General features: G+C 43.7%; 1 protein-coding gene across 6 annotated transcripts; it reads left to right on the top strand.

The window, feature by feature from the left end:
- The first annotated feature begins 25,334 nt into the window (after positions 1-25,334).
- Positions 25,335-51,644, top strand: XRCC2 (X-ray repair cross complementing 2). 6 transcript variants are annotated; one of them, XM_048323470.1, is made up of 4 exons: positions 25,353-25,410; positions 27,589-27,738; positions 29,799-29,880; positions 50,581-51,644. In XM_048323470.1, the coding sequence occupies exons 1-4, from the start codon at positions 25,372-25,374 to the stop codon at positions 50,754-50,756; spliced, it is 447 nt and encodes a 148-aa protein (XP_048179427.1). In that variant the 5' UTR covers positions 25,353-25,371; the 3' UTR covers positions 50,757-51,644. The 6 variants fall into 6 exon arrangements, 4 of the variants coding, with proteins under 4 accessions (XP_048179341.1, XP_048179427.1, XP_048179181.1 ...); XM_048323224.1 differs by lacking the exon at positions 50,581-51,644 and adding an exon at positions 35,454-38,737; XR_007207535.1 differs by lacking the exons at positions 25,353-25,410; positions 27,589-27,738; positions 50,581-51,644 and adding exons at positions 25,419-25,762; positions 38,810-38,977; positions 39,422-44,139.
- Positions 51,645-72,089: the final 20,445 nt, after the last annotated feature.

Below are 72,089 nucleotides of genomic sequence, written 5' to 3'. Positions count from 1 at the left end.
TTTAAAGCACTTGAGTACTCCCACTGAAAACAACAGAACCATCCATGTCCCTGAAGTTTTATGTCCTTTAAATAAGTCTGCAAATTGAGGCCTTTAACTCCTGCCAAACAGACCTTAATATACTGTGGCAAAAAAACTACAAGCTTCTTATGCAAACAGCCTAAAAAAGTACTTGCTGTCTTTAAATTATATCAGGGTCTTATGATACAAGACAAGTTAAAGAGAGTTTGGTTGACAGGGGACAGAGATGTATTTTGCAGAATAAGTATCTTATTTCTGAGTGTCTTTCCTAGTTGTGTATCCCACTGTTGTGGGATCCCTTGTGTGCTTCATAGATTCATGGGGGAACATTGCCATTTCTGGCACCTGCCTGTTCAGAAGAAGTTGTTGTCTCCCAGGTAAAAGTCTTTCAGTGCTTCTCAGGTTTCTAAAACATCTTCTGTGTCTGCTTTTTCTGTGCTAGGGTTGAACAGAATCAGAATCCAATACTCCTGTTGATATTGTATTACCAGCCATGATATAATCAACTACTTCGTACCTTCCTCTTCCTATAAGCCACTCTAGATTTACTATTGGTGTGTATTTTCTTAAATTTTGCACAGTGACTTCCTACCCCTCTTTCCTGAATGGCCACTGTTAATTTAGATCTACTCAGAAATGTCTTGGATTCTATCTAATCTATTTTCTATTTATACCACATTCATCACCATGGTAGCTGAATGCCTTAGAAAGTGCCTTTGAGGTAGAGGCTACGAAAAGCTTATTTTAAACCACTCTGATTCTTTGCCTTTAAAATTGAATTCTCACAACTTCATCTTACCCCAGCTGAGAAATTGCCCTTTTGCACTTTTCAAGGAAGTAATTTGAAGCCAGTCCAGCATGACTTGGGCTAGCTGTGAATATCAGCTGCAGCAACTCTGACACCTATGTAAATAATATACTAATATTTTGATAGTTCTCATATTCAAAGAGAAATATTATGATATAGAACATTCATAATTAATTAAGGCAGCAGTTCCTCAAATGTGAGCAAAACCAGTAGACTTGCAGTAAACTCATGATCAGTTTTGCCTGTTAACATGCCTACCTCAAAATCTGATTATTGACTGTACAGTCTAAGTCTGCATATTGATGTGTGTATGTATATATAATGACATAACTGTGTCACATGGTTTTAAAACTCAACACCCAATTTTGTTCCATATACTCCATATACTTTGTGATGCTGCACCATGAAATTTGCAAAAAATTGCACCTCTAATTTTAAAAAGAATACACCAGAAGCCATGTTTTTACATCAGGGGATTTTACACCTGCACTTCTGAAGAATTCTGGCAAACAACAGAAGGTCTAGCCAGTACATAGGGAAGGTCTGAACTACTCCATTCATCCTATCTTGCTTAACAATCCCAGCAATACACTAATGAATTGTAAATGTAAGGAAGAAAAAAGAAGTTTGCCCATATTGAACATGGGAATAGCACAGAGTCAGCTGTATTTGTCAAGTTTTTATATTAACTGTAGTGTTCGCTTTCAAATTCCTCCACTGGGTTTTCAGTTTGGTATTCTTAGGAAAAAAGTTTATATTATCTGATAGTTTCTTCCCTTCTTCCAGTGAACTCACTGGGCAATTTCAACCAAAACTGAGTCAAGGGTAGAGGCCTGAAAGATTTCCAAGAGTTGTATAAAGAAAATCAGAGATTCTTACAGGGAAAAGCCGGTATCACCCTCACGGAGAGATTGCAGTATCAGAACAGCTTTATTATTAGACAACAACAAATTAACAAATTAACATGGCAGAGGCAACTTCCCAGGTGCCACTGTCTAAAGGACTCTGCTTATTTTGCCTGAAATAGCTACAGAAACCCAGCATAAAGGCACAGAACGCAGCAACAAATCTGTGACTGTTGGAGCATGTACAGCCACCCAAATAAAAACCACCAAGACAGAGAGAGATTTAAGCTCCTGCAGGGGTACTCCAGGATGCAAACAATAACCCAGCTCCACACGATAGAGAACCACCCCCGCTCTGAGAAGTGCGTCACCCGTATGTGTGTGCTGAACCTCCTGTCCAATGGTTCCATCCTTAAATAAAATCTCCTGCAAACTGAACTAAGCCTCTATTACTCTAGATTGACAGCTGCACACTTTGTCTCTTGTGCACTGAATGGAATATTTTCTCCTATTACTGGCTGAGTCATTAAAATACCATTCAGATAACTTTTATGCAATGTAGTTTTTATCAATATTAAGCCTGCTCGAGTTTCGTGGTTTGGTAAGTTTCCCATGACATGCTGTTCATAAAGCGTAGATGTGTTTGTCACAACGATGCCATATGAAACCTCCTCTGAGGCCCAGAAGACCTGGTGGAAATAGAGAAGTGATTTCTTCATACAGACCATGAAGCAAACAAGAGATCACAATAATCTGATGAGACGATCTCGACATCCTCCAGCCCAGCCTACCTCCGGAGACATGTCAGTAGACTCGTTTGGACAAGCAGTTTGTTGTCTGTTTTCTTTTAAAATACATCAAATGAGTCAACACATCAACAAAGCAGCAACATATTTTTCCAGTTACTAAATGCATTTATTAATCAGCCAAACCAGAGACACAGTGAAACCTCTTTGTGATGAAGTCTTTGGTTCTCCAAGTCACCGCAGCACTGTCACACACAACACAAACATCATTTTGATCTAATCAGGCTTTAAGAAAACATTTATTGTAGCTGAATACAGCTGTCAAAAAATCACAGACATCCAAACTGCATGTGACAGGATCAACCCCAGAGGCACGAAGCAGGGTCTGACCAAGCCTTGCTGCAGGAGTAGGGCACTAGCAGGTCTGAAGCACCATTAAAAGCAACATGCCATTCCTCATCTCCTAAACCCCTGCTATTTAGACCAAATATCTCTCTGAGTCTGTGTTTAACTTTCCTAAGCAGCAGAACTATTTTTAAAAAAGCTTTTGAGGAAAAACTTGTGAATTTTTCAGGTTGCAACAAGTCACACACCAGAAGGGGTTTGAGGCTGGTACTGGCATACAGTACTTGGAGGTGGAAACCCAGCCTTCCACAGAGGCCAGGGGCTAATTCTCTTCAGTAACATGAAAATCCTGGGATATTCTTTCTACCAACAGTGGAACAGGCTGCTTCATTCTCCAAGGCCTTCCCACAAAAATATTCACAAAAACTGGAGCTAGACCTTACTTCTAACTCAAGGAAATACATCTTTATTGGGCATTTGCATATTAAAATTCCCCAAAATCTCTAGTTGGACTTAACTCACTGTGAGTATTCATCCAATCAGCAGTAAAAATGCTGAGTGTGGGGTATAGTTTTGACTCTTAACTTCACAGGTCCAACATCCAGCAGCTGTCACCCACTGTCAAGTGCTCAGACCTGTGGTTGTTGTCCATTGATTCACACCTTTTTTTCCTTCTCTACCTCAAGCACCATAAAGGTTTATGCCAGCCTCAGTATTTTAAACTTACATAAGCTCAGTCACTTTCAAAACTTATTTCCCTACACAATGTATCAAGGGAAACCCATCTTCCCAAAGCAGTATTTTCATCTTCTACTATATGGATAAAGATAATTTTCTCAAATATGTTTTGCTGCTTCTTTCTCCCAGCTCCTGTGTCTCCACTCATACCTCCCTGCATCCAGCTCCACTTGTTTTGGGGCACTGAAATATTTATCAACTAGCAGATAAACTAGGCTTTTCCCACAAAGTACAGAATTTTGCTAATGAATAACAAAATGTTTTGATACTACTGCCATACAGAGGCGACCCCTGTGTTCTGAGTCTCCTGTATCATGGCATCAGCGTTTGCGAAAACAAAGCCTTTCAAGTCTGTGGACACCTGGTTTCACACAACACCTTCACACACACCACAGTGCAACAGGTCTGTTCTGCAACTGGAAATAACAATACCATTGCAGCACCATTAAACACATGCAAACCATTCCTAATCTTTGTATCTCAGCTACGAGCAGCAGTGACGGCGCAGCCGCAGGGAGTGGGCTGGGGGTGATTAACCGAGTGGGTGGCGCTTCCATTGATCTCTTCACCCTGCTTGTTGCCCAAGCAAAGTAGATCAAAGTTAAATTAAATGTACTTACCCACACTACAAGCAGACCCCCAGCTGAGGCAGACATGCACAGCCACTATGCTGTAAATCCTTGCATATCAGTTTTCCTCTTGCCTATACTCCCACTCTGAGAAAGGCTTGTAGCAACTCTTTAGAGGAGCTAAGGAAGAAGTACAGTACTTCTCTGGGACTTGTGTGGGTGCCATGCCTTTCCTCAGCTGGTTTTGTTTTGTTGTTTGTGGGGCATTTTTTTGCATAAAGTCAGCTATCATTACAGCAGCTCAGGCTATCACACCATGAGGTTCAAAGTAAGAAAGACTATCAGCAGATGCAAGCAGTGAGATGAAGATTCAGTACTAATAATCTCAAAGCTTGACAAGAAGAAAGTGGGAATCACACACTGACAAAATAAGCAGATGCAGTCAAGCAGCTACACCCTTTACAACAGAGCAAGTTTTTATCTTATCTATTTATTACAGATGCACTATTACTTTTCCACTTAGCCAGGCACTCTGGCTCCCTCAGGAAAGGTATGGAATTGGCCTGAAAAAAAATAGGAAAGAAAAATGTTCATACTGTTTGAAAAATGCATCTGCTTCACAGCTTTGTAGATGAAATATGAGATTCTAATGTAATTCAGAGCTGAGTGTTCCACAGAATGAGGCAATAAAGATTATCCAGCAGTCACAGTCTGCTGGGCACACTGCAGGGACACAGCCACTGCATGATCACTTTGTGAACCTTTATTTATTTTCTAATGACAATGGCATGGGTCATCTCTGTGCACCACACCCCTGACACCAGCATTCCTGCTGGAATTTGAAAAAAGCTAAATACAAGGGCTTATTCTATATTGACTTCTCTAATACAATTCAGTTTCAACAACAAAGCCTGCTGATTCAAGAGCCAGAAGGTCAGATCCTCCCCATTTACATTACCAGCAACTCAGTTTGGGAAACTCAAAATAGTGATTCTGACCACTTACTGCAGTACCAAATGACTCCCAGAGGAACTTATTGTATACATATACATGTATGTATGTATGTATATACATCACTATCAAATTTTGTCATCACTTTGGAATAAACCTTACCTGAGGTTTGAAAAAGAAGAAACATACTTAGCCCCTAAAGGCTGCCTAATTTTGCTTTCTGCAAAGCTCCCTGGAAAAAAGTAAAATAAAACATGATCTTAATATATCCAAGTGAGCCTTACACAGGAGTTCACTGCAGAACACGGGTGGAGATGATGGTGGTAGCCTTTTGATGATAACTCAGTCTCTGCAGCACAGTCCTAGGGTGTTAAAGACCCAGACTCTTCTTTCCCACAGCTCCCACTTCTCTGGTAAGATCTTCCAGCCATCAGAATACAAAATGCTCAGTCCCACTCCCATGTGTCTCCTATGACAGCTGGCTCACTGAACTGCAAAGAGGACAACATTCAATGGGCCAGTGAGAAAGTAAGCATCAATCTGACTCCTTAATTATGAACACCTCCAGAAGGCAGGAATCTGGTTCCCACTCAGTGACTGCTTGTATTTTTCCATTTAAGATTTCACCTATCATTACCTACCTTCCTAGAGCTCAGTATTCTTGATCTGCAAGGGACAAGGACACCCCCCAGGCAGTCCCAAGCCAGGCACCTGGTCTCAGACACATCTTCATCTCATCAGCTATCCCAGGAGCTTCTCCCTCAGCCCATAGGCTTCGTCATCCCATAGACTGATTAAAAACAAAAGGAAAGGTATTGCCTCCAGCATACTGACTGTCTCGGTTTTGAAAGACAGGTGTCTGCTAAGGAAGGCAGAGGCCCCCCTTGAAGTGGCAGATATAACCCCTTTTCCCTCCAAGTTATTATATTTTGAAATCAAGAGCCTTTAGGCGAAGATGTGGGAAATAGGAATAACAGTTCTTTACTATATATATATATGTATATAACCAGTCAAACAAAACGACAACAACTATGGCAGTAACAGCAAACAATCACAAACCCAGTGCCAGCCTTCTCGGCTGTCGGGCCCTTTCCCCTCGGGTGCAGTTCCGCTCGCAGCCGGCAGGGGCGCTGGCGGCTCCCGGTGAGCAGGGCAGGTGCGATGGTTCCCCCGCGGCTGCAGGGGGCGCTCCGGAGCGAGCTCGGGAAACCCGCGGCTCTGGTGCCCTGGGATCCCGGGAAGGATGGAACAAAGGCTTCACAAACCCCTGGGCAGCCGATCCCGGGCTCTCAGGAACAGCAGGCTGGAATGGCAGGGACGAACGCAAATCCCGGGTGGCAGACGAGATGTATCCAGATGGGAAAAAACCACGGAGGCCCAGGCAGGCAGGGCGAGCAGGGCTACAGCGTAGCGAAAGCTCGAAGCAGCAGCGGGGCAGGGCAGCCACAGCTCGGTCTCCAGCAGGGCAGGGAAAAGCGGCTTTTGGGGTCCCGGCGTTGCTTCCAGCAGGAAGAAAGAACGGCCAAAAAGAAAGCAGCAGCAGCTCCTTTCTCTGCAGCTTCTCTCTCCGGACGCTCAGAGCGAACTGTCCCCACACCCAGGTGTAGACAAAAGAGTAGCCAGGCCCGCCCCACTCCCCTTTTTGTCTTTCTTAAGTACAGCTATTTGTCCCCTAGCAACATGCATATGGGAGAAAATTCCTTTAACAGGAAAACCTAAGACTAAACTAAAACCCCAACATTATCCACCCCGAATTTTTTCCCATACTAACATGTTACATGAAACTTAACTTTTTTTTAACCATATAAATCTATGCATTACCCAAATTATATACAAATATACATGCTGATATTGATACAAGTGCAGAGCCATGGGTAGTTCACCCTAAAACAAGGTCCTCTTGAGGTAAGCATCGGGTCTCTCCATCCTTTTGCATCACCCACCAGGTGCAACCTGGTCCCTGAGCAAAAACAACCCCACGGATGGGTTTGTCTTTGCTCAAGGCAGACTTTACCCAAACAGTTTTTCCAAGCATACCTCTCATGTGCACCACTGGAACCTTATCTCCATCTGTTGTTTGTAGGGGTTCGGATTGGGCAGGGCCTGCTCGGCTGGTGGAACCTCGAGTGTTAACTAACCAGGTGGCTCTTGCTAAATGCATCTCCCAGTTTTTGAAAGTCCCCCCACCCAGTGCCTTCAAGGTGGTTTTAAGCAGTCCATTACACCGCTCAACCTTCCCAGCTGCTGGTGCATGGTAAGGGATGTGGTACACCCACTCTATGCCATGTTCTCTAGCCCAGGTGTTTATAAGGCTGTTCTTGAAATGAGTCCCATTGTCAGACTCGATTCTCTCAGGGGTGCCATGCCTCCAAAGGACTTGCTTTTCCAGGCCCAGGATGGTGTTCCGGGCAGTAGCATGAGGCACAGGGTAGGTCTCCAGCCACCCAGTGGTGGCTTCTACCATTGTGAGCACATAGCGCTTGCCTTGGCGGGTTTGAGGCAGTGTGATGTAATCAATCTGCCAGGCCTCCCCATACTTGTATTTGGACCATCGCCCGCCATACCACAGAGGCTTCACCCGCTTGGCCTGCTTGATCGCAGCGCATGTCTCACAGTCATGGATAACCTGGGAGATACTGTCCATGGTTAGATCCACTCCTCGGTCTCGTGCCCACTTATAGGTGGCATCTCTGCCCTGATGACCTGAGGCATCATGGGCCCATCGAGCTAGGAACAGTTCTCCTTTATGTTGCCAATCCAAGTCTATCTGGGACACCTCTATTTTCGCAGCCTGATCTACCTGTTTGTTGTTACGATGTTCTTCATTAGCCCGGCTTTTGGGGATGTGAGCATCTACATGACGGACCTTCACGGATAGCTTCTCTACCCGAGTGGCAATGTCTTTCCACTCTTCAGCAGCCCAGATTGGTTTTCCTCTGCGCTGCCAGTTTGCCGCCTTCCACCTTTCCAGCCAACCCCACAGAGCATTGGCTACCATCCATGAATCGGTGTAGAGGTAGAGCTTTGGCCACTTCTCTCTTTCAGCTATGTCCAGAGCTAATTGGACAGCTTTGAGCTCAGCAAATTGGCTCGATCCACCTTCTCCTTCAGTGGCCTGTGCAACTTGTCGTGTGGGGCTCCATACAGCGGCTTTCCATTTCCGGCTAGCGCCTACAATTCGGCAGGAACCATCAGTGAAGAGGGCGTATTGTCTTTCACTCTCTGGTAGCTCGTTATATGGTGGGGCTTCTTCGGCACGTGTCACCTGCTCCTCTTCTTCTTCAGAAGATAACCCAAAAGTCTCACCTTCTGGCCAGTTTGTAATTATTTCCAAGATCCCAGGGCGACTTGGGTTTCCAATTCGGGCGCGCTGCGTGATGAGGGCAATCCATTTGCTCCAAGTAGCGTCGGTGGCGTGATGCGTGGAGGGAACCTTTCCTTTGAACATCCACCCCAGCACCGGTAGTCGGGGTGCCAGGAGGAGTTGTGCCTCAGTGCCGATTACTTCTGAGGCAGCCTGGACTCCTTCATAAGCTGCCAGGATTTCCTTCTCGGTGGGAGTGTAGTTGGCTTCAGATCCTCTGTAGCTTCGGCTCCAGAATCCCAGTGGTCGGCCCTGAGTCTCACCAGGCACCTTCTGCCAGAGGCTCCAGGACAGACCATTGTTCCCGGCTGCAGAGTAGAGCACGTTCTTCACCTCTGGTCCTGTCCTGACTGGGCCAAGGGCTACGGCGTGAGCAATTTCCTGTTTGATCTGGGCGAAGGCTTGCTGCTGTTCAGGGCCCCAGTGGAAATCATTCTTCTTGCGGGTAACCAGGTAGAGAGGACTCACGATCTGGCTGTACTCGGGAATGTGCATCCTCCAGAAACCTATAGCGCCTAGGAAAGCTTGTGTTTCCTTCTTGTTGGTCGGCGGAGACATTGCTGTGATCTTATTGATGACCTCAGTGGGAATCTGACGTCGTCCATCTTGCCACTTTACTCCCAGGAACTGGATCTCTCGGGCAGGTCCCTTGACCTTGCTCTTCTTGATGGCAAAACCAGCTTGCAGGAGAATTTGAATTATTCTCTCTCCTTTCTCAAACACTTCGGTTGCAGTGTTCCCCCACACAATGATGTCATCAATGTACTGCAGATGTTCTGGAGCCTCACTCTTTTCTAGTGCAGTCTGGATCAGTCCATGACAGATGGTGGGACTGTGCTTCCATCCCTGGGGCAGTCGGTTCCAGGTGTACTGCACGCCCCTCCAGGTGAAGGCAAACTGAGGCCTGCACTCTGCTGCCAGAGGAATGGAGAAGAATGCATTGGCAATGTCAATAGTGGCGTACCACTTTGCTGCTTTGGACTCCAGCTCGTACTGGAGCTCCAACATGTCTGGCACGGCAGCGCTCAGCGGTGGAGTCACTTCATTCAGGGCACGATAGTCCACAGTCAATCTCCATTCCCCGTCAGACTTGCGCACAGGCCAGATGGGGCTGTTGAAGGGTGAGTGGGTCTTGCTGACCACCCCTTGACTCTCCAGCTCGCGGATCATCTTGTGGATGGGGATCACAGCATCTCGATTTGTCCGATACTGCCGGCGGTGCACTGTCGAGGGGGCAATTGGCACTCGTTGCTCTTCCACTTTCAGGAGCCCAACTGCAGAAGGATTCTCAGATAGTCCAGGCAGGGTGTTCAATTGCCTAATGCCCTCTGCCTCCACAGCAGCAATCCCAAATGCCCACCTGAGTCCTTTTGGGTCTTTGTAGTAGCCATTCCGGAGGAAGTCTATGCCCAGAATACACGGGGCCTCTGGGCCGGTCACAATCGGATGCTTTTGCCACTCCTTCCCAGTCAGGCTCACCTCAGCTTCCAAAAGGGTCAACTGCTGTGATCCCCCGGTCACCCCAGCGATGGATACAGGTTCTGCCCCCACATGTCCCGATGGCATTAAAGTACATTGTGCCCCAGTATCAACCAATGCATCATATTTTTGTGGCTCTGATGTGCCAGGCCATCGGATCCACACCGTCCAGAAAACTCGGTTCTCCCGTGCCTCTTCCTGGCTAGAGGCAGGGCCCCTCTAGCCCTGGTTATCATTCTTTCCCTGGGCGTACATGCTTGAGGTACCTTCAAGGGGATCCGACATATCATCCTCCCTTCTGTAATGCCTGGCAGCTCGGTCACGGGAGGCTGAGGCTACCTTCACCTTAGCGGAACCCCCTCGGTTAGTGCCTCCCTCCTTGAGTTCACGCACCCGCGCTGCCAGGGCAGAGGTGGGTTTCCCATCCCACCTTCTCATGTCTTCCCCATGCTCACACAGGAAAAACCACAGCTCAGCTCGTGGGGTGTACCCTCTCTCTCTAGCAGGGGGACGACGGGCTCTGACTTGGGGGCCTGTGACTCGCACTGGTGCCACACTGACCCTCCTCATCTCCTCCCTCATCTCCTCCATCTTCTCCTTCATCTCCTCTTTGAGGTCCTGGACCACAGCAGAGACATGAGCTTTCAGCGGGCCATTGATCATGCTGTCATAATGCCTGAGCCTGTTGGCAACAGAGCCCACTGTTTCTCGGGTATTGTCAGCATCAATCGTTGCAATGAAGGTGGTGTATTGCGATGGCCCTAGCCTTGCCAGGTTCCACATCATCTGTCCTGTGCACCTGACCTTATCGGGGTCATTATCATGCTGTCCATCCTTCCCAAAGAGTACCTCTAATATTGCCACCTCTCTTAGCTGTTGGATCCCTTGCTCGAGTGTCTTCCACTGCATTCTATGATGATACTCCTGCATTCTTTCTTTGTGAATGAACCTTTCTCTCACACTCATTAAGAGCCGCTCCCAGAGAGAGAGAGGCCCTGGCTCCCTCACAAATATCTGGTCCACACCTGGGTCCTGGGTCAACGATCCCAGATACCTTGCCTCACCACTATCCAGTTGCACACTTGTGCCCATAAGGTCCCAAACCCGAAGCAGCCAGGTGGTATAAGGCTCACGCCCCCTTCGCACAATGTCGTTTCGCATAGCACGGAGACTGTCGTGCGACAGGGACTCGGTGATGACTTCTGGCTCTGGCTCTCCTGCTGGTTGTGAGGGCCCTGGTTGCCCATCATCATTAACTGGTCGTACTGATTTGGTCTTATACTTCCTCCTTTGCACAGGGGCGACTGCTGCTGGCTGTGGTTGTCCTTGTGGTTCAGCTGAAGCCTGGACGGTTGTAACATCCGTGGGTTCCACTGCTGCACCATCGGACTCACCCTCTTTGGGGCAGGGAGAGGGTTTTTCACTAGCTGAGGAGGTGTATTCCCTTAGCAATTGGCATATCTCCTGGCGCACCTGGCCCATCTCCTGGCACATCTCCTTGCGCACCTGGCCCATCTCCTGGCATATCTCCTGGCGCACCTGACCCATCTCCTGGCATATCCCCTGGCGCACCTGACCCATCTCTTGGCACATCTCCTGCATCCCTTTTGCCAGTACCCCCACCCAGTTTGGGTAGTCCATTTCTGAGGTGGACTGTTGGGCAGTATCAGTCTGTGGGGCGGGATCTCTAGTGTCTGGGGCTGTGGCAGGCTCTGGCTCTGGGGTAGGATCTCTAGTGTCTGGGGCCGTGTCAGGTTCTGGGGTAGGATCTCTAGTGTCTGGGGCCGTGTCAGGCTCTGGAGCAGGATCAGGCTCTGGGGTAGGAACTCTACTCTCTGGGGCCATGTCAGGTTCTGGGGCAGGATCTCTAGTCTCTGGGGCTGGTGTCCGGGTAGATATCCAAGCCAATCTCAACTTATCCTTGAATGCTAAATAGAGTAGGCCTATCAGCAGCAGATGGTTAATATTCAGAGGGAATTTAAACCCTTCGAAAATTGATGGGGTGGGCCCAAAGAACTGGTTGAGGGGTTGGGAGAAAACTTCCCCTGGTGTCATTTCCTCACAGAAGGTACCATTGTTAACATAACCCCAAAAACATGTGCTCAGTGTGTGATAGCTGTTTATCCATGTGCCCACATTCCGGAGGAAGTTAAAAACCCATGAATTCCTCACCTTCTCGACCCATAACGCAAGCTGGATAACAGCAATGGTAGCCTTAGTCAGAGGACCCATATTCAAGTAAGGAGCTGCAAAGGGGAAGAATATAGCCACGGCTACGTGCCACCCAAACCAGGGTAAACTAGACCACATAGTGCTGCCTAACAAGGTTCCAATATCCAGCACACAAAATAAAGTTATCGAGGAACTGTTATTCCTTTTTCACCTCTATCTCTTAATGCCCTCAGGCCCCACGTTGGGCGCCAAGATCTGTCTCGGTTTTGAAAGACAGGTGTCTGCTAAGGAAGGCAGAGGCCCCCCTTGAAGTGGCAGATATAACCCCTTTTCCCTCCAAGTTATTATATTTTGAAATCAAGAGCCTTTAGGCGAAGATGTGGGAAATAGGAATAACAGTTCTTTACTATATATATATATGTATATAACCAGTCAAACAAAACGACAACAACTATGGCAGTAACAGCAATCACAAACCCAGTGCCAGCCTTCTCGGCTGTCGGGCCCTTTCCCCTCGGGTGCAGTTCCGCTCGCAGCCGGCAGGGGCGCTGGCGGCTCCCGGTGAGCAGGGCAGGTGCGATGGTTCCCCCGCGGCTGCAGGGGGCGCTCCGGAGCGAGCTCGGGAAACCCGCGGCTCTGGTGCCCTGGGATCCCGGGAAGGATGGAACAAAGGCTTCACAAACCCCTGGGCAGCTGATCCCGGGCTCTCAGGAACAGCAGGCTGGAATGGCAGGGACGAACGCAAATCCCGGGTGGCAGACGAGATGTATCCAGATGGGAAAAAACCACGGAGGCCCAGGCAGGCAGGGCGAGCAGGGCTACAGCGTAGCGAAAGCTCGAAGCAGCAGCGGGGCAGGGCAGCCACAGCTCGGTCTCCAGCAGGGCAGGGAAAAGCGGCTTTTGGGGTCCCGGCGTTGCTTCCAGCAGGAAGAAAGAACGGCCAAAAAGAAAGCAGCAGCAGCTCCTTTCTCTGCAGCTTCTCTCTCCGGACGCTCAGAGCGAACTGTCCCCACACCCAGGTGTAGACAAAAGAGTAGCCAGGCCCGCCCCACTCCCCTTTTTGTCTTTCTTAAGTACAGCTATTTGTCCCCTAGCAACATGCATATGGGAGAAAATTCCTTTAACAGGAAAACCTAAGACTAAACTAAAACCCCAACACTGACATGGCCTTGGAGCTATCTCTCTTCACTTGGAATCACTGCCAGATGGCCAGGACTTAGTTTTGAAGCATTATTTCATTTTAACCTAATGCCTGAAGCTACTTGGTCATGTTTTCAAAAGCACTTGTGCAACCTCAGATCCCCAGAGTCACTTTCAAACTGACTCATTGAAAACACTCTCTACACCCTCCTGTTTCTCCAGAGGACAAGAGGTGAGTAAGATTGAAAAACAAAGGAGGTTAGAAGAGATATATAAATATATCTGTGTACACAGTGATAACATTTAACGTCACAAGAAAAATGCATAGAAAGATATTTTACAAATTACATAAATCATTACGTTTTGGAGTACAAATGAAAACCTCCTCAATATAAACCAAGGATACATTTCTGTTTCAGTAGAGGATTCTCTAATGGTCCAGTGGTTTCTCTTATCAGTGCTTTGAACTAAGTGGTAGTTCCTCTGTTTGGAGGTAGTGAGGTTCAAACCATGAAGAGCTTCACTAGCTAAAAACTTTTATTTTAAACTGAACTGTATATCAAACTAGAATACAGATCTTGACTGTCACTTGACAGTTTCTTCTAAATTCTCCTTTGATGCCCAGTTTGGAACCTAGTGCTTGTGAGCAGGTTATTTCCTCCCCATCCTCATCAAGCAGACTGCTACAGGGCTGTCTTGTCTCCTTGCAGGTGGCAGGAAGAAGTCATCACAAAAAGGAAATCCTGATCAGCATTATTTTGAGCAGCTTTGTCTGCTAAAGGAGTCTCTGCTCCTACATTGTTCCTCCTTGTACCTCCTAGGTTGCTGCAAATAAATTAGAGCAGGGAGCTGAGCTAGCTAGCCCCCCACCTCTTATTTTTCAGCCAGAGTTTTTTTAAGTCAGATTAGCTCTCCCTTTGCACTTCACCACATGCCCAAATACTTGTGCCAGAGTAGCAGAAGGAGGAGTAAGAGAGTGGGAAGAAGTGGCTGGAAGTAGGAGGAGGTGAGGGAGCAGAAGGGACTTCTTCAGCTCTGAGGCCTGCAGCCTAAAAAAATAACTCCCTCACTGGGATCAAGTACTCCTGGGGTGCCCTTGGGAGGATGGATGTGCTCACTCCCTGAAATGCTTCACTTGATCAATGTTCATGTACTGGAAAATACCTAATTTGCTGTAATGAAGATCTGCCACTGAATGCATCATTTTCCAGCGGGGACATTACCTGTAACAGACAGAGGGATTCAGGCAGCCACTGCCAACATCTCCCTCAGTGTGTTGGCCTTCGGGCTTTTGTATGTCTCCAACTTTGTCTTAGGGCACTAAACAGATTCTCACCTAAAGCAACACTGTAAAGCAGGCGTTCTGTTGCCTCAGATTTCACACAGCCCACAGCGCAATCACAGAACCTGCAAGCGGCTCGGTTATATTTAGAATCCCACATTGTCATTACTTTCATCCTTCAAAACGGAGGTGGGGGGGAAATAAAGAACAGAGGCAGATGAGGAATGCACAGCTGGAGAACGTCAGCAGGCATTGCAGCACCGGCTGGGCCTGGTTCACCTCCTGCTTAACTGAAAGGGAGTGGGTGAGAAAAAGAAAATGGACATTTCTTTCTCCTGCCGTGATCAACACCTGGCTGCCCCTACAAAGACAGTGCTCTGGTAATGCTCCAAGCATCATTTTCTGTGCCAAATCACTGCTGCCACTGAGGAATGAGTGGGTGGTGGGAAAGGACACAAGTCAAAGAGCTGCCAGTGAGGAGGGGAACACGTGGCTGCTACCTGGACTGAAATATCCCACAGGCAAAGCACAGCGAGACAACACGCCATAAGGACAAAAGGGATTGAAAAGAAAAGGTGATAAAATGAAAAAAGAAAGCAGTGACACAGTTCATCTAGCCATGCAGAGGTCAATACATGGTCATATGTAAGCAGAGATACTTGTAATTAATGATTTAAATATTTTTTTTGCTAATTCCCTTGGATGTGAAGTGGGATTTTTTTTCCAAGACAGGATCCCAAGAGAAAGAGTGCAATATTGAAGATGCAGATAAAGTTTGAATTCTACCTCCAAAAGATACTTCCACAATTGCTCAAACTTATCAGCACTGTTTCCCGTTCATTCTCCAGGCCCTTCATTTATGTCTGTGTTAAAGCATGAGCAGAGTTGCTTCCAAGGGAGGCAAACTGACCTATTTGTGTTCCCTTTCACTGCTCCTGAGGCAGCTTTATTTAATTCTCAGAGGCAACTCATTTCTTGGTAGCATGGAGAACACTTGCTCATGCAGCTGTAATAATGGATAAAATCACCCAAATTATGCCTTTATTTTTTTATCTCCGTGCTACTTTTTACATTAATTTGTGGGGTTGGGGATTACTTTAGTGAAGGCTTTGGCCTGTTGGGGCTTTGCCAATGGCAAGAGGGAAAAGGGAACAGAGAGAAAGATTCTGGGTATTTTATTTTTGAAGGAACTATTAGGTTCTCTTTAGAAGGGCAGGCAAACACAACAGTCTGCTGAAGCCTCCAGATTATGGGGTGATAAGAGCTTTTCTGGGCCTCCATAACTCTGTTACTCTCTAAATAATCCTTGTTATCCTTCATTTCAGGAAAAAACCCAGCAATGTTAGGGGCTATCATGTTCAATTAGAAACTGTGGTGTTAATCTCAGAGTCCTAAATATATCAGAGCCCCTATCTCCCTGCTCTTGCAAGCCAGCCTCATTCTTTCCTAGTCCTTTGCTCTTAGCATCCTCAGTATCAGTCAGACCAGTGATTCCACATAAGTGATGCACATATTTTGCAGATGTTTCTATGCCCCATTCTCCTCCTACAACTGCATCCTGAGAAGCAGGTTTTCCAGTTAACATAGACACAGATCAGTCTCTAGAAATCCAGGACCTTTGTTGATGGCTGTGGGGTGTCAGAAACCCTGCTCTTATTGCATAGGATCCTTGTAGTAATTTTTAATATTTCAGTTAACTTCTGAAATACCTGTTGGACATGGTGAGGTTCTCAGAAATCCATGGTCATGGGCTGTGCAGCTCCCACAAATCTGCTACTGCTTCCCAACTTTCCAAGTTGTCCTAGACATCTCCTTTGTTATTGACCATCTGTTTAATCAATCCAAGCAAGTGCTTGCATGCAGGTCTTTGAGGGAAGCACTGTAACACACTTGTTGCTGCAGTTGCTATGTGTGAAATCACTCTTGTTGGAATTCTGCTGCTATCAGAGGATTTATCCAGAAATTGTTTTAGCCTACAGATCTATTGCAATTCCCTCACAAATGAAAGGGTAGAAATTGTCCTGTGTTGGGTCAGGCACAAAAACCATTTTGGATCACCTCCAGGTGGTCTGGCAACAGGGTATTTTCTTCTGGACACTTTATTTCATGCTTCAGAATTTCAGGCTTTGTTTTTGAGACTAAATCTCACAAAGGATAAATTAATCTCTCAGATTTAACAGTGCTTTGAGGTCTCCCTGCAAAGTAGTCACTTTTTGCCAACTTAAATACAGAGACATGTCCTGGCCTCTCTCACTTCTGGTTTCATGATGCCATCTCTGCACCAGGGAACTGAGCACCAAAACCAGGGTACCCTCCTTCCTCTCACCTCCATCAGGTCCCATCAGGGTTGCAGGGCTGAACTGGTTCAGTGCACAACCACCAGCACAGCCCAAAGGAGGCAGCAAGAACATGCAGCCCAGAGAGGGTTCACATTTTCCAGGAGCAGCTTGAATTTATGTTGTTTTAAAGCAGGCAGGCAATTGCAGCCTTAGCCTGCACATTGAAAATATTAAATTACTCAGGTGTGGTTTAGTGAAGTGCTTAATGTTTCTATAGAAAACTGTTCACTGCTGCACTGATTATCACAGATTATGGCAGTGAAAGAGGTGAGCATGTTTTCGTGATCTACATAAGCTGAGAAAGTATGTCAGAAAGCCCCATTTGCAGAGAAAGGATGTTATCACATACTTTTCCCCCAGAGACTACCATTACCAAATCTCAGTTCTAACTTTTTTTTCAAATGTTTCTGTAAGGGAAAGTCTTTTTGTAACCTATCCCTCAGCAAGTTTGTTATAAACATGCATCATCAGAAGATTCAGGCCATCACTGCTTACGTGAGTACACAGAACATACAGTTGATGCAAAAAAAGTGGTTTATATATTTTTATATATATTTATTTAGAATTAATTTTCTGCAGATATACTTGAATGATGCATTACAAATTTGCTGCTTCTGTGAACATTCCTATCAGCAAGTTACTATGAGGTCATGTGCACAAAATCGAGCATTGAAATAGGTATGAACACAAGCAAAGTGAATACATTTAAAAATTAGAGAAATGCTACTTATCCCAAAGTGAATGTTTGCAGTAGTGTCTGGACACACTGAATATAGGAAATCAAACAACACAGGATGATGTCTCCAGGCCATGAAAATCCATCTAACCTAACAGAATGTTAGATGGCTATTTTCTTTAACAAACAGTAGGAAGAGGTTTCCCATCCTAGGGGAGTTTCAGTATTTCAAAACCCAAAGAGCAAAGTCTTGTACTCTAATTCAACAATGAGCTGAGCCAACAAGAACATGTTTTAAATCCTTCATTTTAACTATGGCCTCCTTTCATTCAAATATCTTAGTGTATTTAATGTTAAGATACGAAAAAATGTTTCATGGGGCAGTTTTCACACTGAAATTGTTAACCTAGGATGTCTCAACAACTTCCAACACACTTCTACCTGAAGTTTTTGAAGATGAGAAATCTATCCCACTCGTTTTTATTCAGCCAAGAGAGTCCACAACAACTGTTTTCTCCCAGACTTTACTGTCTGATAGGAGAGCTACAGATGGTTCGACTGTCAACTGACCCAATTCTCTGTTGCTCCCATGACCATCTTCCATCCTCATGACAAAAGAACCACATGCCAGAGTGCAGCATGTTCTCTGCAACTCTCCACATGTGCAACTTCACAGCAGTTACTGCAAGTGGCCTTACACAAGAGACTCTCCCAGGCTGATGTAACATCCATCGTGGATAATGCAGCTTTCCACAGTACCAGGAGACAGAAAGGTCTCTGACAAAGCTGTTGCAAAGCCATCTTTGATCCATATCCATGGTCACAGATGTCCAGTTTGCATAGATTGGAACTTCCGAGAAACATCTGAGCAAGGAAAACCCTACAGACCCAGACAGGTCACAGGCAAACTCACTTGAGACTCCTCTAGCTGCTGTGTGGAAACAAGGATTGCAGAATCAGAGAAACAGGAATAAGCTGCTGAAGGCCATTTGAACCAACCTCCCACTCAAAGCCTGACTGTCACCAACTATAAATCAAATCAGCCATGGATTTATTTGGATGAATCTTGAAAACCTTCAAGGACCAAGATTTCACAACTCTTCCAAAATGCAAAAATGTATTTCAGTGCTGTACTGTCCTCCTACTGAAGAAATTCAGCTAATGTCCAGTTTCAATCTCCCAGGATGAAAACTGTGGCCCTTGCCCTCAAATTTGCTCTAAGTTTCCACATTTCACAGTAAGTTTCCAGTTTGTGTTGCTGCATGAGGTTATTCTGCTCCAGGTACCAGGATTCACTCACCTTACTGAATGCCTTAAGGTCCAATTCACAGGTGTTTCAAGATCCCTCTGGACTGAAGCTCTGTTGTTCAGGGTGCTAATCATTTCCCTTAGTTTAGTATCACACACAGGTTTTTCGAATTTGCATTCTCACTGATCATAATGAAAATATTGAACACCACTAATTCTGGGGTACCCAACTACTGAGTTTTGGGCTGTTGATAACTGTTCTTCAAACCTGATGAGCCAGGCAGTTTTCAACTGATGTAACAGTCTGTTCATCCGAGCTATACTTCGTCATCTTCCAGATAAGGATGGTATAGAAGCCTTACTGAAAAGATAATGTATTACATCCATCCTCTCATCTTTCTGGCCAGTCATTTCACCATAAAAAGCAACCAGGCTGGTCAAGAACAATTTACCATTGATGACTCTGCCGCAAGCACAGCAGTGCAGGTGTAGTCAGGTTAGCTCATGACCCTACAAACAGTTTACTCACAGCAGCACAGACTTGGTCAGCTTTACTGAGCAAGCTTATATGGCGGCTTGGAGCCATGGTGAAATCAGACTGCCTCAGAAAACCTGTCTGCAGTGCCAAAGATGGGCAGTCACTGCAGTAAATGTACCCCAGGTCTTTCTGACAGATGGATCTCACAGGCTGTTCAGGCTCAGCTTTAGGTATCTCTGGGAGGAGTGCACTGTCAAGTCTCAGTTTTAAGACAACAATCAAAAACAAGGCATTCCCTGAATACGGTCTGGAGCGAGGTAAAAGTCTGGTTTAGCTTGAAAAACAGTTTATAGCCTTCTATAAAAACATACCTTCTTCTATTACTACTGGCAGCAGATCTGACAGTGTTATCTCTCTACTTACATTTTATGCTTCCTAATTCCAACATATGATGGCACTTCACTTTCCAATATCCATTGACATTTTTTTGATGTATCTTTTGGGCTAGTGCCTAAGCACATTTGCAAATAGTTTAGTGCTCAATTTAAGGCTGAATATATTCCCAGAATTCCTGGGGCAATCAATTATTTATTACTTACAAGTGTTAAGATCAAAAAGAAAAGAAATAGATGTATATTCCATGCTGACAGGAGGTCCATGGGGATTACAGAAAACAGAAACTTTAATGCTAAATTTGTGTAAAAAGGGTAAAATGGGGATTCCCTAGTCAGTTAAAAAAAAAAAAAGAAGAAAAAAAAAAAGGAATGGCCTGGATTATACAGTTATTCTTCTTGGTTAGAAAAGCACACTTCAAATGTACCATTAGTTCTCTGTACCACACAGGCAAATTGTGGTTTGTTTTCACCAAGGAATACCAGTCATCTTGAACTTAGTGCCAACTACCCCACTAAAGGATGCACCTTTTAGTAGTGTGCCTGGGGGAGCATAAATAGCTAATTAATTAAGACACTGATTCACTCCTATTGCAGGTCTAGGATTTGTATGAATTATTCAGCAGGGTCATAGTGCCTGCTTGGATTCTTTGTAAAACTTGGGGCTTGTACGGGCATCAACACCCAAGCAAATGGTGACCCACAGGAGCAGAATTTAGAAAGATCATTCATTCTTCATTGAACTGTACTGTAGAAGGCAGAGAACATTTTCACAAGCACGTTTGACTGAGGCAAAATTTGCTTTATTCCCATCAGTGGGGTACAGGCAGAGAGGGAGGTTCACAAGGTCAAACACAAGACCTCTCCCTCCATGGGCTGCAGGTCAGAGCTCAAGCACTCAAAGAGGAACTTCATCTGTAGTCACTGCAGGCTATGAAAGTGGCTTTACAAATCACGTGTAAGCCTTACTTACTTACTGCTAACCTGAAACTGCACCCATAGACAAGCAAGAAAATACCCCTGGCCAGGTCACCAGTACAAATCCAGTCCAAGCAAGAGGTATCTGGCAACTTTGCAGTGAGCCAGAGCAGAAATATTCAGGCAGGACAGAAGCCGCTCCAGGAGAAGGACAACATGGTACAAACAGACAAGAATTAATTCTAGCTCAGGAATACAAGCTGATGAAAGCCAAGTAAGAAATCTAGACATAAATAAAGGTGAATGGCTACACAGAGCAAGTTTGTTTCTGATGGACATTTGCAAGCTGAAATGTAAAGCAGAATATCCAGCAACTGGCTATAAAACTATTCCAGGCAAGGTTGGATGGTGCTCTCAGCAACCTGGTCTACTGGAAGGTTCACTGCAAGGAGACTGGAACTAGATGAGCTTTAAGGTCTCTTCCAGCCCAAACCATGTTATGATTCTATGATCACAGATGCCAGAACTAATAAAGACCTGGACTTGCTTTTTCATGGCTAGTAGTCCAACTACCAATGTATTAAATTATTTTCTCTTTGTGGGGTTGCCTTTATTTTTTCAACAAAATTCAGGAAATCTATGCAGCAAATCTATCAGCTTTTCTGAGGTCAGTGAAATTATAACACATTTTCAATTTAGGTTACTTATTTCTCAAATAAACAGATAAATTAGACTACCATAAAGCCCAAAATGCATCTAAAGAAAGTGGCAGCTCTCCAGGTAAAAAGAATCAGCCATCTGCTCTAAAAAATAAAAGAAAAAAATCTAATAAAACCCAGTGACAGATCACTTCACTCATTGAGAGAAACTTGGAACAGCGAGGCTGAAATCAGCTCCGTGAAACGGGAGGAGTCACACAACAGGGAGGTCGCAACTAATCCGACAGCCTTCACTACATGGAGACTCAACACATACTTTAAGTCTTAATTCTTACCACCACTACTACTGTTATTATTCTTAATCCTTTTTAGGTCTGCTTTCAATTTTGAGGTGGTCTTTAGTTGGTAAACCTTTTGGAGTTTGAGCATTACTACACAAAGGAGGAGATAAGACTCCACTAGAAACCTTTCTATTTTATTTCTGGGAGTGATTCTTCTGTGTAATGACTTTTGGGAGAGCCAATTTGTCACCTTTGGAATGAAGGTATTTAAGAACCTGGACATTAATTAGGGAAACAACAATTGACTTTACTGAAAGAGTTTAGTTCAAATATATGAACAAACTGTTTTCAAGCTAGAAGATCTGTTTGGAGCTGGTTTGTGCTGGAATGGCACCCACACAGATCTTGTGAGGGAACATTAAGTGACAATACACTGAAAATTATGAAGCTTATGTTGGAGCAAAATCTCTGTGGCTGGAAAAAAAAAAACCACTCAAACAAGGAAGCATTTACATTCCAGTTTCTACATTAGCTATTACTTAAATATAAAAGTTTGATGTGATTTTTTTGCAAACATCTTCACACAATCTAGCTTTCTTGTCAACGTATTGGTTTTCTTCATGCTTTTCCTCTTTTGTTTAAGCTCTTACCTCAGGCCTTGTCCCAGGATAGGGTGTTAGTTCTTTAGACTGGCATCTAAAGTCTAATAATCTAATTCTTGAAACTATTGTAGACCAACTGGCAATTTAAATGTAGGACTTCGCATCTTAAAAACAAATTAGATGTTTATATATACAGTAGACTCAGTTCTTTACAGCCCTGGGGCACCTGAGCTAGTCCTTCCTTCCCCAGAACCCATCCCAGTTTCCTTATGTTGGCTGAAATCAACAATAGTGAATGTATGAATAAGCAAATAATTTTTAAAAATACAATAAAAAGTAATTTTTCTCTGCAACTCCACTTTAAATATCTTCCTCTCTTGCACTGCCATTTTTTCTCACAACAATGCAGGTCTTAAACACATGCAGTGGAAAATACAGCATCCCAGTGTGGGAGATGTTCAAAATCAAGATTACGAAAGAGGAATTTTCTCCAGAAGACACATTTCATAAAGGCAGAGATGCTCACCCCTAGAGTCTGATCTTTCTGCTATTAGGAAAGTCCTTGTTCTTGCTGCTGAATTGCTACATGAGCAGTGCTGTGGCTCCAGGGGCCCCCTCAGGCTCCCCTCATGCCAAACAAAGGAAGACTAATTTTCTGCCTGTAGAAACAGGTGTGCTGGGGCATGGAGACCCTGCATACTGCGAGCTACTTAGAGCTGTAGTGCTTTAAGGAGGATTCTGCTGTTTAAGAAGGAAGAGTAAGGGGTGGGTGGGATCTGTACTCCTGGATCGCCCACTATCACTCAGAAATGCTACAGAAAAATATGAAATAATGAATCATAAATAAATAAATACATATAAATAAATAAATAAGCCTACCAGAAGCCCAGAAAATAGAGGGTGCAATTAAAATCCTTGCTCTGCTGATACCAGTGCTAAAGAATTTCTCTCCTTACCTATGTTACTGTTTTTCTTTAAAGGAGCAAGGTCAATGAAGAGGTTTACTGTGCAGGGAGAAAAACAAACAAACAAAAGAACTATGAGAACTATACAGACAGCTTTGATAAAATATTACAAAATGTGGTAAGATGCCAGCAATGCTGACTGCTGATGTGCAGTCTGCCTATCAAGGTGACCAGTGTATTTGATTTACACATTTCTAATTATTATGTACTATTTCAAGCAATTAAATGTCCTTAATATCCTTTTTTTTTGCTGCTGCTCAGATGAATTCTATGATTTTACCCTCTCTCTCTTGAATCTTTGTTGCTTGGTCTCCATTGAACTGTGATACTTCATTTTGCATTAGATTGTAATGCCAAAGCTGTGCTCAGCTGAGCAGTAGAAGAGCTCCCACAGAACCCTACTGGGACACTCACAGTGGTAAGTGATGAGGTAGGAGTGGGCTTCAGTCAACTGGCATTTATCTGTGTTGTATATTTTATGGCTCTAAATTCAAGCAGCAATCACTTTTTAAAAATTAGTGCAACATCTTTAATTAGAGGAGAAGAGCAACAAAGAACCTGTAATTATAAGAAAAAAATCATGTGGTTGATGCAGTGTGTAGAGTCTTTGTTGTCACAGCGAGTCAACTCTCCTCTTGGGTTAGGTCACTCCTCAGTCAGCTTCAAGGGCAATCACTACCAATTAACAAAGCTTTTAAACTCTTCCAGGGAATGTGGCCCAGACCACTGAGGTACTGTAAGAACAGTCAGACATGCAGCTCTTAAAGTTGTCTGTCCCTTATGTTGACTTCCTCCAAAATGCAAGGCAGAAACTTCCTTCAATACAATGAAACCAAAAGTATTGTACTTGCATTTTTGTGCACTCCCTGCAGTCATCCAAGACCTTCTCACTAGAGAACCACCAAAGAAAAAGACTACTCAGCTGTGCAAAGTGACCAACTCCCTTCTGTACTTTAATGAGCAGAATTAAGACTGGACACTGAAACTAGAGACTTGAATTGAGTTAAATCTAGCTGGTGGCATCCATCTAGCACCTGAGTTAGTCAAGTGGCAATGACAGTGTGTTTTGTATTGGAGCTGCGTATTTTGGGCTGAATGAGGGTTGAAAGAGTAAACAAAGCTGATGCCTTGCATCTGAGGCTAGATTTTCTATTGCAGTGCATGCTAGTAGAAACTCTTTTATATAGACAAACATGATTTCTTTGAAGAAACAGAGAACTGTTTCACCACCAGTTTCTCCTCCTAACTGTAAGGACGTGCAGTATCACCGATAACCTCACTAGACCCAAAGGGATGATATCATTACTGCTCTTTGATATGCAGATACTGGGAGCTGCTATTCTTATCCTGCTGGTTTTGCATTTAGCCTATGGAAAACACAAACAGGTTCTCCCATGTTCTCCCTGTGCCCATCCCTCTTGCCTGCCCAGGTTGCACAACTGCAGTGGACGGGCCGTGATCCGGGAGGAGCAGGTCCTGCTACCAGCCATGGGCATACGGCTGCTGATGTGACCGAGCCACTGGCCATCAGCTCCTGCCCCAGAGCATCACACACCATACAAGCCCAGTTCATTCCAGAGACTTATTATAAATACTCTAGACCCCTTTTAATTTAAGTCATAATTGATAGCTGGCTTTGGCAAAGAGCAATTTCGCAGGCGTCAAGAGTTTAATTGCAGCCCCGTGAACGAGCTTCCCTTGAGTCACAACTACCCCAGTGTCACAGAGGACCATCCCCTGAGTCACACCAGCCCAGCCACCTGCCCCTTTCCAGCAGGAGCAGAAAAAACCGACACACACCTATAGAAAGACAGGTCCTTAAAAATAAATAAACAGCTGCCTCCAGGTGAGGGTCAGCCTCTTCTCAGGTAAATTGGGACAGGATGACAGGACATGGTTGTAAGCTGTGCCAGGGGAGGTTTAGGTTGGACATCAGGAAGAATTTATTCTCAGAAAGAGTAATTAGACACTGGAACCGGCAGCCCAGGGAAGTGGTGGAGTTACCGTCCCTGGAGGAGTTTAAGGAAGGACGGGACAAGTCACTCAGTGCCATGGTCTGGTTGACACGGTAGTGTTCGGTCATAAGTTGTACTCGATTACCTCACAGGTCTTTTCCAACCTATTTGACGCTGTGATTCTCCCGGCGGTGTCCAAGGAATCCCAAGCCGCACAGGACGGGCGGGCGTGTGGGGGGCCGCGACTCGAGCCCGAGGCAGGACTCGAACCCGCGACTCCGCAGCCGGCAGGCTCCACCCCGCGCTCCCGAGGGGCCGAGCCGCGCAGGCGCAGAGGGCGCGGCCGAGCGGGGGCGCTGCGGGGCGGCGGCGGCGGGCGCGGAGCCGCGAGGGCCGCCATGGGTGACGCGTTCGGCGGGGCGGAGTCGGGCACGCAGGTGAGGCGCGGCCCCCGCCCTGCTCCCCTCAGCCCCCGGCCCGGGCACACGGGCGGGGAGCGCTGGGCGAGGCCGCAGCCGGAGGGGAAGAGGAGCGCCGAGCCTCCCTCCGTCACCGCCACGGGGCGGGCGCGGGAGAGCCCCCTCGGGGCCTCCTGAGGGGGCGGTGTGGGAGGGACGGAGGGAGTTCCACCCCCCGAAACGCCGCGGAGGCTGTCTCGGTGGATTTCCTGCGGATCCCGGAGGGATCAGGGGCCCGTGGGTCCCTGTCCTGCCTCTGTGTCGGGATGCGGGTGGGCTCCTGCCCTGGGCGCTTCTTGCAGCACGGGGGGAGATTGCTTGATTTGTCTCGGTAATTGTTTTATAAATACTTCCTTCGGGCTCCCTTCCTAAGTGTTGGAGGGGATGCCTAAAGAAAAATACTTGTGGGGAAGGTTTGATTTAAAGGTTCGAACTATTATCATCTTAGAGGTCTCTTCCGACTTTACGATTCTATAAATAAACAGTATGTAAGGTGGGATTGCTTTCCTCCTCTTTAGGAGAAAAGAGGTTTGAGTTTCCGAGTTCTGTTGTGTTGTTGTATTAGGGGTTTTTGTCCCTTCTGGGTGGTTTATTTGTGAGAAACTTCCACTTGCAATCAGCAACTTAATTGCGTGGAGATTGTGTGGAACTGTACCAGAATATGCTGAATAGTTCACATAAAACATATGTGTGATAAAATTTATTTGTTGTTAAAGCTCTGCGTGGCTTTTAGGGGGACTTGAGCTTTTAAGCCCTTTTGGCACTTAAAAAAAGAAAAATTAGAACCAGATGTCCACTATCAGCAAATAGACACGAATTACGGGCATGAGATGTACTCTGTGTCCAAGGGGTAAATGCATTTATTTGTCCACATGAGTAGTGCGAACAGGGAATGCACATGGCATCAACTGCCTGCAGTGGATGGATATCCAACCTGGAGCAAGGGAGGGGTTGACAACCAATGGGTTAAGAGAGGTCAATGTATGAATACAGTGTCTGGAAAAAAAATTGTAAAAGCGCCTGAAACAGAAAACACTTAATTTAAACCAATACTTCCTCAAATAGCCTCATGTGTAAAGTCAGATTTTACTGAGTTACACTGAGACTGCAGTGTTATACTTTTATTATTGAATGTAATTAATACAACAGATTAGAGCTTCTTGCAAAACAGCTTATATCACAATAAAAGTAATGACAAATAGCTTGCATACATCTTCATGCCCAAAGTTTACAAAAGTTCAGTCAGAGCGGTTATAGTGGTTGAGAATTAAATTTTGTCTAGTACTTGAGATAGGTTTGTATGTGTAAATAGCCTGTAGGTTAGCTCACAGCCTCTAACAGAGCTGGAGTATTTAATTTGAATTTCTTTAACATTTTAATGAAGTAATCTCTCATTGCTGACAAGACTTACATGTGTGCTTCCATTGATGCACAGCTCTCTTGAACCCAACAGAGTATGAGCACATCTTGCATTAGTCAGTGGAACTGTCCATATGCGTATTTGTTTATAAAAAGGACGATAAATTATAAAAGGCATAGTTAAAATATTTGAGTCCCATCAGCTTTGCAATTAATGACATTTAACCCAGCTGCTGCTGAGCTTTTGCTGTACAGCTTGTTCTCTTCGTGTAACTGCACATCTGTGCAGTTTCTTGCTGGCATAATTACATTTTCAAAGAACACCTAAGAGTGAGGACCTACGACTAGCAGGTTGCTAAAAGGTGGTGTTTTCTGTAAAAGAAGATAAAGAGAGGCTTATGGAGGAAGAAATGAGCACCTACAGTTCAATTATAGAATCTGAAGTCTGTAATATGGGATTTGAAATGGACGTAGGATTTTTTTCTAAGCTCTTCCCACTCCAAGGTTCTCTCCAGTGGTGCTGTACTGCTGTATTCTGTACCCTGTCTGTGACAAAGCTTGGGACACCTGACATTCACCTTTCAGATTTCCCTTCACATGCTGTAGATTTCTCCCCCTCTCATTTTCCAGAAGAACGTGTGAGAAGGCAAAATGGAAATGCCTCCCCTGGAGCAGAGCCAAGGTGGCTCTTGCTCCATTTGGAACAGCCCATATTGTCCATGTCTGTAATGTGGGCAGAGGGGAGGGATGCCTGTGTAGTGTCTCATCTCATCTTTGATTCCATCACTTCTGCTGCAGTGTGGACAAACCTTTGTGAGAGTTGAAGGAAAATTGTTGGCTGTTTCTGCCAGGAACCCCGTTGCTCCCAGCATGGCACTAATGAGGCAAGTGCCTTTGGAGATTCTGCTTCAGAACTCGGAAGTAAATACAAGCTTGATAAAAACACAGGTGCGCTATCATCAGCAAATTACCATAAATTACCTACATGAGCAGTGCTCAGAGAAAGCACCTGTAGTTATTTAAAATTAATATATAAACTTGTCATTTAAATAACTGCAGATTCATATTTAAACGATAGCAATCAATCTACTGTGTGTTTCCAAAGCTCTCACAGTAAACTTAAAGAGTTAATAGTCTAAGAGGAGACAGCAGCTCATGGTTTCCACAAAAAATTAACTGCAGAGGATGTATTTATTAATGTACAAGTTAATTTAGGAGCAGGAGGCTGCAGAAATGTGTTTAGGCCAGCAGTAGTTGTGACTGCTGGCCCCAGCAGCACCCGTCATTGAGCCCCTGTTATCCCTGAGTGCCACAGTGGTGCTTCCTCTGCTAAGAAGTGAAGAGCATCAGAAAGCAGCAGCCTGTGGTGGTTTTCCTCTTTCTCTCAACTTCCACTGCCAACGAGGAGGTGAGAGATTTGTGGTCCCTCCCCTTGCTGGGGGCCAGGGCCAGCCCCTGGCAGCTGCTTGCACAGAAGAGCTGCACATGTAGGGTGTGCCAAGGCCCTGTTGGTAGTTGAGAGCTGCTGGTTCATGTACCCCAAGTTACATTCCTGTATTCTTGTGTACATATGTCCATCTGGATTTTTGCTTTGTCCAGATCATGAAACCCTGCTGGTTTCCAAGAGTTCACTCTGTGTTTTCTGTGCTGCACAAATGTGTGAAGTGTAACAGGAGGATCTGGTGATCCAGAGCAAGGTCAATTCAAGTGTTACTCTGGCCCTTCGGAGGACAAGTCAGAAAACTCTCCTGGATACGTGTGAAGAGGCCAAGGCAAACACACTGACACTTTGTTAATGGAAGGGACTCTTAAAATGTCAATGGTAATGTCACACTTAGATTCCCATTGTGACCACTTGAAATAAATTCAGGGCCATTTAATGGAGTTTTATTTTACTGTTAAAGGCAAACACACACACACAACTGTTCAAAGAACTTTTAAGACAATTCAGAGCAAATGTTGCTCATGGATGTAGCAAGGAGGAAAGCAAGAGAAGGCAGCAGTTGTTTGAAGGTGTGTGCTCACTGCTCATTTGGTCTTGAGGATGGGATAAAACTGAACAGGATTTGTTTTGTTCAGATCTTTAAATGACAGCTGGGTGCCTTGGAGAAGGTAGTATTTGGCACCAGGGTACGTGCTCTGGTGACACTGAGCATCCCAATAATGTCCTTTCCCATGTGTGCTAATACATGTAGGGAATAACAGCTCTAGTACCAGGGAAATGTTCATTCTTGCTTTACACAGTGTGCCAGAACTACTACTAACACAGGTTTTGTGAATACCTATCCACTTGCTATGCAAATACCTCTCAATTTAAGAAACTGTCCGTGATCTTTGAACTAATTAGTTTTACAATGGACTTAGTTTACAAGGGGCTTTGGAGAACTTGCTTAACAAATTCAAGCTTGCTTTAGAAAGGTTCTTGCAGAGCCACTGGTGACTAATTACTTTTGAACATTCTTAATCCATACTCTGTTTGAACAAGTAACTATGATATAGTAGGATTGTAGCCCAGAGGAGTCCTGTGTAACTTTTCAGGTGAAATGCACATGGTTTTACTTACAAATGCTCAGAGAGGCTGACTCGAGGGATTGATGATGCGTAAGGTTTCACGTCTCAGCCAGTATTTTTTTTGGAGGTGATGGTTGTTACAAATGATGTTCTTTCCCTTTTTTCTTTGGAATGGGCAGCACTGCTGTGTACCGGAGGCAGTTCCTCTCAGTAATGTACCTGAGCAGCCTTTGCTTTTTAAGCTTTACTTCTCCTCATATATCCAGTCCTCATTGCCACTGAATCTGTGTGCTCATTGTTTGTAAGGCTAGAACCTTCTGTTGCTGTAGTACAGACTATACATTTCCATATGTATTTATGAAAACATCTTTAAAATCAGGCTAATCTCTCGATAGGACTGTCATGGAAAACTGTCAGTTCTTAGAATCCTTTAAATTTGTTTCCCAAGGTCCATTATTTTCAGTTGACAGCATGGCTCTTTGTCTTTTCTTTAAAAGCTGCTTGCACGACTTGAGGGCAGAAGTTCTCTGAAGAATCTCGAACCTTATCTGTTTGCTGAGGAAGGATCTCCTGTCCATGGTAAAAATGTCTTTATCCCACTAATCGAAAAATGTCCATGTAAAAGTATTCTCAGACCAATGTAACAGAGATACGTATACAAGTAAATTATTTTGCCCTAGATCAGAGTTTTAATTGTTGATGTAGCTATGCAAACTAGATAAAATGGAATAATACAAAGTCACCATTCCAAACATTGTTTAATAGGCCTTAAAATCTACTTTATGCATATCAAAACACAGGTGTGAGTAAATACCAAGCACGTTGGTCAGTGTCTAATAGTTTTACAGCAGTTTGTTCTAGAGTCTGTCATTAAACCTCTTTGTTTGTTTTTTTTTAATCAGTGGTCTAGACAACCACCACAAAGTCATAACTGCAGAAATTTGCAAAGAACGTGAGGTTCAGTAAATAGCAAAGAGTTCAGTGATATGGAGTTGTCTGGGTAAGTTAGGGTAAGGGGCACGAGCAAACAGTATTTTTCAATAAAGCCAAGTAATCAAGCCATTCAGTCTTGGCCTGAAAAATCCTAATTATACTTAGATAGAACTTCATAAACAATTCCATTATGGAAATAGGTACTAATTAGTTGAATGAGTTCACAATGTCAGGATCAACATGGCTCATAGAGACCTTCAGTGAATGAACCTGAATTTAAGATTGGAGAAATCAGGTAACCTCCCAATGACACCAAGAAATTTTAAGATCAAGGTTGGATATTTTAATGAAAGAAATTACTGAACTAAACAGAAATTAACACACTATTCAGGAAGTCAGACTTATTTTCCAGATTGTGTGAAATTTCATTAATTTCACAATGGAAGAGAGAACTCTGATTACAGAAGACTAAAAATATGTATGAAAATAGGCATATGAGTGGCAAACTGTAAGGATCAACTGGTGAGGTACTGCTGTGGAATTTAGGTATGAATGAGTGGATTTCATAGGGCAAGTATAGGGCTTCAGTGGTTAGCAGCATGCTTATCTGCAGTTTTAATCCCCACAAATACAGAAGGTTCAGAAGAAATAGCAGAAAAAGCAATAAAAAGAATCAGGATAATTGGATGAGAGATGATGCTTAGTCTACAAATGCAGTCACTGTGAGACTCTTTGTGTATTGTTTTGCAGCACTTGAGAACGCATGTGGGCTTTAGCAGTACATGATTCCTGCCCTGGAAGTTTCCAATGTGACATAACAAAGATAAAGGGTGGAGAAATACTGCTAAAGCCAGTGCAAGCAGAGCATAGAGGAATATTTAAATACTCTCAATTCTGAATGGCTGTGTTACTCACTAGAAGAATTAAGGGCCAGGAGTGAAATTGGTGTATGCTTCACAGGGCTCTCAAATTCTTAATTTTTTAGAAGATGAGATATTACTGTATTTTTTTCAAAACATAAATATAAAATGCTGATCTTTTAGTCTGGATGTTTGGTATTTTTTAGTCAACTTTATGCACTGTTGAGACTAAACTGGTTATGTGCTGGTCAAACAGACTTTAAGAAGTTTTCTTGGGGATCACTAACTGCCCTTGCTGCAGTCCATAGCATTACATAATTTTATGTCAAATTATCTGCTTTGCTCTTAAAGCTTTATAGGTTGTTCATGTCTGTCCAAAGAGTGTTCCAGAACCTCAGTTCTAAGATGGCTGAAAACCTTGTAAAATTCATCACTGGTGCCAAAGAGTGCCAACAGTCATTGAGCTTTTGAAGCCCGTGTATTTTTCTTCTGGTTTCAACAAATGGTATCAATTATTACCCATATTGGTCATGCTTTTTGGCTGACATTAATGAAGCTGCCTAACATATTAGCACAGCTCTTTAGCTGTATATATATAAATGGACTTCACCTTTTATTATGTTTTTGCTTTGTCTTTTAATACCACAGCATTCATGTGAGCCTGTGTGTTATTTTGATGTGTGTTCTCATTATTCAGTCTGAAATCCCTGTTGAAGGCCTACCTCTCCATTTGTCATGAGCTTGACTTTTAGTGTGTCACTGTGGAATTCTGTAATGTTGCCCATGAAGTCCATACTGAACAGTGCTTCATCTAAAATGCTGTGATTAAAGCAATGCAAAGACCTAAATTATTCTTTTTTTCTGATGGTATTTAAACCAAACAAATATATGAAGTCTCAATAAACTATCCAAAGGTTACATTTTAGTTAAGTGTTCATGACTTGCATGTCGGGGTACTGTAAAATAGGGAGAGGTAATATAGGTATTAATGTGATATTCTAACCACTGCTTCTAATTATGATGGACTTGCATATTTAAGAACACATAAGTATATTAATTACATACCATTTAAGCTCTTCTGGAATGGAGCAAAAGTGACACAAGCATTAAATAATCTTCCACTATTGCCAGTCATATTTCCCCTGTGCCACTGGCATGAAGGTGTGGGTGTCAGTGCAATGCTCTGATGTTCAGCAATAGCATGACACCCAGCATTAACTTGGAATAAATATAAGGCCTTTCAACTTCACTTATAAATGGTATAAATATTAGTGACAGCTTCTGCACAAAATGGCCAGCCCAGGAACTTCAAGGTAGCCTACAATGTGAAACACACAAAGTTATTGCTGAGTATTCCAACAGCTTGTTTGTATCTGCAGTGTCAGAAAATAGTTTAACCAGCATTTGCTGGTGGATTGATTACAGACGAAAATAAGGTTCTTCTCTTTCAAAAGATAACACCAAATTGGTGACCAGGACTGAGCACAATGTTTCAGCTAAAAATATGTTAATCTTACATAAATATTTACATTTCTGCAGCATCATTTAGTTGAACCGGTATGCACATTCATAGCAGGACTATTGTTCTCTTTAGTCTGTCCATAATGGGCCAATTCAAGCTGCCCTGAGCCAGGCAGTGTGTTGGGGGACTCCTTAAAACCTACTTCTTGAATTCACCAGTGCTGAATTTCATGTGAAATCACTCTGCTCATCCATCTCCATCTGTTAAATCTTCACAAACTTAAGTCTTTATTAACCCAATTAGTTTGTCTTCTGCATGTTTTGCCAAGCTAATGGAACATTCATCTACTGATATGTTTAACATCTGCCAACACTAATTCTAATAGAAAAAATTCCCATTAACTTTCTTCCATGTTAAAATGTCTGTTCCTGCTCTCCCTCTCAGGCTGTTCTCATCCTGTGACAGTATCTTTTTACTAATCCTCTTTTCAAAGTTGTTTTGACATTAATGGATGATGCTAGTCCTGATCACTCAGTTTCTTCTGTGACCTATTGTCAGGGTGTCAGAGGCTTCTTGAAAATGTTGCTGGCCTCCCTTCCTCCTTTGCTGTGTCATGGTTTGTCCTCTCTGATCCAGAGAAATGAATTTCCCCTCTTATCTTACTGTAACAGCCTGGTTGCTAATTCAATGAAACCCTACATTTATAGATGTTGCTATAAATGGCTCCTGTTTTGCACCCGTTCTTCTTGTGGGCAGCCTCTTGGATAATCAGGAAGGCACAGAAATCCCCAGCTCTCTTGAGGTTTTCTTGCAGTCCAAGCTGTTAATGTTTTCAGAGTAACTCAAGTGTCCTGGTCAAACTACAAGGCAGCTGTGTATCTCCTTCAGCAGTGTTGAACAAACTCTGAGGGGTGCTTGGCTGTCTTACTATGAACATTCATAAACCACCACCATAAAAACCTCTGAGAATGATTTTTGTCATTCAACTTAGAATTTTTACTTAAATAAGTTTTATTAGTTCTGCCAATAAAAAAACCTCATCCAGTGTTATTCTCCAGCACACAGATATCCTGCTAGAATGTCTTCAAATGGTAAAAGTGAAGCATTTATTTCCCAGAACAATTTTTGAATCAAACAGGTCATATTTTGCTGTAAAGGCAGGTGAAGCAGTCTGTATTGCCTGTTGAGCCCACTCAGTTACTGGTCTGGATTCAGAAATGCCAGTCAGGGTGGCAGAAGTTTTGTGCCACAGCCAGTGACAAAAGATACACTTCGTTCCTTAACAAGAGCTGCCTTACGCAATTGTTCTAAAATGTTTCAAGAGACAAAATATGAGGGAATGACCTACCCAGCACATTTCGGGTAGTTCTTCCAAGCTGGTATCTCACCCTGCCAGGGTGTGGTTATATCTCTGGCACAGGCTGTGTGACAGCAGAGCCACTGGCTGCAAGTGTCAAGAGTTGGACACTGCGACCTCTGGACAGGAAGAGAAAATAAAAACTTATGTCCCAGGAAATGTAGTCATTTTTCCTCTCAGAAGCGAGGGGGCCATTCAGAACAGCTTAGTAAGGGCTTGGGAGGCAGTCAAGCTTTTTAATAAATTTCAAAGTATCAGAAATTCATAGAAATGGTATTTCTGGGTGTCACTGAAATGGACAGACTTGTCACATCAGGTGTAAATTGCTTTTAACACTTGCAAAGGGAGAAGAGCTTGGTTTCTTCCCTACCATCCTCCTCCCCCCATCCCAAGCTTGACATTATAGGCACTTGTGAATGAGGACATCCTCTGGAAGCTGAGCAGTGACTTGAAAAACCCTGTTAACTCGGGCAGGCACGAACATGTTTAAGGAAAGTTGCAGTTAATTCTCTACTCTCTCATCCCCCTATGGAAAGCTGTAACGCCATTTGCACTTGCCAAGGCCGTGGAAGTCTCTTACCTTCCTACAATTACAGTTGTGTGATTGTCCTTACTGTGTGTATTTACCCTTCTGCCTGAAATCCAAAATGTCATAAATAAATAATCCAGTTCCCCAAATTAGAAATTTATAAAGAACTGCTTATAAATCAACTTTTTTTAGAGTCTTGCTCTGATACAAGAAATCAGAGGACTTTGGATAAGGCTTTAGAGTATCTTGCATTCACATTCTACAAAAAAACTGGTTTCCTAATGAAGCGTAATGCTGTTTTTAATTAACATTTTAAATTTTTATGATATGTATTTTATGACCCACATGGATGAGGTACTTAGGCTGAATCCTTTTATGAACAGAGATCCTTTGCTTCAGACAGAGGCATTGCCTGGAGTTGAAGGAATCCCTGAGTCTCCCTTGTCAAAAGAGGCAGTTTCACATTATTATCACCACAGTAGAATAAAAGTGCTAAATAAACTTAGTGGTGTTCTCTTCACCAGTCACAGACTCCTGTAGGAATCTTGTGACATGCAGCATGTGACATCTATGTGACATGACCTCTAATATGTCAGATTTTTTTTGTTTTGTCCTCTACTTTGTTATTTCTTAATTGTGTGTGCATAATGTAGATGGTTTCTTAGCCGCTTTTGTGGAGCAGCTTCCTCTTCTGCCTTCATCTGCCTGTAGTGATACAGATGAAATCCAGTTGTCAACCTTTTATTGATAGAAGTCTCTTAGATGCTGCTGGCAGAGGTTTACAACCTTTGTTCGCAGCTGATTAACTTCACTTTAGAGGCCTTTCTTGAAAATTGAAATACCTCTTGGTAGATGCTAACCAGGATTTAAATGGGTTTTTTTTAATATCAAACTCTCTAAAATGCATTTTTCAGTTTATGGAATAGTGAGTGTTGGTTCAGAAAACACTGAAAACTGACACTGGGCTGTAAATGCTCTTACCTGACAACATGCTGCTTTGTTTTTGAACAGGAGATGTTATTGAATTCCATGGCCCAGAAGGGACAGGAAAAACAGAAATGCTTTATCACCTAATAGCTCGCTGCATCATTCCCAAAGCAGAAGGAGGACTGGAAGTAGAAGTCATGTTTGTTGACACAGATTACCATTTCGATATGCTCCGGCTGGTCACTGTTCTTGAGAACAGACTGGCACAAGGGACAGAAGAAACGATAAAGCAATGCCTGGGAAGGCTTTTCCTTGTGAGCTGCAATAGTAGCACTCAGTTACTCCTCACTCTCTACTCTCTAGAAAACCTATTCTGCGCTCACCCCTCGCTCTGTGTTTTGCTCTTAGACAGTTTATCAGCTTTTTATTGGATAGACAGAAGCAACGGAGGGGAGAGTCTTACCTTGCAGGAGATGAACCTGAAGAAATGTGCTAACTTCCTTGAAAAGCTTGTGACACAGCACCACTTGATCCTCTTTGCAACAACACAGACACTAATGCAGAAATCTGCAAACTCTGCAGAAAGCTTTTTACCTTTAAAAATTCCACATGAAACTGATACAGACTACAGACCATATCTCTGTAAATCATGGCAGCAAATGGTAACCCACAGGATATTTTTCTCTAAGCAGTGTAATTCTGGCAACAGCAAAGGTTTTACTGTAGTTTCTTGCCACCTCAAAAGAAACCAGATAGTAAAACGTTCATTTAGCGTTGCAGAATGTGGAGTTCAGTTTTAACATCAGTTTATTTGGTAAACATTTAGCAAATCCTGGTGCTTAAGGCCTGATTAGGTCTAAGTACCTTTTAGTAACTTTTCAACTAGCTGGTTGTTGCTGGGTGATTAATAATTGTTGTCACCATTTTCTTAAAATTCAGTGAAGGGTGGGGAATGGTAAAAGTTTTGAATTACTTCAGCAGTTCAGTCCAAACAATAGAGGAATGTTGACATTACTTGTTTCTGCCTAATCAAGAAAATGGTAACCAAAGACACATTAAACTTACGGTATCCTTCAGCAGTCTAATCGATGTGGCCAAATGCCTGTTGGAATTTCTGAGTCTTGCTGCTTTAAACTACTCCTCTTCCACACTCCAGAAGTAGGAGTCTGCTTGTCTGTGGCAGAGGTTGCAAAAAGGCCAGAGTTCACTCTTTATAAACATTGGCCTTGGTTTATTCCCTGTAGCCTTGGGCATAAGAAATGCAGTCACGATTTTGCCTGAAGAAGAGAATTCATTTTCACAGCCTATTAAATAGTGGTGATCCTGACTGTGCTGCTTCTCCAAGCTCTCAACCTCTCCATTTACATTAGCAAGTGCTCAGAGGAGCAGGGATTGCAGGTGTTCTGACCCTTACAAACAGCTGGCATTGAAGAATCTTCCATCTTTTAAAGAAATACAGGCCTGATTTTGATGACTGAAGGAAAAGTAAAGACCCAGTGCAGGATATGTGTGAGTTTGTGCTGCATGCAGCGAATAGTTTAGTTTTTGAAAATAATTAAGTGCAAGTTAGGGGATGTTTTGGGAGTGGAGGTTGTTTTTTTTGTTGTTAGGCGTTTTTTTTAATCATGCACAGACTTTTTTTTCTCTGCTGTCCCTCATTATTCCTTCCCACTTCTTTTCCTTCCCCACTCTCTCTAAGAAATCGAGGAATGCCATGCCTCTGGTCTTTACCAATATGTATTTGCCACATGTAGAACATTCGTGTGCAGGATTTGGCATGCACATGTTGCAATTCTGGCAAAGAAGATTCAGAACTTATGAGAAATGCCCTACAGTTCTGGCAAAGAACACCACATTATTTATGAACCTAGAAGTGCCCTTTGAAAGCTTCAAAGTGCTTTACAAGAAAGAAAATTGCACACAGTACATTATTTAATACAAAAACTTACATTAGCTTACAAATTCAAATTACTCAAACAAGGGGGAAATATTTCTCACAGTGATGTTTGTTCAGTCATGTTGCACAGCACGTTTTATAGTTTAGATTGAAGAGATTATTAACAAAAATGCATATTAAGAAGAAGTATCTAACTCAGTATCTTTTTGAGGAAGATGCCTAAAAACCACTGTTGTGAGACACTTACCTTTGAATTTCCTGACTTCTGAAGCAGCTTTTTCAAGCTGAATGTATGTCTGGAATCACAGCTGTGTATAGTTCTGTTACCCTCTTGGGTTCCACCGTGTCTGTTCACCATGAGTTCAGTTTAATTATTCTTTCTATGAGAACACTTCCTTTTTTCCCCTTCTCATTTTAAACCTTCCATCTGATTGCTTCTTCATGCCATCAGTTCTTTGATACAAGTGAACTTTGCCTTTTCGACATCTCCCCAGAGCTGATGATTTTATAGAATGTCATTTCATTTGTGCTTTTTAATCCATCAGCACCAATATGTATTTTATTTCAAAACCTGCATAAGTACACAAATCCATGAAAAAACATACAACAACCATTCAGCCTAGTGGACCCAAGTTAGATGGTTCACCATGAGTAGACACTTCCACTACAAATAATCATAAAGGGCATTATTGATTTTTTTGTAAAAAAGAATGGGAAAATTCAAGTACAACTAGAGCACTTTAAAATCTGAAAATTCTAGGACTATGTAATTTCTACTAGAAAAAAAAGAAACCAGCCCCACTTTCCATTTGGAGAATACATCTCCACTGATGATTAACTTCTTCATAAAATCATACTTGCTAAAGAATATGCTTGAGAGAAAAAAACAATGGATATGTTCTGGCATTCCCGTCTGGAAAAAAAGCTTTTATATTATTCACAATGTAGTTTGTATTTTGCATTGTACTATTATAGAAATGCCTAAACTAAAATGAAGCCAAAGTTCTAGTTGATCAAAAAGAGCACCTCAGGAAATTTTGAAATTTCCCAGTTTTATTTTTACTTTGAATGCAGACAGATTTTTTTAATTCTCTGGTAATTGTAATATTCATGCTCTGCACATTTGTTTTAGCTGTATAGCAAGCCTGGATTTCTGAAGTGCTGAGCATCTGCATATCCTTGTAATACTGCAGGAGGGATAGGCAGTGCATAATCTGGGAGTGCACTGACCTCATCCTCTGGCATTTGGGAGAATGAACCTTTAGGATACAAGTCTCAGAAAGATGCACTGATAAAGAACCTGGGAAGCAGCAATTTTGTTTGTACCTTAATGCTCTGTGAGTATTAAAAATGGGGTTTGCCATTTCTTCAGTGGAGAATTTTTGCAAAATTTTGTACCGATTGTAGTTAGTGGAGACTGCAATTGATCCTTGTGAGCCAGGAACAGCGTATGAAATGTGGCATTATACCTGGCATATATATTTGCCACATATATAAATGTGGCAAATACTCTGTTTAATGCAGATTCTCCTCTTTCACCTAGACCTGAGGTACCGCCCCGTCTCCAGCCCAGTGTCTCACCTGGGGTGCCCTGAGCTGCTGCAGCTCAGTCTCCCAGGCAGGAAGCACGTTTCGGGTTAGTACGTCTGTGCTAAATCAGCCCTGCAGAAGAGCATGGAATGCTTGTATTCCTGAACTCTGATTTAGCCAGGTATTTCTTAGAAATGAAAATCCTTTCATGTCAGTGCCATTGTTCTTCAGCTCAGGGTGGTATTATTAAGGCTTTTGTAGGCACAGGAACTTTTTACATTCCTTAGAATTTTTGTTTGTTGCTTCATATGCAACATGGAATTAAAGCAGCAAGCTTGAAGTAAAGAGGAACTAGTTCACCCTTTCCTCCATCCTTTTCATAATGAGAGAGCTTCTTAGCAAAACCAAATTAAGGTATTTTGCAGGTTTTATATTTATTTTCAACTAAACTAATATTTCTATGGACACATGGAAAGAAAATGTTGAGTTTTATATTCAGTTAAAAGTTCTTTGTATTCCTAGACTTTTTATAGAGCAAATAAAATACAAATAAGAGTTTGCTTGGTTTAAGTTTGTACTTGCACATAAAATTCAAGTTTCCCTTTTCTTCTATAACTAATCTCAGAAGCTTAATTTTCCCTGGAGTTTGGAAATGGCAGAAGATAAATGTTCTCTTGTGGAAACATACCTGCAGTTGTATTTTTGCTGGAGAGTAATGGACAAAGGAAGAAGAAATAACCACTTTGATGGCAGCTGTACGGCAGGTTTGGACTGTGTCTGAAGAGAAACGTGACTTTTTACTTTTCTGTGGCTGCTCTTATAAAACGTCTCTTGAACCTCTTTATTCAACTGTACTTTTGATATGCAGATACCACACTGGGGCAATGGGCAATGTCATTTTGCCATCACCAAGGCCAAACTTACCACCCATAGGCCAAACTTACCACCCATCTCAGGAGAAAGCTGTGCCACAGCACCAAACTCCAGCTGGTATAGGAAGTTGCAGTGAATTCTCACCTGTATAAAAGCTGCAGACAAGTGCAAGGTGTCCAACAATTACAGAGTAACACAGGACCCATGTGTTTCAGAAAGGGGGAAACACTGGAAGGACTTGGAAGATTTTGGCAATGGAAAAAATTTTCAGACAGGGAAAGGAGCATCAGTACAATGGATGTGCATGATCTGGATGGAGAACTGATGCCCTGCAGCAGTCTCTGAAATCAAAGGTCTGGCCATCCTTCTGTGTGAGAGAAGACAGCAGAGTGGCACTGGGCTGTGAATAACGTGGAATGTGACAAAAGGACCCATGAACTGTTCGCTGATGTGTCTAGTATGGTAATGCTTTCAAAGAGAAGGTTGACTAGAGATGACCTGCAGGTAGTTCCCACCTGGCCATATGGATTCCACTGTATAAATGCTTTATAGCTTATTTATAATGAAAATATAAAGCCTTGCTTTTCTGGACCCAGGAGGAATTAAATGTAAAAACAGACTTCCTCTTTTATGTTGGGGGTTTTTTCCCTCCAGCTCTAGGCACCTTCCCAACAGTCAGCACTTAGCTCCAAAGCACTCTTGCAGCTTTCTGTGGCAGGACTAAGCTTCACTGAAAGTGAGTAGTTTTCTCCTTTGCTGAGAGTTTATGTACACTCTTTATTACCAGCACAGACTGGGCTACCCAGATAGGGAAGCTTGAACCTGTGTGACACGTCAGTGTAGCTGGTAAATAGCTGTGGAGGCTTGATTCTGCTGGCAGTCTGGAGTAATGTCGCATTAGAGTAGATGATTTTGAAGAAACAGGGCTGTGACTTCCTTTTGGAAAAGCCTGGCACTCTTCCCTGTGCTTTCCCACCCTGCTTTGCATCCTGCCCCAGCCAGCTGGTCGTTGTACCTGTGTGGGCCTCAGTGCCCCAGGATAGCGGTGACAAGATGTCACCGCCTTGCCAAATGCTGGTGAACAGCCATGTTTGGATCTTGGCACTCATTCTGCAGGAGCTGGCACAACCACTAGAGTTAATTTAAACCTTTTGCCAGGCTTCTTTCTCATACATCTCGCTGGGCCTGTGCTAAAGACCTCCTAGCCGTGGGGGAGATAGGAAAAAGAAGCAATCTTGGGGTTTGAGTATAAGAGAGACAAGATTTTAGGCCATTGCTCCAAAAAGAGGCCAGGCAAGGCTGTGAGGTTCCTGCAGTGGCAGACAGAAATCAAGGCCTCAAAGGTGGCTTGGCAAAGGTCAAGGAACAGACTCTCCATCTCCTGTGATGGGATGAACAGGAATTTTGACTTAAGAGGTACTGCACACTCTCACACTGCTGATAGAGAAGACCATGCTGTGGTGGGCAGTGCTGTCTCTGAGGCACATCTCAGACTCCCATCACTGACAATTCTGTCTCCATCCCACTATCTCTATAAGGAGGGAAGTGAGAGGGGAAGGGGTTGAGAAGAGGGGAGGCTGTTCGGGAAATTCCTCAAGGCTTTGCTAAAGTATGGGAAACAGGAGAGCCATTTGGTCATCAAAAGTTGGCAGGCAAAGGGCTCCATTTCTCTCCAGAGCCTGTAGAAAAATGCCCATAGTAGCAAAGAATGGCTTAGCTGGAAACAGCACACTCTAAAAAGGTCAGGGGGTTTCAGGAGCAGCCTGCAGCCACCTTGAAGAGGAAAACCTGGCTGGAGAGGAGACACCACCAGAGCTGCTGTTTTGCTCCTCCAAATTCCTATCAACATGCCCTGGTGGAACAGCACATACTGCCACTGGAAGCTCCTGTCACAGCTTCTTCTAGCTGGAAATGGGACACAGTTCAACCCCTTCTGGGAAGCAGGAAGCTGGTGGCAGGACACCGTGTCTCCACCCTGCTGAGCAGTCTTGCCCATGATGAGGAGCATTCACTTAGAAGGTCATGGCTGAACTTTCCCTTATCCTTTATTTTAATGCCTTAACTTAGTGGCTCTGCAGTGATACTACTGCCACTGCTTGCATTTCAATTACCATAGGCATCAGTGGCACTTTTCTGACAATAAAATTTTGTGAAATTATAAGGTGCTTGTATTTTCACCCATCAGAAAAAAATGATGCTTTAAAAAAAATTATGAATCCCCTAAGCAAATGCTATAGACCAGTTGCATAGGCAGTGAAGTTACAGAAGCCAGTGGAGCCAGGAATTTGAATAGCTCATGTAGTTAAAGGAAAGGGCTCACTCACCATCTTTAAAATCCATGGAAGCATTCCAAATATGATTATTCTGCAATCCTGTTCACAACAAATCTTGCAGCCTGACACTACATGCCCATTCCCATTGATTGTATGGCCTGCACAAGCACTCTGAGCCTATTAAGCCTGAAGTCCCTGCTGCAGATAATAACTTAGACATTTCAGTCCCTTGAGCAGACACAAAAAAGTACTTACTAGCACAGTTGTCAATTTTGTGGAAATGTCCTGTGGGATTCCATACGTCCATATCCTAACAAGTGGCTGAGCTCTTTCCTTCACTCCCGCAGGTGTGGTTAAATCAAGGAGCAGTCAGTGCTAGCTGGAGGCAGGCAGGCCTCAGCTGCCTGGTGCCTGCCAGAGAATATCCATGATCCACTGCTGGCTGCTGGATGCTCCGGAAAGATTCCATCTCCCACCACAGCAGAGGAGTCAGTGAGACCCCCTGGACTCAGAAGGGCAATCCTAATATGCCTGATTTTCACCATGCCACAGTAGCAAATCCACCTTTCTCAGTGATGGAAAGGGGAATTTCTGACATTCTCAGGTCTTTGCTGGTTGCAGATCAGCTCACACCAGTGTCAGTAATTCACCCCTGTGACTGAGCACCGCAGCACAGCCCAAAGGAGAATCACCTGGAGACACCTGCTGGGAGGTCCAGCATGGCTCCTGGACCAGGGCACTGCTCCTGGCATCCTTCCTGGCACAGGGAGAGCTGGCTCTGCTCCTCTCTAGAGCAGCACAATGCCCACATGTGGTGCCAGTGACTCCCAATCAGTGTCACGGAGTACAGACACCACTAAAGGAAACCCTTTCTTGCATTCTGATCAAATTCCATAGTTCTGCTCATGGCTCTGCTCTGGTGGGATCTCGTGCCTGTGTTTTGTGTTGTAGTCACTTCTGTTTTGTAAAGAAGCTCAAGTCATTTTCCTGCTCTGAATGAAGGACAGAGGTTGCATCCAGCAGTCTCAGTGACACTTTACCCAACCCTCATGGCAGTGCTGGCTATGAACCAAATATTAACAAGAAAGAGCAGCTTAACAGAGTGTCAAGATTACAAAACACGCTTTTCTTTTCATGTTGGTTTGGGTTTTATTCCTGCTTCTAATAACTCTTCTAGGAAACAAAATTTCCCAATACTTCCTTTTCTGGTAAGACAGAGTTCGTATGGTATTCTACCCCAAAGGTAAGAAAAGGACATTCTCTGGGTTTATTTTTTGAACTAAAACTATACTCCAGTTTGGGCTGTGCATCCCTTAACAGTGTTGTTCCACTCATGGATTGATCAAAGACACCACAGACAATAGGAAAAGTAGGAGGGAGTGCTAGAACACAGAGCAGGCAGGATTGCAGACAGGTGTTTAAATGAATTCACTGGATATGAAGAAAATTCTGCAGGATCTGAAAGCCAAAAGTCAAACTTTGAACTATTCCTTCTGAATTTGCACTTTTACATGTACAGCACAGCTGAATTAGAGCCTGAAGATTATAAAAATGCAGACACAGAATAACAAGGCTGGTTTTCCAGATCTTTTGATCCTACAGCCTGTTTTCTCCAAGAGCAAGGTTTAGCTTCTAGGAAAATAAAGGTGACACAAACAAAAGTGCTTTCTGTTATGATAAGAAATTATCAAATACCAGTGCAAAAGTTCAAAACCTGCTGAATTCCCAGTATGTAAAATTGGTCCTGGCTACTCTCTGCTCTGGATGATTTCAGTGTCACTGTTGTCCTGTCATTTATTTGAAGCCAAAACCATTATTTTTGGGAAGCAGGTAGGCTTTCAGACTCTCCAAAACCAATTCAGTATAATTATGGGGTAGGATGTACTAACACTAAAATATTAATTCATACACAGACAAAAACATATATTTAGCTGCCTCCAGAATTCTTGTGAACAACAGCAACACATAGAAGGCATTTCATCTTGCAAAGCCATCATGGACGAAAGAGGACATTCAAAGGCAATGGAGAAATCCTTTTGTCTAATGAAAACTGAATGGGAGGTACATTTTCTTACACTGTGGTCTCCTGTCCCAGATCTCCTCCCTGTCTGAAACACTGTGCCAAAGCTCAAGCAGTAAATCTGTCTTAGCCAAAAGAAGCCTGCTGGAAACCAGAATAAATACAAGTGGAACTGGAGTAGAGACTGGAGCCTCATCTCATTTTGGATTTGCCTTGTTTCCCCACAGCTTTCCTTCTAACCAGTTCATTGGTCTTGATATGCAAAAGCAAATCCAGATAATCCTGGGCAGGGTGACATTAGGTTTTGAATACAGAAGAAAAGAGAGGTCAGAGTGTAGTCTTGATACAAAGACCCAAACTCCCCCAATCCTGTGAAACTGCATAAAAGCCTTAAGTACTCCTGAATAAGGAATTGCTTTTTTGCAGACTTCTAGTTGATGGTCTTGTTCAAGTATTCATTTTTAATTCATCAAAGGAAACATAGAAGATGGTTGAGGATGTGACTTGCCCAGGCTTCTGCCATAAAACAGCAAAACTTAAAGGTCTGTTTTAAGGTGGTTTAACAAACACAGGTCTAAAAGGCTTGGGTATAGGGCAGCTTTGCCAAACAAGTGGTTTTGATAGTGCTGTAGGCTGGGTTCATGTTGTTCTCCAACCACAAGTTCAAGTCTCAATATTGCTTATTTGCTGGAAGTTTGTGTAGCTGACATTCCCAAAGAGGCCATGGTAACTCCAGAACAACCTATAGATTTAAATGCTGATGACTACAACATAACCTAGACAATAAACCTATCAAGAAAAACAATGTGAAGAAACAGCTACAGACATTAAAAATAGAAACATTTCCCGTGTGAATATTAAAAATATAATTATGGGCTAATAGCTAACAGAATTCTTGCTAGCCCAGGGAAGCTACTCCTTGAATGAAAATTCATTACTTATGAAAGACTCAGGATATCTTGCCCACAACAGACTGCTCAAGTAATGTAGGTCCTTTTCATTTTTATCCATTCCCTTTGTCAGGCCCCAATGGAATTGTTTAAGTTGGACTTAGCACAGAAGCCACCAGCAGAAATGCACTGAGTGTGCTTCTCTGTTGGCAGGACTTGAGGTTGTCAACGCAATGAAAGGATCTCAGCCACACAACCCAAGTTAAACTTGCCTCCTGCCAATCTGCCACATGCTAAATTCCAGTAAATTGCTTAATTAACGTAACAAATGCAAACTGCACTCCAGTCTGCTCTATAGGTAGCTGGAAACACCCTCGTACACAAGCAACGTGCTCTGTCCTTTAACAGTGTGGCCTACATTTATCTGTTCCTAAGAGCTCCTATGTGCACACCTCTTGTAAATTTTTCTATTCCATTGTACAGAAAGTATTTCTGGCTAACTATTTTGGTAGCCTCATTTATATTCCCTATTTCTAGAAAGGCTCATGCATATGTTTAATGCATGAATAGTTCCAGGGAAGTCAACGGGAAAATTTATACCTTTAAAGTTAAGGCTGTGCATACATCTTTACAAAGTGAAAATGGACTTTTCATCTACACCTCAAGGTTTCCTCCAGCTGTGTCTGCCAGAACATACATAACTGAACCAGACTTCAACACTAATCCATTATTCCTCCACCTAGGAACTTGAAATCCACCATTAACTCTACAATCATTATATATGGCTCTCTTTCTTTTTCTTACTTCTTTCCCAAATTACTCAGAACATGGGGCATGAAAAAAATACTGTGGTGTAGGAAAGCACATGCAGAGGCAGAGCCAGGTGGTGGTGGCTGGAGAAGGACATCAGGCCATGCTGACAGTGGCTGTTGTCTCACATTGTGATTCTGAAGCCTGTAGAGGTATCCACAGGCTCATAGCACAGTCCTGTTCCCAGCCTGTGGTGACTGGCACTCCCTTCCACCTTGTTCTGGATCAAAATCCACAATCTAAGCATCTTCTGTCCCCATCCCCCTGTACTCTCCATGCCCCAGTGACTTGGAGCCCTTTCCCACCAAATACCTCAGTCATGGTGTTCATGGCATTAAGACCACACTGGTATTTTTGGTACATATGTTGCACTCAGGAAAAAATCCAACAAAGTGTATCTGTGTTGCAGAAAAAATGTAGCTGTATTTTTCCTCTCTCAGTTTATTTTCCTCTACTACAAGGACAGGCCATTCAAAGACTCCATGGAGTAGAATAGTGTGCTCAGTAGAAAAGCACAACTCCTGCCTACATGACGTTAAACTATCAAATAGAAACAACATTTTTTGCTTTGTGATTGCATTCCCTCCCACTCTCACACAAGCCAAGAGGAGTCTCTTGTGTTTACAGCCAGAGAATGGGAGACAAGCACTGGGCTGGTCTTGGCTCAGCTCGGTTTTTTGTTTGTGTTGGACACATGATGACACTCCCCTCTTCAGATCCAAGGTCCTGAAAGCAATTTGTTTTCATTTAAAAACAGAAAGGGCTGTGCTTTCTTACCAGCACACGCGCTGGGGAAGGCTGACAAAGCAGCTGCCTGTCCTTGTGCCTCAGCAGAGGAGCCGTAGCTCCCGTGGCTCCTACCCAAATCTCAGGCGCATCAGAAAAGTATAACCACAAACTTTCCAACCTTCTGCAATCGAGCCAGCAATATTCCCAGTTTGGCAACTACACGTCCCAGCTGTCAGCCTTACTGGGCTGTATCAGAGCCACGTGGACACGGGGAGCTGCTCACACAGCCTGACTTGGAAGATCGGTGTCTCAATTTGTCATGCTCATATAATAAATCAATTTGTTTCCTTTAACTAGGAGTTAGTCAGCAAACCCTCACTCATGCTTTTCTCATACAGTAAGTCCCACTTCCCTGTAGGATTTGTGTGAATGTGGCCTTACCTTTGCTTTAGGAGAAGCAGCGAGATGAGGTTGGTTTTCCTGACATATCCATTCTCTTGTGATTCTCCCCCAAGCAATCAACACCTGATTTTTCTACCCTTGCTGAAGACCTATTGGACACATGGTTTACCCTGTGCCCTATACACCATGGTGTAGGGAAGGAATGTTGTCCTCCAAGCCAGGCTGACCTGGATGTGATGTGGCTGAGCAGCAGAGCTGCATTTCACCCACAGCCCCATGGCCACCCCTCGTCCATGTCCCGGGGCAGTGTGGAGGCTTTTTGTTCCAGAACAGTCTGGGATGCTTTCCCACTGAGCTGGGGGAGATCCTGTCTGTCCTTCTGGACAAACAGGTTGTTGCGTTAAGCAGCAGAGGCCTATCAGTGATGGCATCTCTCAGTCTGCCCCAGCAAGGCTGTGTGGGAGGGCTGGTTACCAGCACCAGCAAAGGTGGCTCCTTGTAGCCCCCTTGGTCTCTCTGGCCCCACTTGAACCCTGCTTGAACTCAGGTTCAGGCGAGAGATTTCGCACATGGTTCAGAGCAGGGCTTGGAGCAAGAGGACAGTGTCAGCAGCAGGTCCCTCGGCACTGCTCCTCCCCAGCTCTGGCTGAGGGACTGCAAAATCTCCAGCCCCATGTGCTCAGCCTGCCTCATCCAGCTGTGGGAGGAATTTCAGCTGTGGAATAATTTCTCAGAGGAAGTGTCTATCCATGAATTAATGTCTCTAAGAACTAATTATTGGGTAAACTGTATAAACAGTCCCTGAAGTGCCTCTTCAGTACTCAGCTTTTGGGCTTCAGAACAGACAGAGCAGGCAAGAGGATTTTCAAAGGATGCTCTGTCTGGGCAAGTGATGATGTAGGTGACTCAGTGGTTTTCCCTCTCCCAGCCTAAAAAAACCAGAAAGGTCCATAGTGGTCATTTGGGGTGAAAATTTATAGCTTAATAATTAAAAAAAGAAGAAAAAAAAGCCATTTCTAGGCCAGATCATAGATTCTAGGCTGCCATCCAATGTCAGAAAAAGTTCCCCTCCCAGCAGGGGACCCAGGCTAAAAGGTTATTTAATACTTTCTGGTTTATTTTCTTTTTGGAATAACTGCCTTAAATGATTGGTTTTGGCCTGAGAAACTGTTTGCTTACCTGGCACCTGAACTTCAGTGATAAACTTTAATGTCCTCCTCTGAGTATTCCCATAGTACATAAAGGAGGCTTCATGCAGTCCCACTAGCTATAAATCTGACCTTTCTTAAAAAAAAAATCTAAATCAGATGTTGTTCATTATCTCTTTCAACTCCTATCTACCCGTGAACATCCAAAAGTTTTAAAAGCCTTTCTTAAGCAGGTCTCCACTCCATTGATGGAATATCCTTTAATATTTTATAGCTCTGACTTGCACTTCTAAAAGTACTAATTAATCTCACTAGATAAAAACTGGCGCAAAATGGCACAAGTGAGAATAGCTCCATCCTTCCTCGCAGCAATAGTGTGCCAGTTCATCTTGGAGCATGTAATGATTTACTGTAATAGTTTTAGGCCCGTAATGGGGCCAATAACTGGCATCTGGAAGCTGTGAGGCTCTTTCCCAATGGATGCCATTCACATATAGTTATTTAATTAATTAACAGCTCCGCTACCATAAGCCAGTGAAGAGTCCATTAAAGTTGTTTTTTTTTTTTTTTAAATATCTTCCAAAGTAAGAACATATGCTGCACACTGCTTTTCCCTTGGAGAGTGCTTAATGTTGCAACCTGTTTATCTTATGACTGATTTTCAAATTCCACCTTAACCAGCTGCTTTTTGCTCGACTTTGGGATTCAGCAGAGACTGAACTGCAGAGCGCTCAGCAGGAGCAGCGGAGTAACATTCTACCTGCATGTGCTCATTCCTGAGCAAGGTGCCAAACCCCCGCAATGGCTGCCTGGCTGCCTCTGTGCTCTTCCCAGACTGTACATGTGATGCACTTTCACTTGCCCATTTCTCTGCTGAAAGAAAAAAACAATGAGGGAAAAAAAGATAAAGGTGTGGAGTTCATTTGGAATAAGCAAAATATCAGTGGGAAAATGAACCCCAGCAGATATTGGAGGGAGTTGGTCAAGTTTGTAAAATGCATTTGAGAGCTCAGTCCCATGTGAAATGTGGAAAAGCCATCAGGGGCCATAAAGCCAGCAGGGATGGGTTTGGTCTGGTAACAGTGCCAAAGGGTTTTACTTCCCAAATGAGGATTCCTATTCCGGAGGTGCAGTTAAATGCAAACCACGTCCTAATGGGTGCTGGCCTGCAGTGGGGCGAAGGGCTCGTCCATAAGCCTCCCTCCTGCAGGGAGCTGAAGTACAAGGTAACAGCTTCCCCTGGCACTGCCTGGGCATGGGCTCATGCAGTGTGCGGCTCCAGCCTGGTGCCACGCAGCACGCGGGATCTGAGGAGCTGCCCCAGAAGGACGTGGTACACATGAAATTGGAGAAGCTCCGAAAGGACAGGAATGTCATTTAACAGTAACTGTCTAAAGTGAACCCTGCTAACGTGGCAGGGCACAGCGTGAGCTCCCTGGTACTGGATCGTGATATGTAGGACATGTCAAAAATTACATAATCCCTGATGCAGAATCCTTTTCCCTGGCTGTAATGTGTTGTGTTGTTCCTCCTCCTGCTCTCCCTCCCACTGGTCTGCAGCACAGCCTTCTGCTTGCAAGGCTTTTACTGGAGTGTGCTGCAAGGCTTGGGAAAAACAGCAGTGCCCTGGAGCAGCTGTCACCCAGAGCCCTTCAGCCTGTGCCCCATCCCTGTGATCCACCATGGATCATCCAAGGGCTGCCAGAAACCCAGGGGAAGCCAAGAGGAGCTGGGTTTGATACCCTTGTGAGAGATGTCAGGTTTGCTCTGCCCAGATGTCAGGTGTGGACAGTGAAGAACCAATCTTTTTAACTGCGATGTCTCGTGCTCCTCCCTATGTAGAGCCTGAGGCCTGACAAGCCTGAAAGTTCAGCACTCAGCTCACTTCCAAGTCCATTGGGGCTCTGAAATTGCTCTTCAGCCTAAACCCCCTGAAGCAACCAGTCTGTCCAGGCTGCTGGGTCATGTCAAGACCTCCTGGCAGGTCTTCCTCCTCCCAGAAGGTAATGGCAGCTGCTGCTGTCTTACAGAGCAGGGGCTGTACAGGAGGTGGTTCCCACTTTCAGTTGCTTAATGGTCCAAGGACTCTCCAGGAAGCAGCACGTGGACCAAGTTCCTTCTCCTGTAAAAGGACATTCAAATATGCACGTCCTACTTTCCTCAGCAGTACCTCAGCCCCTGGGATAATGCACTACCTGCTGGGATAATGCACTACCTGCTGGGATAATGCACTCTCCTCAGCTGGAGGAAGAAGGGACACTCTGCATTCACTAATGCTTGTGTCCATGTGACCTGTAATCTGCACAAACTCCATCAGAAGTCCTTGAAGCAGAGGCCAGAACTCAGGATCTCTCCTCCCAGGAGACTGCCATACCCAATAGGCTATGCATGGTCACCTCAGCTAACTTCACCAGTATCCAGGTACCTACATGTACACATAGGCAGCAGGGAAACAGGCATTTCCTGTCCTGAGACAAATATCTTTCTTGAGTTCTTTTTCCTCTCCACTGACTGTATGTGGAGCCTGGGGTGACTAACAGAGTCTTTGAAGTCCAGTTGTTCAGCAGTATCTACATCAAGGATGATGAGTCCTCCCTCTCCTCCCTCCAACCCTTTCCTGTCTTCTCTTTCTATCCCAGTAAACCTTTCATGTTGCCGCAGATCTAACAGGAAGACCTGGGAGCACAGTTATCCTAATCCCCTGCAGAACTGCCAAGAGTTAGCGGCTGGAAGCCTCACCATGGAGCTGTGGGCTCAAATCATCTCCAGGAGTTCTCCTGTGACCCAGCAAGCCCCCAGCAGAGGAGCTTCCTGACATATGGCTTCCCTTCTCAGTTTATTTTAATAGACAGGACTGACCATTTTTTGGTTCTGCACAACAGATGCTGTAGACACCTATATTCTGCAAAGAACTGTAAAAAATATTAATTAATATGGTAATTAATACTCCATGTGTGCTTTCTGCTTTTGTAGAAAGCAAAGCAACTTTAACCCAGTTTGACTGGCTGTTCTGTTTTACTGATTTGTCCTGCTCTACTACTTCAATTAATATCCTCTTTAAATGTGATTTAGGCTTAATATTACTTATCTTCAAAATATTAGAAGCATCCCACATGACTTCAGGTTTCTTGATTAGTGTTAATTTACAGATAAATTACCTCAAGGTGCAATGAAGGTTAAGCACATATACTGGGAATTTAAAGTAAAACAAATCTGACAGATTTTGCAACTAAAGTAAAACCCTGCAGCAGAAAATCCAAAGCACTCATTCCTGAAGTTACACTCAAAATCCAAGCCAATTAATATTAGAATCATAGAATCATAGAAAGGCTTGGATTGGGAGGGTCCTGAAAGATCGCCTCATTCCAACTCTCCTGCCATGGGCAGGGACATCTTCCAGGTGCTCCAAGTTACATACAGCCTGGCCATGAACAGTTCCAGGAATGGGGCATCAACAACTTCTTTGGGCAACCTGTTCCAGTGCCTCACCACCTTCAAAGTAGCAAATATATTTATTCTCTGGTAGAGTTTACTTCATGACAAAAAGGCACATTCTATCGTAAGCCTCAGGAAAACATTTTGACCAGCTGCAGCCATAGATTTTGACCCCTGTGAGGTCATAGGCAAGTCCAAAGACCCAGTGTGGGGCCTTTGTGTACTGACTTCCTCCATATCTAGCCTCTAGACCAACCTTCCATTTCTTTTCTAGGTTTGCAAATACATCAGACTGAACTTCTGAAAATATTCAGAAGTTCTTTGCTTCTGTGATGTGGAAGAAAACCCAATTCACAGCCTGAGAACTCCCTGGGATGGGAACAGGATGGTGTGATTTTCTGTTTCCAGGAGTATTGCTGGAGGATCGGGGAGTATCATTAAAGCACATGACAGAACTTTCCCTGGACATATGCTGTATAATGTAAAAACACTCAAAGGATTAACAGCAATCGGGTATAGATCTCTGGCTGTGCACACACACCAAATCTACAGACAAAGGATTAGAGATGTAGCATATGAACCTGCAGGGAAAAAATACAGTGGGGCCAGAAATGGAATCATAAGAAAAAGGTTATTCCTGCATTTTTAAAATTTTATACAGATCCTTGTATTCCACAATGGCTTATTTGAATTGCAGGAATATGTAGAAAAAGAGATCAGTCACAAGCTGCTGGGGTTTGTACACGCTGGTCACAAAGGAGAGTGTCTGCTCTGGAGCTTGCAGGCCAAGAGCTGTTCCTTGCAAGTGCATCCACATGGTTGGACTCTCAACGTGTGGAAACCCAGTCCCAGGCGTTAACCCAGAAGAAACATCTTTATTCTTTCTATGCTCATTAAAATAAAATACCCTTGTGAATTTTAACAAGACCCGTCCACTCCCTGCCTGGCTTTACTGCATCACCCTCTTATCTAGAAAGTTTTTCCTAATGTCAAACCTAAATTTTATTAGCTGCAAATAAAGCTGGTTCCTTCTTTCCCTAGCCCCCAGTGAGCATGGGGAAAGATTTATCACCATCCTCCTTACAATAAACTTTAACATATTGCAAGATTTTTATCACAGCTCTTCTTTAGACTCTGCTGTTCCCAGACTAAACAAACAATCCTTTCAACATTTCCTCCTAGGTTGTTCCTTCTTTGCCTCTGATATTTCTAATGTCTCTCTCCTGGACTCTCTCCAGTTTGTCTACATTTTTCTTTACAGCGCAGTACCCAAAACTGGACACTTATTCCAGCTGAGGCCTCACTAGTGCCAAGTGGAGTAGAATAATTATCTCCTATGTCTTAGGTTGCAGTCACACATCCTGTTCTGCCTGCAGCTGAGCTGGGTGAAAAGTTTATTTCTTTTCACCCACTCCAGCTGCTTATCACCACCCCTCAGCTGCAGGCTCTCCCCCTCCCAGGTCAGCAGCGTAACTGCCGGGGGATCGCCCCAAACACAATCTGGGTGAACAGTCCAGGTTAGAGGCAGTAATTCAAATAACAGGGCTTTCCTGATCACCTCACCAGGTGAGGCTGAGGATAAACAGGTATGAAAAAGCTGAAACCTGAGGTGGGAGGACATGATGAGCAACAGGGTAATGGACAGCAGCTTTCACAGCCGGAGGAATTGCAGCCAAGAAAGGAAACCTGATATTGTCCTTACTCTCAGCCTTTTGTCCCCTCTGCACCCTCAGTCCCTCCTGATGCTGCTGCCCAGCTGATAAATCCTCTTTTTGTATTTGTCCTCCCAGAGTGCTGTAGCTTGCACTTCATCATCAGGCTGACTTTGTAACATTTTCCCTCATTATCAATGCGCTTCTAAACTCAGATTTTGTTGTCCTGAGTAAGACCACCCCAAACAGTTCTCCTGTAAGCACATCCCTTGTTCTCATGCCTGAGGTCGTTAAGAAAAGGACAGAGAGAACAGTGAGGTCTGGCTGAAAAGCTGTCCTGGTGTGGCAGCAATACCTTCATAGCCATCACCTCCTTGCCCTCATCCACTCTTGCACTCAGAGGGACCAAGTTTTGTGTCTGCTCACAGCCTGTCACTGAACAGGGTCATAAAGCTCACCAGTGTCACGGTGAAAATTCCTGTTCCTTTCCTCCACTTGCTCTGCCTGCAGAGAACAGCTGGCAGGACCCCATATGGGCTTTTCCCACTGCCAGGAGAAATACATCCAGACCAAGTGGAAATACTGCACTGATTAGACTGGAGATGAGCCTTTCTTTGCTTAATCTTTTCTTTGCAAAGATATGATGGAGGCCTGAGCTGGCTGCTGATCCGTCTTGCAGATTTTCTGCTCCCCTGCAAAATAGTGTTTTGTGCTCTGAAGAATGAAGACTTGGGAAAACAACAATCCTGTGAGGTCCAAGGGCATTTCTATACCAGGACCACCAGCCATAGTGAGAACATTTGGTAACATCATGACCCTGTGGGACTCCCTCCCACAGCTGACTTTTCCTTCTGCTGTTTAGACAGAGTTACACCCATTGTGCTTTATTTCCTTCAGCTCTGGGCATACCTTCATCCCACCCTTTGCTTATCCATGCATTCTTTCCCTGTCCATCCTCATTCCTTTTTTTTCCTTTCCTCACCTACTCTCCATCTCCTTCCATTGAAACTTCCCTCCAACAGCTTCCTTGTTTTCTCAGGCTCCCTTGTGCCACCCCTCCATTCTCCTGGCCCCACCATGGCCCCCAGTAGCCGCAGGCAGGCTCTGCCCTGCCTGGGCATAGCTGTGGGGACTCTGTTCATGCCACAAATCCCCTCTTTTCTCAGGCTCTGTGGGAGCTGAGGGTTGGGTACTGCAAGCTCATGGCAGGCTGAAGTAATAGGAGTAGAGATGAGGTGAAGTTCTTGTTCTGTCTTGAACACAGACTGCCAATCACGCCATAATAGATGGTGGTTCTAGGCAGGGAACAGCTTTTCAGCCCACCAAAATTACACCATTAAATGGAATTTCCTCTATGGGCTAATCAGGATTTGAACCCATTTCTGTGGACATAAAAGGCACAGCTCAATCTCCTGGTTTGCGAGGTCATCTGGAATACAAATCAACTTTCATGTATTCATTTGAAATGTTTTTATGTAAAGGGATATTTTTTTTTAATCTGCTTGTTAGTGCCTTGTGCCTAAACTGGAGCTGTGAAGTGACTTTTTCTCACTAGAGGCTAAATAAAGTACTGTACTGTTTTTATAAATGTCCTAAGCTTTGCCAGAAGGCTGGCAATGAAAGAGGCTGGCAGGAGACAGGCACTGTCTCTGTTCTGTATCACGGAAGTGAGCCCAAGGACACTGGCCAGTGCCTCCCATCCGCGGGAATGCGACCAATTAACGCATGGATGATGTCATGGGATGGCAAAAGCACTTCCCTCGCAGCTCTCCCTGCTCTGCCAGCTCCGACCTTCAGTGTATTTTCCTCAGTCTGGTCCATGTACTGTAATAACTAAGTCAACTGGAAAAAATATTGAAGGAAAGACTGAGGAAAAACAGAGTGTAGGGGCAGCTGGAGCCAGCAAAGAAGGCACACTGAGAGCTATAAAGACGCTTTGTGCAGCAGCTTCTCTCAACTTCAGGATATTTAGTTCCACAGGAGTTGGAGAAGATGGGTAATAAGCTGGCCTTTATTTTAAGGGATATCCCTTGTAGTCTCAGCTGCATAAAGATCAGTCTTTGGGCATGTGGAAACAGTGCTAACAGTATCTCTCATTCAGTACCTCCTGCTGCTCACTCCATTGAATGGCCTTGGTCCAGCTAGAGAGGAAAAAAGCTCTCCATCCCAAAACAGTTATCGGTCTGAGGGAAAGGAGGTGATGAAAAGAGGCTGCGAGTGATGAAGTGAAGTAATTATTTATAGAAAGATACATGACCACAGAACTCAGGTGCCTGCTCAGAAACAGGGCCCATTACTGCTCATCCTGAATGCGAGGGAGAGGTGCATGTGCCTTCCCTGCCCCAAAACAGGTAAGGGGAACACTTCTCTGGGCTTCAGGCACATGAACCACCCTGTGCGTGGGGTCAGGGAGCACCATGGATGTGGAATGAGGCTGCTCCAAGATCCAGCAAGATGAGGATCAGTGAGGGACATGGCCAGGCTCAGATGTAGCTGCAGCATCACTCAGGCATGGACCCAGTGTAGGAGCTGGAGCACAAGCGGCTCCGGAGAGAAGGGGTCAGCTGTCAATGGGACTTCTCCCAGCTCCTCCCACACTCTTTTCCCAGCAGCCTGCTCCCAGGTTGCAGCCCCAGGTTGCATCTGAGCTGGCCTGGAGCACTGGCAGCCAAACCTCAGAGAGGGGAAAAACATCTTACAGAGGCAGTCAGTGCACTCAGGTCTGTGTGTATCTGTGTAATCACTCAAGGAATTGGGCTAAAGAGGAGACCACTCTGTAAAAACTACAAGTTGAGACATCCAAATGTAGTTGAGATATCCAAATGGAGTCAAGACATCCAAATGGCCATGTGCCACTTGGGGTTATGTATGTGTTTGCAAATTGCTTCTGTATTTGTGAGCCAACACATGCAGTGCTGCTGATGCATGTATATAAATTCAAATTGGCTTCATGTGACTGTGAATCAGTACATGCTGGTAGTGCAAGGATACAAATTCCAACTGGTCCTGTGTTGTTGTGAATCAATGTATGTAGCGCTGATTAGACCCATCAAAGTTCTTTTATTTCCTAGCTGATGGGGAGAGCCAAGCTTTGAGCATGGATGGGAAGAAGAAGCAGCCCTACAGGCATTGAACAGAATGTCCCAGGGACCAATGTGTTAAATTGATTAGAAAACAAGTTTAAAATTTTACTTGGAAAGAAAATCAAAATAAAATTTCCTCGAATGTATCACAGGGGAAGGTGGCTTGCAACGTTCTGTTGTGCTAGGCAAGCCAGCAAATGTTCACACTTCCTTTTAACCACAGTCACCTGCACACACTTAGAGAACATTTTTCTACCCTCATCATTTTGCTCCCAGGCCTATGTTTTTCTGTTCTACCTCCATTACAAAACTGGCTTCAAACCATCTCCCAAGTCCGATGTGACAGAGATGAAGAGCAAAGAGATGCCAGATTGCTGGTGGGAGCTCTGGCTGACTGGGACAATTGCTGGTAGCTGGAATGTGCTCAGACAAAGGGAGAGCAAAGGAGCCCAGGAATTGGAAGGTTCCAGGGGACTTCGCTCTGCCTTGTGAAACACTTTGCAGATCTTCCAACTGGTAAAATGTAGAGTGACACTAAGTGAAATAAACTACTTTATAATTCAGGTATAAGTATCTTCAAGAGCCATATGACTAAATTCTAAATAGTCTAATAAAATAAAAGTTCTTGTTCTAGAAGGGTTTTCTTTTTAATGGATACTTCAGATGTTCAGTTAAATGTATTGTGACCAATGTAATTATCATTTGCCTGTATCTCAAAATTGTCTAATCAAGCACTAGTGGGCTGAATAGTTAATAAGCACAAATAGAGATATTGAACTCTTGTCTTAGGGATTTCATCATCTTCCATTTCCACTCACCATAAATACTAAAAATGTGGAGACAAGGGCTAGATATAAGAGTATAATAGGAAAACTAGCTGGGAGTAAACACAAGCTCAAAAACTAAAAGTAAGGTTGGGCATAACTTCACTGCAGGAAGACAGGAGAGCAAAGCAAGTGGAGAAAAAAAGGAAAACAAGCAAAACTACTTTTAGAATGGAAGTTTGCCCATGTAATGAAAGGGATTACATCATGTTTGTCTGCAGTAGTGAAGGGCTGAACTTGGTGACCTCAGATATCCTTTCCAGCTCCTTGCGCTCACAGATATCATTTCACTGAGCACAAAAGAAACACCTGACCCCACTTCTTTCTGCCACCGACCCAAACAATGTGGCTGTCTGGGGGCAGGAGGAGCAATTCATGTACTGAGTGCTTTTTTAGAAGGATAGTCAGAGTTTATCCCTGCTCCTTAACCTTGGGATTTGAACAGAATTTAGACACCTTATTTCCAGAAGTGCCAAAGAGAACACTGCCTAACCACCATCATTGCCTGATCCCTGAGGGGCCCTCGTCAGTCTCCCACCTAAACCCTCCTGCAACCCAGATTTAGGCCAGATCCTACAAAGACCTTGAAAGAGCACTGGAAGGGCACTTTCAGAAAACACTGACAAAATGCTAACAGAAACACAGTGATGAGGTGAAATCTCTGCCCATCTTTTTCACAGCAGTTTGGGCACCCCACAGGAAGCAGGAAAAGGACACTGCAGGCTCTGCTCAGCCCAGTGCCACTGTTTCTTAATAAAGAGTAGGCCCAGGTCAGTTTAGTGCCCAACAGAAGTTCCTCCAGGGACAAGATCCCAGAGGGATTCAGGGCAGTCCTGAGGTGAGGACTGGGCCTTCAGGGAGGGGAAGGGAGGGGAGTGAAGGCAAACACAGCATCTAGCACTGTCTGCATCCCCCCAACACCTCCCTCCCCTAGCAAAGCAGACTGGCTTTTTGACTCACTCTCTGCATGTGAAACCCAAATATCTAACCAAGGTGACCTGGCTCATCCTGCTGGAGTCAAGTCTCCTAATTTCAGCGATGACTAATGGGGGCCTAAAGTAAGTGGTCGTTTTTCCTGAGCTCAGTTCCTTAACCCAGCTTCCCTGGTCTAAGGTGACTTGCAATTAGCAGCACTGTGACTAACTGGTTAATAACAGTTTCAGGTTATGCTGCACAGATTTTACAAGTACTTCAAAATGCCACTGAGCTTTACAGTGCACTGCTTTCCCCTGCAGATGGAAAAACCACCAGCCCTGTGTACCAGGTATGTCTGTCAGCAGTGCTAATTCACCACAAATATTGTTTCCCTCACACACAAATATTGTCTCCATCTCCCTTTCAGGAGGCAAAAATCCCACTGTGTTTCCCATTTCTCAGAGTAGCTGGGATTCAGCAGAATACAATACCCCTCCTTTGGTATTTTGTATTGTTACTTTTGTATTGACATTTTGGGAAGAAATGGGTGTATGGGCTGCCTGCAATAACTCTGCAAGAGCTGTTGTTCCTGCTGAGTTCCTGCAGGCAGTGTGGAAGCAGCAGGGAGAGCCTCTCCCTGTCTCTCTTCCAGAGGCAGGATCCAGCCCAGCAGCTCTGGCCATGTGTGGCTGCACCCCAGGACCCCCAACTTCGAGCACTCCGGCCGCCAGTGCAAGGTGAATTCAGAGGTGCTCCTCTTAGGTTTGCTCCTGTTTCTTTTTCCACCCCCATTTTTAACTCTGTCAGCACAGACAGGTGCAGACAGATGTGAGCTCACCCTGCCCCTACTCCGAGCCAAGCGGCCTCGTGCCAGCCCCTGTGCAGGAGCCACGGGGCTGTGTGAGCGTGGCTCAGTGCCCAAGCCAACACTCCTGCTGAGAGGCCGGGGCAGAAGAAGCCTCTGTCTGTCTGCACAGAGCCCAACAGCTGCCCTGGAAAGCTGAGGCACAGCTACTGCTCTCCAGTAACACAATTTTTTTCTTAGATATGGATACAGGCATGAAAGCAAGGGATTTTTAATTCCAGGAAAGGTTCTGTTACCTTTCTTTGAAGCTGCCACGGGTCAATCCAGCAGCAGCCCCAGGAAGATCCCAGTAGGAGCCAGGGTCCTTACCTCTGCTCTGGCCCTCCCAGTCCAGATTGCCTACATTTACCTCCCCATCTTTGAGGGAAATGGAGCATAACGTGCACTTTCCTAATGTAGTTTTGGCCAGCAGCTATCGCTTGAAAGCTCTGTGGTGGTCTGACATTAAAAAATTATAAATCTGTTAAAAAAGGTAACACTTTTCTAGAACACAGTCACACATTCTATCCTATTTTGATAGAAGGAGAACAGTACCAGCATCCTTCAGCCCATATGTAGGCATGTCAAAAAAAGAATAATTTTCAAAAGAAATTCCTGGCTGTTAATAAAAAGTTTACTATCTGATCCTTTGTATATCAATATGGTGACTCAAGGCTGGTTCTGGTGCAATATACAAACACATTCAGTGTTTCTTTGTGCAACACCTACTTGGTTTACCATGCTAAGACATGACTTCCAATGTTTGTGGCCAGGTGGAAAATGTCCAGCAATGAAGTCCAGTCTCCATGTGCCCAGTTTTCTTACCAGAAAGATAAGGAGAATTAGGAAGGGAGCTAGTTCTTAATTTGTGCTTCCTTCAGATTAGAAGTTTCTGACTAAATTTGTATTTGGTAACCAAAGGTCACCCTATTCTAAAACTCTGATGAGCTTCACACCCAAAAATGACAGCATTTTGTGGAATGGAAATGACAGACAATTGTCATAAAATTAAACAGAGTTCATGAAGAAGATCTCGGGACTCTTTGAAAAGCAGAATGTTATCCTGAGATCTGGCCATGACTGATACATACTAAAAATTGCAGTGAAATTTTGTGAATTGGAGGAGCCTTTCTATTGTAATCTGTTTCCATATAAGCCTGGAGAGAAATAACTGAAATCTTTAAATCTTCGGGAAACAAAATCAAGGGTAGAAATTGCAGTTGCTTAATGTTTTTTTTCTCTGCACCTCAATGGGTCAGTGTGGAAGAAGGAACAAAACCAGTCACTATCTCCCTGTGATTGCAGAGGCTGCAGATATCATCCTATCCCATATCCTTGGGGAAGTCCAGACTGAAAAGACTGCACAGTGCTGAGATGCTTGAAAAATTATTTGGGTTGTGGCATGTAACAAACATCTATTCATTAAAGTCTTGCAATTGTGACCCAGCCCTTCATCTTGCACAAGATCTATAAAAAAGGCTGAGTGACTATAAATGTGTCCCTTGGAGCAAATTATGGAAGACATTATAGGAAGACTGGTTTCTAGCCAGCTTTTCCAGCTTAATGAATTCCTTTCAAGGATGTGTGAAAGGTCCATTGAGACCAATGGTGAGTATCCTTGGACTCCTCTAGGAAGATTTTATAAGAGGTCTCAACTATTGTATTCTTATTTTTCTTCTATTTTCAGAGAGCAGTTAGAAAATGATTTGAAATGGTAAAGCTACAGTTCAAACACTTTTCACTGTGAGAACTGACCTAACTAATCCATGAAGAGTCAGCAAAAGGCTCTTGGGCAGATCAGTTTTATCCTGGTGTCAATAACCATGAAAACTACTGTAATTTGTGTGCTGACCACACTGGAAGAGAGAAAAAATGTTTTCCTGCACCTTCCATGCTAAAACCCCACTCATCTAATTAATGTACAGATGTGGATTTCCAGTGTGTTCCTACAGACATCAGCTATACATGGACCTGGAATGGGAATACTGAGAGTCAAGGAGGACTTGGCTCAGATCAAATACTTGTAGGTACCTTTTATTTATGGTATTTCTTGCAGCAAAAGGACTTTCATCTACACATTTATTATGTTATCAGCTGACTTCACATATTTTCTGTTTCTCCATTAACAGACTGAGAAAGATAATGATCTGCAGTGTTTCTCTCTCTAGAGACTGGTTTGCTCTTTCAGACTCCATGCCTTCAATCACTCCTGCCCAAGATGGTGGGATGAGTGGGGGAGGTGAGGGAGAGAAATTATGGGCTATATGGAGAGAACCTACAAAGGGCAGTCAACGGAAAAAAGAGGGATGTTTCATCTGGGAAGAAAAAGGCACAGAGCAACAGGGGAAAAGATGGTAAAGAAACAGAGGAGTGTATAATACGCAGGCAGAAAAGATGGGAGATGAATAAATGGAATAAAAAAAAAAAGGTATGAAGTTTTAGCTGAAAAGTTCATCATGAGTCCTTTACTTGTGTGACTTCCCATCCAGTTGTACTGGAATATCCTGATATTCAGCTTTTTGCTTGGGTACAGAGCAAGTCACAAGGCACAGGGAGTGAACAAGTGCTACACACGGCAGCACACGCCAGGCCAGCTGCTCACATTCTGCTGGACCTCGTCACATTGACCCCAGGAGCTGCTGCTGGCACCTCTTTGTAAAGTGCTACACAAATGAAAAGTCTTGTTATGATCCAAAGACAGAAACATCCCAAAATATGTGCTGTTACATGTAGCAGGAATTACAGACATGTACTGAAATACCTGACATTACACAGACAGGTCCACAGGCTGATGTCAGGGCAGCTGCCACCTAGAGATCCTTCAGGCCTTGTATCAGTAAAGCCTAAAATATGTGTTGGTATAGAAAAGGCATGACCATCAGGAGTCTGCTACTGTCTTCATTAATGGGCAGAACCATCCTTCATCCAGTTTGGAAAGCCAAGCCATGGATTCTAAACATTTTGCTATTTTATTGTTTTTCAGACTACAGAGGAAAATTAATTCCCCATGTAATTCCATTGAAATCTAGTACATTAACTGAAGGACTGCATTTATTCAAGCCTGTACCAATATTTATGAGATGAATTTAGGCCCAGAATGTGTTGGCTGATGGCCCTTTATTGGGAGATGGACAGGATTGTTTACTGGGAAGACTCCCCAGCCACAGGGAGTGACAGGGGGGAATGGGGAGGAGGAAAGAGAAGAAAAAGGGCAGAACAGACTGTCGAGACCACAATAATTAATGCTTAGTGAGGAGAAAAGGAGACAGACTCAGAGGACAGCAATACCAGCATTTTAATTCATATGTTGTGGAGTTTCAAACTAAAATCAGTGGCTTGAACACAGCTTTATCTACACGGGTACCACAAGGAACTTACACACTTCCTGTTATTTAAAAATCAACAACCAGCATTTAATTGTCCTGCCACAGCAGCAGGAGTCCTGCCACAGAGTACCATGGAAGCAAGGACAATACAGGTGGGAAAATCTTTTAAACCTTACTCATTTTAGATTTCAAAAATACATCTGACATTGTTATCCCAGTACCACAGGCCTGCACAGGTGAGAGTAAGAGACTGTTTCATTTCAGTACAGGGATGATGATTTGGGTATGTTTGAAAGTAATTACAGATAATAGAGCTAGAAAGAAGCTGGAAAACACTAAAAAGAAAGTTCCTTTTCACCTAAACTAATATAAGGAAGATGCAGACCCTTCTGATGCTTTGTATATCCTTTTCCAAGTTATTTAGAAGTCCCTAAAACTGAAGAATACACCACTGAAGAATACACACAAGAGATTTTTCACAGCGCTTTAACTTAGAGATAAAAAAATGTAAGTCCATAGGCCTAAACAATGTGGTTTGTGATGCACAGAAATGTGTGTGCCCTCTGAAACACTCAGCAAAGGGCTCAAGAGTCAATAATGGTTTCTTCAGCTTTTTACAAGGGAAGCAGTTCAGAGGCAAAGTGTCAGTCTCATGGAAATTACCACATGGAAATTACTGCTGAATTCCGGGACAAAATTAATAACGGGCAGTGTAGGATCAGTTGAGCTTCTTTAGTTCTTTGAAAATATTCTTCAATTTCAGTTTGTCACACTTTTATATTTGTGAAATATAAAACCTTCCTTGGTATTCTGTACACTCAGGTAGAATTTGAGTCTCACTGACTTCCACCTTTTCTTTGCAATTAGATTTTGTCACTGTTATTTGTAATTCTGCCACCTCCAGAATGGATGACACCATCATTTAGGGCAAGCACAGAGGGACATTTGGCACCACCAGTCTGTGACTGCAGAGGAGTTTTGACCAATGTGCCCGCACAACACTCAGACTCCGATCATTGCTTTGGATACCCCTCCAGTTCTAGGTAGAATTCATACTTTTAGTGATATACTGTGAAGTCTTTGATAATTTGGAACACCATTTAAATATGGTGCCTCCTTCAAATCTGAGTTGTTGCTGTTGGAAGCTTGGTTTCTCCAAAACCAACAGCTGAGTATTTTTGGTCTGTACGTCAAAACCTGCACTTGGCACATTTTGGGCACTGTGTTAGTCAAGCCAGCTGTTTTCAGTGTTACTGCATTTCCATATTTGCATTTGTTTGGTTCTTTGCCCCTTTGTTGCTGGATTGGCAGGGGTGGGGTATTCCTGGTTTCTTGATGGAGCCTTACGAAAGGCAGATCAACTTCCTAGACTGGAAGTCAGAACATTCCTGGTTTTACAGGTTTTTATGCACAAACCTGCCAGTCTGTGGGGACTAAGGAGTGCTGCAAAACCTCTCCTCTGTGTCAGCACAACGAGCAGTTCGAGCCCTCCAACATCAAGCAAATGGTTACACACCAGGACAATCCCCTCCAGACCAGCCAGGCTGGGGCTGAGCCCTGAGATGGTGCGTAAAGTAAATAGGAAAATGTGCATGTCTGAAAAGGGAATTATCACTGTGGTATAATGACTGCCATGCCTCCCTGGAAAATGCAACATGGTGTGGGACTTTGTTCAAGCACTTTTTTTTCCAAGCTGCTATTGCCAGCTCCAAATGTTCAAGAACTACAGTTTGACCCTCAAAATCACAAGCCCGTCTGTAAAATGATAAATGTGGAGCTCTTTTACTGTGCTTTCTGGTTTTTGAGCTGTTAGGGTGCACCTGGGTCACACTTGCAAGCTTTATACTCTAACCATTAGGACTAGAAACTTACTTTAAATTAAAGAAAGAGGAAAGCTGAGTTTCTAACCTCATTACACAACTGTAGTAGCTGGAGTGTAAGTGAAACATCAAACATCACAAGACCTGTGATAAAATCATGAGTGCTGACAACATCAATTTAGAGTAGGAGGTAGGACAGCAGGGGAAACTCAGGGCAAATGGATTTACTTTTTATCTTAATGTTTTTACAGGCTGTCTACTTTTATCTTTAATCAGAAGTTTTCAGTGGCAGTTCTTTCTTCGTGTATCTGTGCATGACATTAAAAGGTCACTTCTGCATTAATACCTGATGCCATTTGCTAACTGCATGTCTCTATCAGAGATTACATGAAAAGGTAGGTGTACTGATGGTACACACCTGGTGCTAATATCACAGCAAAGAGGAATTATGGAAGTCCAGGTCATGAGTGCAGGGGTAAAACAGCATTGAGAGGGATTCCAGTTCCCTGTGATGTGTGTGTGTGAAGAATACAGGATGTTTCTCATGGCTCTGATATTTACTGCCTGCGCAGAGAATATTGTATTTGCCAGTAAAACTCCACAATCTTTGTGGAATGGGTTGTTTTAAGTCATTGCATGCTGGATCTTTTATGCCTGAAAATTACCTCAGTGAAAAATAACATGGAAACTTACAAAGCTAGGTATAGTTAAACCTTTCATTATAATAAATTGGCTGTAATTAAGCCAAGTAATTAACGGATCACTGTGATTATAGATCAACAGACTGGCCAGATCAAGAATTCAGGTCAGTCTTCAGTGAAGCCAAAGTGGCAGCAGTGACAAAGTGGTCAGGTGTACCTCCGCTATCAGAGGCAGTTCCCAAACCGTGCTTTTATTGTTTGAAATGCTCCAGTTTGAGGGAATTGTGCAGTCACCAGTCCTTCCAACCACATGAAAAAGGTTGTCAGTGGCAGGTTCCTTGGTCCTGTGACCTGCTGTCACTGGTCTGATCTGTCACTGATTTGAAAGTGGCAGGGCAGCAGAGTGGCCGGTTAGGAGGCAGCTCCAGCACATGGAAAACTCCTGCTCCATCATGATAATCCTAGGATTTAAAGTAGGAGCTAAGCCTGCTCCAAATGGCCAGTTCGCTTCAGCTGCTTTGCACAGCACCAGGGGTACAAGCAGAGTGCACAAGTGAATTTCATGGTCTCAAGCCAGAGGTTTTTATATGGCATAATGCTGATATTATATATCTTCCACTCATTAAACCAGCTTCAGACCCATCTGGGTGGGACTGAGTTCTTTAGTTCATGGATGATTATGTTGCTAATTGGAAGGAAAGACACAGCCCCTGTGTTGACTGAGAGGAGGTGCCGAGGGTCTGGAGCCCCTCTGTCACAGCAGAAGGGATCCAGCCCAGCAGGTATATAAACAAATCAGAATATTACAATTGTTCCCCCCAAAACCATTACAAACTCAGAAAACTCAAGACAAGTATGCACAATTTGAATATTTTAATAACCTCAAGTTTACAACGTGATACATAACCACATCTAACTCACAAGCATGAGAGAATTTCATAGCTCATAGTCTGAATTTGGGAAAAAACCCAATTTTAGAAGAGAAATTACTTTTAAAAACGTTTCAGTACATTTTTGTTCCACATACTGCTACAGGAACAGGGTTTGACCCGTTCATTTTCATGCAGGTGATTTGGCATTTGGTCTGATTTAATAGATTTCATCTTTCTACAAACTCAACTACAGAGGTCAAAGAAGGAAATGCTTTGTCATCCCTGCCTGCTTTCGTGGGGGAGCATTGAGGTTAGCCTTCTGGATGTAAAATCTTACCACAGAGACAGAAAACAAGATTGGCTAACCACAATGACTTGACTCAAAGAATTAGGAGCTCTGACATAATGGAGGCATTCCTGAAAAATCTAAAGTCACAGTTCTGTCTGCTTTTTTGAATAAACAGCAATCCAAAAATCTAGGAGTTTTATTCTCTATAGGCATCTCAGAATTTTATTTCAGCCAACATCAATCTTCCTTCCCTTCAGACAAGCTAAATTATACCAGTAAATCAGCGATGTTTAATCAGTCAAACCAGCTGAATGCAAAAGCTGAGGGAACAGACCAGATCTGAACTGTATATACTGAGAGAAAGAAAACTGCTCATAAAGTTAAATCTTAAATAAACATGAACCCTTAGAGGGAGTACACAGGGAAAAGGAAAGACTACAGTTTAAAACTTCTGAGAGGCCTCTGAATAAATGTACAGGGGAGTGGGAAATGGACTTGGGTTTCTTTGTGCTTCAGAGGCTGCAGCTTATGGAGTCAGAGCTGTAAAGGAGCTAAATCAAACTTACCAAGAGGACAGGAACAGAGCCACTGCTAACCACCCAGGAGCACTCCCAGTTTGATGGATTCTGTAGCTGACACTGCTGGAACGACGCTGTTGGAGGCGCGGGATCCAGCGTGCCCAAAGCATCTGCATAAAGTAGGCCACGGCAGCCCCAGCTCTCCAGGGACTCGTGCTCACGGCCTTCCTGGATGTTGCTGCAGTGGCTAAGGACGTGACATCGCTGCCTTTCTAGCTCAGGACCCCCTTCCTGCAGGGATGGAGACGCCAATGTGCCGGCTGCCAAGTCACTGATGCGGCAGTGAAACTCCTCTGTTTAAGCTGATTAGTGTTGAAGGTGCCGGACTGGGAGAGGCTGAGCTCCACGGGCAGCGTGTGTTTGGTTCTGCTGATCATACAAAAGGGAAAACTCAGTAATGGAAGCTCCAGCAGCTGAGGTACCCATGGAAATGCTGACCACACTGCAGGGTCGTGCCTCAAGCTCTGTGAGACACCACAGGTTTGGGCACTCTTTACACCAAGGCCAAGGACCTGTCTTACATCACCCACATCTCTGCCACACAGACATCTATATTTTCAGCACCCAAACTACACAGGACACGGGATTTGCATGCTCCAATACAACATTCTTCAAGCTTGCCACATCTGTAGGAATAGGATGGCTCACTGCTTTGTAGGTGCCGTGGAATAACCTTTAATCAGAGCAAATATTAGAGAAACTATAATGAAAGAACACCCATGCACATACAGACAGCAAGAAAGTAAGATAATTCTGATTTTCTCCTCCTGTACTGCAGATCAGCTCCAGGAGGCCTTTTGCTCTTCCATCCAGTGAAGCAGCTGTGAACTGTCCATGGCTGGGATCTGCCATCCCCATACAATGATTATGATTGAGGTTTTCTTAAGGAGTGCCCAGAGATAGAAAACTGAACTTCCCTTAATGCAGAACTCACAACACATTTCCTTCTGCTCTACTCCTGTTGAGCACGGGACACCTGAACTTGTCTGCAGAAAGCTGCTGAAAAAGAAGGTAGAAAGAATGACTTGAGATTACTCATCCTTTCACTCGGGATTCCTTTGATTTCCTCTCACAATATGAAACAGTAGAGGTGGAGCAGGTCTAGTAGATCAGTGAATGCATCTTACTTGAAGAACAGGATTAATATCTTCCCACAGCCATCCACAATGAAGAATTCCTCAGTTGCCAAAATAATTCTGTGCTGAACAGAGGAATCCACAGGTGGGAAGCAATTCTCAGTGAATTTGCTTTCTGGGTACTTAATAACTGCACATATTCAATAGCATCATTCTCTCAAACAAACAAGAGCATTTTTTTCTGTGGTGCCCTCCTGCCTGTTGGCCAAAGGGATCAGAATCCCGAGTTCTGTTCCTAAAGGCTGGATCCACACTACCAACTGGTGGGTTGATCCTTGCCAAGACATTTTTAGAGGAATTATAAAAACCCTCTTACAGAAGGGAATTATATGTGGTACTTAGGCAAAACAGGCATTCCATTTATAAATATAATTACTTCTGCTATTCTATCAAGAAAAAGAATGTAGTAGTGAGGGATACAACAGAGAAAATTATTTATGTGTTGACACTTAACAATATAAATAGAAAACAGGTCTGGCTGGAACTAAGTGGGAAATGAAAAAAACATTACAAAATATGTAACTGAGATTACCAGTTGGGGGGTAACTTAGGACCACTCCTAGTGCATTCTTTCCAATGGAAGTACAGTCCCTCATTTTGCTTTTTGTTTGGATTGTAATTATCTGTGCGCTTAATTAGCAACAAATGCACAAGCTTACTTTGTGGTTTTTGGCAAATTATCTTCTTCTGACTGATGCCCTTGAACACTACAAGGCAGGCACTGGTCTGCAGTGCAAAGGAGGGAACAGAAGATGGCTTGGACATAGTCCCCCTGCTTTAGTGAGCTGTAGCACAGGTTGGGGAAGAAAGGAATGAGTGTGCCATTCACACTCACTAATAGTGACTGGATGAAATATTATCACCTAAGGAATGATTCTGACCCCATCTCTTGTGTTCATACTCCTTTTATTCAGGCTCTTGTCTGGGTATGTCCATTACTGCATGTCTTCTGCTTTAGATTTGGGAAAAGTATTTTTATCCAGCATCTTCATTCTTAATATTAGTGATTTATCACATATGGTGCACTATATTTTTACAAAGCTGTAAGATACCATGGTGATTAACACCATATGAGAACCTAAATAGAAGGGAACAGGATAACAGAAACGTCCTCCCAGCAGACAGAGGGCTTTGGCTTGTTTTTAGAGACAGTATCTCAGCTGCATAATTTTACTCTGTATGTAAGAATTCTAGGAGTCCCATAATAGAAAATTGTACTGTACTTGACAATGTTGTAGAGAGAACAAAACACCTTATGTTTAATTTCCCTCTAGCCTTTAGCTAGGATTTTCAGATCAATTTGGAGAGATTGATTATTCCAACTCTTTTGATCATACAGATTTATTACTTTGACTTAAGAAGGCAGAAGAAAAAAATGTAAGAACCATAAGTATACCTTTGTGTTTATACATGTACATATATATTCTGGTAGGAATTTCTGGTAGGAAAATAACCCAGCTTCACACAGCCTTGCAAACTTGTCCTGTCAATATTGCAGTCCCCACACAAAATCTATGCGCTGAATTGACACGGTAATGAGAAACTAGTCACTTTTTACTTACCCACCCAAACACTGTGAGAGCCTGGAGACACTGACGGCTGCTTCATATGAACGCATCACTGCTGGGCACAGCACAGGTCTGCTTTCCAAACAGCTCTGTCCTCACCCACCTGGATTAGGGCTGCCACTGGGAGAGCCTTCCCCCCTGCACTACTGGATCCAAAGCAAGGATTTTACTCAAGTGTGGTGGCCAGCAAAAAAGGGGATTGTCTCTGGGCACTGGGATAAACCAGAAAGGCAACCTGGGGGCTGCTGGAAAGTGTCAGGGTGAAACCCCTGTGGTACAAAGGTGCTGGACATGAACTTTGGCTCCTGCTGGGCTCCCACAGGAGACAGGCAAAGGTGTGGGGAAGCCAAAGAGGTGGCTGCAGGCTGGGCATCCCTGGGTACTGCTTGATCCACCTGGGCCAGGGCTGGCTGATCCTCCAGCAATGCCAGGAGGGCTGCAAGGAGCGTGGGGAGATGAGCACGAGCAGCTCCACATGCATCTTCCCCACGAGCAGCACAGCACAGGTTAAATTAAAAAATGCACTGGGGAAAAGGTTGTTTCTGTAAAACTGGTCACTAGCAGCCAGGCCCCCAGGGATGCTCTCCTCGCCTAAGGATGAAATGGGATTATGATGGTAATGTTAGCTGCACTGTAATTAAGGTGGTGTCAGGACTTTCATTAAAAAGTGTGTTTTTGTTGAGGGGCTATGGCTTGGAGAAAATTTTTGCTTGAGGCTGAAATATAACATGGTTCTCAGCCAGAAAACACATGCACAACCTTTATTATATATGTAATTTAGAATCTCACTATAGTCCTGGCTGTGGAGGCTCTGCTATTGTTTCCATAGGGGTATGTAGCTAATTGGTTTAAAAAATTAGTTATTAAAGAAGTGAAGGACTGAATTCTGTCTGGAGCTCATGTATGTGACATGTCCCCATTAATTGTCTGCAATTAACTTCAAAAACCAAAGGCCAAACGCTGCCCTTCTTACTCAGACATGCAATGTTATTGAAGTAAACAGCTGTAAACAGGATTGGGCACCTGTGTCCAGGTGTTTACCTCGCTACAACCCAAGGCCTCTCCCACATTATAACAACTCCACTGAACGTCAGGCCATCCCATGTGGGACAGAAATTATTTTCTTGCAAAACTGGCAACCTATGGCAAGCTTATTTCTACAAACAGTATTTAAATTCCTATTATCATAGCACCCAATATCTCAGATAAGGAATCAGGACCCCTGTGCACAAGGTGCTGTACAGAATAAAAACCCAATACATACTTGCATACAAACAAATCCTTTCCCCCATCTCATGGCCAGGTTTGTATTATTTGTTAAGTAATCTGAGTGTAACGCACCACCCCTGCAAACAGCAAACACTGCTCAGACATTTATTTAACTTTCTGCATGATGAAATCCCAACTTCACAGCAATCTATTGTCTTTCCCCAGAGGTGCACACAAAGGGGCCAGCTACTGCCCTGGGTTCTTGTTGCTGGCTCTGGGGTTTTTCCATCTATCTGCACTGTTTAGCACATACTGGTTTCAGGTATTAATTTCATTTTACTCAGACTATTAGCATTCTACCATTTTGGATTAAAACCCCCATGCAATTAATAACATGTCACAAAAGATTATTTCTCTGCTGCCCACCACCACATAGATGTCAAAAATAAAAAATATTAATGTTTATAAAATTACAGTTTCATAAATGTGTAAACCAGACAGGAAATCACAAAGAATGGAAGAGAAGTTCCTAAGTAACTTGTAGATGCTTTATGTGACTTCACGGGGATGCTAAAAAAATACAACATAACATAGCACAGTTCATTGTTTCTTCTAAGAAAAAGTTATATAAATTGCTAGTTTAGGAAGAATTTAAGCATTTCTGCAAATGTTTAAAGACAGACCAAACTTTATTCAGGAGGTAGTTGTCTTCGGTGAACCTATTTATGCATCTAGTTATTTATCTGCCTAATTTAGCATCCCCAGGATCATGGCCTCAGTTTGGAATAACTTAATAAATTTCAGTAGAGTGCCTCAGCTACCACTTGTCAAAAGAGGATGATTCAAATGCAAAAAAGTGCAAACATGTGCAAAGTTAACATTCCTAATAGACAAAGCTTCTCCTCATAGGAAGGTATTATTAATACTACTACCAGAGGCAGGCGAGCATAATTCCTCATGTGGACAAACTCACTCCAAGTACCTTTTTTTGATTTCACTTAAATGAATTAAAGAAGTTAGAGTTAATCTAAAAAAAAAAAGAAGAAAGAAAAGCCAGAAGATGCCAGAATGAGTGAGTTTGCATGAGGGTTATACTACAACTACTGGTTTTAAATTCACACTCTGGCGTGCACAAAAAGAACATTTTTTTATGAAGATAAAAGCCTCCACGTGTAATAACTCGATATATAGACAAGCCCTAGGGGCTTGCATCTTGAGCACTTAACATTTTTGGCCTCATCTTAATGGATAAAAAAAGGTGTGTTTCTCAGTCACATTAGCCCAGTCAAAGGAGCTTAATATGATGAAAAGGCCTTAGGGTTTGGTGAGGCTGAGGTGTAAAGGTGTGAGGCAGCACATCCATCACAGCGTGGGCACCGCTGCCTTCAGCACACACTGAACTGATCACGGGGAGCAGGCAGGGATGGGGAGCAGGCAGGGATGGGAAGCCTGGCCTGTGTTAGCCCCACGTTCCTACAAACTCTGGATCCGTTCGTGGGTGGGGGAGCTGTCGTCCAACAGAAGTCAGGATGTTTCACAGTGGGGAGCAGGTGAGAAAAGAACTAGAACAAAGTGTTTTTTCCTCACGGACTGTGAATGCCTCCAAAGAGAGCAGTTAGATGGATTCTACACAAACTGGACCTCCACACTATCTGTCCACTGCTCCAGAGCACCTGGTAACTGGAATTCAATCCCAGCTGTCTGGGAATGCTGCTCAGGACGAGAAGCGAGGCTTTTTCCCCACCATTGCAGCAAAAAGCATCTCCCCACACTGCTGGGAAAGGCCCCACTGCTCAAGGAAGGGTATGTGTGTGCCATACCCACTACCCAGGCTGTGCTGCTGCCTAAAGTAAAGCAGATCCACGAGATGACAAGTAAGCAAAACTGATGAAAAGAAGAAACAAACATTTCAAGTTTAAAACTAGGCTTCCACAACACATTGGTTAGCATACGACA

This window comes from Corvus hawaiiensis, chromosome 1 (assembly GCF_020740725.1).
Source record: "Corvus hawaiiensis isolate bCorHaw1 chromosome 1, bCorHaw1.pri.cur, whole genome shotgun sequence".
NCBI lineage: Eukaryota > Metazoa > Chordata > Aves > Passeriformes > Corvidae > Corvus > Corvus hawaiiensis.
The sequence above is the reverse complement of the archived record's forward strand: the minus strand, read 5'-3'. Positions and strand labels throughout refer to the sequence as shown.

Bases quoted from the DNA above. Each gene is read 5' to 3' on its own strand.
- XRCC2 (XM_048323224.1), top strand. From the start codon at position 25,372: ATGGGTGACGCGTTCGGCGGGGCGGAGTCGGGCACGCAG. The intron at 25,411-27,588 runs GTGAGGCGCGGC...CTTCTGCTGCAG, and splicing joins GGGCGGAGTCGGGCACGCAG to TGTGGACAAACCTTTGTGAG. The intron at 27,739-29,798 runs GTGCGCTATCAT...TTTCTTTAAAAG, and splicing joins CAAGCTTGATAAAAACACAG to CTGCTTGCACGACTTGAGGG.